A 58033-nucleotide genomic window follows, 5' to 3' on the forward strand; every position below is an offset into this window, starting at 1 on the left:
CACCAATTCCCCCAATGCTGCAGCGAAAAATAGAGAAAAGGCACCATCAATGCTGAAAGGTATATACAAGTTCTAGAACAACATATGCTCCCATCCAGACGTCGTCTCTTTCAGGGAAGGTCTTGCATTTTCCAACATGACAATGCCAGACCACATACTGCATCAATTACAACATCATGGCTGCGTAGAAGAAGGATCCGGGTACTGAAATGGCCAGTCTGCAGTCCAGATCTTTCACCCATAGAAAACATTTGGTGCATCATAAAGAGGAAGATGCGACAAAGAAGACCTAAGACAGTTGAGCAACTAGAAGCCTGTATTAGACAAGAATGGGACAACATTTCTAAACTTGAGCAACTTGTCTCCTCAGTCCCCAGACATTTGCAGACTGTTATAAAAAGAAGAGGGGATGCCACACAGTGGTAAACATTGCCTTGTCCCAACTTTTTTGAGATGTGTTGATGCCATGAAATTTAAAATCAACTTATTTTTCCCTTATAATAATACATTTTCTCAGTTTAAACATTTGATATGTCATCTATGTTGTATTCTCAATAAAATATTGAAATTTGAAACTTCCACATCATTGCATTCTGTTTTTATTCACAATTTGTACAGTGTCCCAACTTTTTTTGGAATCGGGTTTGTACGTTTATAAAAAATACTTAAAGGAACACTCCACTATTTTTGAAAATTGGGCTGGAAAATGAGCCTATTTTCGAAATTAGTGGCATGTTTCTTTAAATGTACTAAGTGAACTAATGCCTTATCCTGGCTTAGCCTAAGCCCTGTCTGTGAAACCAGGCCTGTCTTTAAAGGAATGGTTCACCCAAAAAAGAAAATTCTGTCATCATTTACTCACCCTCAAGTAGTTCCAAACCTGTACAAATTTCTTTGTTCTGCTGAACGCAAAAGAAGATATTTGAAGAATGTCAGTAATCAAGCAGATCTCGCACCCCATTGACTACCATAGTAGGAAAAATAAATACCATGGTAGTCAGTTTTGGGGGCTAGACATGTTTGGTTACTGACATTCTTCCAAATATCCTCCTTTGTGTTCAGCAAAACAAAGACATTAATACAGGAACTACTTGAGGTAAATGATGACAGAATTTTCATTTTTGGGTGAGCTATCACTTTAAGAGTAGTTGCGCCAGCCACGAGACAAAACTATGGCTGTGTCTCTCTTGAGTATGTTCTTATTTTTGAGAAGTAATTACTTCACAACCACTAAAAAGTACATTATATAGTATGAATGTGTGTAGTAGTATGAATGTAATCCTGTACTACATTCGACATGTTGTCATTATCACTACCTACCAGCGTCAGTTGCGTCGTTTCACTGCCATTCACAAATCCTTTCCCTTGGCCTCATGGGATAGAAGTAGGTCACCCAGGGGCTTTTTGATTATTCTTTTATGAATTCTGTGAATTCAGACATACTTCTTTTGTCACATACTGTTTCTCACCTACTATAGTAGGGAATGGTGCGATTTCGGATGCAGCACGTATGTGTCAACACTCTTTACATTTATTTCCTATTCTGACATAGGCTAATTTTCTTTCTGTTTTAATAGAACATTTAAAAAAAATGTATTCAGTTCTTCTTGGCAACTTTTTGTTAGAAACAATAGATATTTGTTCAGGTAACGATACCTACTGTATAATCACACAAAATGATTCATTGTGTATAGAGACTAAAGGAAATCAAGTTTCTGCCATTCTTTATTTAGCCAACAGGAGGCAGTGTAGAGTGAAGGCGTTCTTTAAAAACTGAGATGTCATGCTTCCTGCCAGCTGAGATCATGAAAGGTATGTACTCACCTGTATTACATCATCAGTCTCTAAATATATATATCCTATGTTTGCCTTAGTCTTCGCCGGCTGTTGAATGTGTAACCTGAGCCTTTTGAAGTGCCTTATAGTCATTAGTACATTGCTTGGTGTTTAAATACATTACTGAATTCCGGAGTCTTTATCACTGTGCCTTGTGAAGGCATTTTATAGCCTACTATGGAATCATGTTTTATATATGAAAATCTGCATATGGCAAATAACTGTAAAAATTACTTTAATATTATAAAACAGTATTAAAGTATAATGTGTGTTAATGAAATGGGACGTTTCTTTGACGTCACTCATTGATTACTGTAAATAACAGATGTAACAGCAACAAACTGTAAAAACAATAAACTAATGTAATTATAAATACATAAACCCCTTGTGTTTTTCGAAAAACTCCAGACTTTCTTTGTAATTGATCTTATAAACACATAATGATACATAAACATCCCTGTTTGACATCATTGCTATTGGAGAAAAAACAACCGCCATTGCTTTCAGTCCTTGTTGGTCATGGAATATTACAAGTACAGCACAAGTTAAGCTTATTTGTGGCATAATGTTAACTACAAACATTTAGACTTGTCCCACCTTTTACAACTTTGCTGTAAAAGAATGCTTAAAAGTCTAAAATGACTGCATAAATTATGATTTAATCATCTTTACAGCTATAATAATAAACAATAATACACAGAAGGATTAATATATATATATTTTTAGCAGCCCCATTTATATCCATTGTATGTGCTTTACTCTGTGTTGTAAGATTTTATGTTTTTGAAACAACCAAGCCTGCATTTAACCAAAAATACAGTAAAACAGTAATATTGAGAAATATTATTACAGTTTACCTGTAAATATTTTCTATTTTCATATATTTTCAGAGACAATATGAATTATCAGCATCATTACTCTAGTCCTCAGTGACATGAACCTTCTAATATGCTGATTTGAAACATGTATTATTATTATTAATGTTGAAAATAGTTGCTGCGTAACCATTTTATGAAAGCAGTGATACTTTTACAGGAGTCTTTGATTAGACGGTTCAATAGGACATCATTTATTTGAAATAGAAAACTTTTGTAAGTCTAATCTAATCAAAGATCAATATAATGCATCCTTGCTGAATAAAAGCATTAATTTCTTTAAAGAAAAAAAAACAACTTTGGAATAGTATATAGTAGTGTTTATGAAGTGCTGTGTATATTATGAGTTTTGGAACAGGCAGAGAAACATGTTGTCAGTCATGTTGTCACATCATGTGGATCCTAGTTTCAAGGTGGCTTTTGTTACTTTTCTCTTTTGTTGATACAGTAAATTGCTGCACATGAATGCTTTCTGTGCGTCATGCTCTGTGTTACAGCACAAATAGCCATTGAATGAAGTGACGTAATCTGCCCATTGCCTTTATTATATTTTCCCTTATTTTTTAAATGTCCTAGACTTCATTGTTATATTGGTTTAAAAAAGTCAATAAATCAAGGTTGTCTCCTGTCTGTGCCTTTGTCATAAATAGAAATGTGTTCACATATAAATATACTACAACCAAGATATTAAAGGGTGAGTTCACCCAAAAATGAAATTTCTGTCATTAAGTATACATGTCGTTCCAAACCCGTAACACCTTTGTTCATCTTCGGAACATAAATTAAGATATTTTTGATGAAATCCAATCAATTGGAAAATCTCCAGAGTTAAATCAACTCTGCTCAGAGTACATATATGGTCCCTATCTAAATAGTGTTAAAATAACACTGAAGCAGAGTTAAAGTTAATGAGATAATTAAGCAATTAATTAAATAATGGTTGTTCATTAGTGATGAACACCTGCTGTTAACAAGCAGAATCACTGAAGAAAAGAGAAACACAAGAACTACAACTGACTTCAGTCACAGCCTTATTAATTGCTTAATTATCTCATTAACTTTAACTCTGCTTCAGTGTTACTTTAACACTATTTAGAGAGGGACCAAATGTACTCTGAGCAGAGTTGATTTAACTCTGGAGATTTTACTGTGTACAGTGATTGAACCTTAATACTTTTTGTGCATAAAAACAAAACAAAAAATTACTTTAATCAACAATTTTTCCTCTTCCCTGTCAGTCTGTTACACAGTTGGTGCAGTCATTTTTGTTTTGTTTTTGCACACAAAAAGTATTCTCGTCACTTCATAACATAAAGGTTGAACCACTGTAGTCACGTTGACTATTTTAACAATGTCTTTACTACTTCTCTGGACCTTGAATGTAGTCATTTCATTGCTTTCTACATGGGAGATAAAAATATCTCTTGGATTTCATAAAAAATATCTTTGTGGTCTTACGGGTTTGGAAGGACATGAGGGTGAGTAATTAATGACAGAATTTTCATTTTTGGGTGAACTAACCCTTTAATATAAGAAAGGTAAAATTATTTCCTGCAGTTCCAAACCCATCACTGACCAGAGGTGTAATCTTGAGATGAAAAGAAGCTCAGTGACGTTGTTGAATGGCTGAACACTGCTACCTTTGGCTGGGAGAGATGTTGAATTACAGCTGTCTTTTTGCCTCGTCATTCTCTCTTTGTGAAGTGTCATTTGAGAATTTCCTGTTCGCTGTGGTGACTCAGCTGCCACTGCTGTGATGATGATGATGAACAGAACATTTTCCATTTGACCCCTGCTGTGCTGAAAAATTTTGTGCTTTAGTGATCCTGAAACAAAAATAATACCAAAGATTGCAAAATTGCAAAGATCTAATTCATAATCAAAACATTAAACTGTTGTCCAGTTTCATTTCAGGAGTGTTTAAATAATAGCTGATGCAAAAACTTGAGAAAATGAGATCCAGGCAGTAATGATTATGTCCAAGATTAAATTTGAATAAGGAATAACAAATTTATTAATTAAAAATTATAGAGACAAATAAATTAAGTAATTAATAGTTAATAATAAAATCCAGAGTATTGTATCTAACAGATGAAGATGAAGATCAGAATATAGAAAAAGAAGGAACAAAATTAAGATATTGCAGAATGAAATGAGAGGTAAAAGAGAAGAAGCAGAAGATGCAGACGAGATGCAAGAAGCAAAAAGAGCAAAGAAAAAGCAAAGAAAAGCTAAACTATCAAAGACCCAGTCCATTTTATACCATAAGCATATAGGAAAACTTACATCCCACTCAAACGTATGTTTTGGTCTAATAAGAAAAGGTCAAACAGACTTATCCATTATGTCATAGTTGGTGTAACGGCTAGGTCGGAGTGACTGGTCAAATGTAAAAGATACAAAAGGTGTTGTTTTGACACCCTCGAGGGAATTTTGCAGATCTTGCATTATCACATGTCTGAAGAAATGGAAACAGACATATTTGTATAGTCACCTTTTATTTATATAGCGCTTTTTACAATGTAGATTGTGTCAAAGCAGCTTTACATTGATAACTGGTACATTATTTTGGCTGCACAGCAGCTCTTAAAGAATAGTGTCAATGCAGGCAGATCAAAGCACTGTTTTCAGGAGTCTTAATACAAAGGTACAAGATCAAATGAGCAACTAATTCCGAAAACATCATCGCTTCTGTACTTGGCAGGCGTCCAATATCTAACCACAAACGTGTCCACATGACCTGTCACATTGAAACATTTGAGGAAAAACTGAATATAGCAAGCATTAGGGCTGTGACGGTGGCAAATTTTTACTACCGCGGAGGTAAATCACCAACAACCGCCGGTGTTGTGGTGGTGGGGTCCGAAAGGGGGCGGGGTTTGGTTTATATATATATATATATATATATATATATATATATATATATATATATATATATACATACATACACATATATAGGCCTATATATTATAAAATCAGAGGTTGCATTAGACTTGCGTTTCGATTTTGATGGACAGGATCGTAAAAAAAAAACCCATCATAATCAATTACCCGTCATTTTAATTTTTATATTTTAATGATAAGACATTTAATAGCTTCTGATTTCGTCCACATTTTCATTTTTATTCATGAACTTACAGGATAAGCAAATAGGCACAGGCTATGCATTTATAAATATTATGAGAAGAAAGTTGATCAAAGACTGCGTCACTTTTCCGTTTTCATCTTGAACACTTGTCACGGATTGTGAGTGAATGCGATCATCCTTTCGTCTTTACTACTGTAGGCTACAGAACGAAATAAACGTGTATGAAAATAAAAAAAATATGTTGAAAGATACAGTAGCTTACCGAAATCTGTATCACGTCAGTCAGTGTTGCAAACAATGTAACGTAACATTATACCTCACAAAAGCCATTCGTTGACCATAAACGTATAGTCAGCAAGAAAAATAACAAAACTTAATTATGTAAGTAAGCATAAGTAACTTTTTTAATATAAAATTGACTTAAACTAGGGTGCTCGTCTGTGTTTAAACAAGCGCATCGTTTCATTTTATTCTGGAGACTGAACTCGTGCTCTGCTGCCACACTGGAGCGCGCTCACCACCTACTGGACAGGGGTGGGAATTACAGTTTACAAGCTACATAATCTGTCAAAATGACGGACGGGCTGCAGATTTTTTCCGTCACTGCTAAAAAAAATTCCATTAATGACTGAAAATTTTCGGTTAACGCGACCTCTGAGATTATATAATATATATATATAACAGTACCGCCGGTGACACTCCACGACCGCGGTGGCGCGGTTGTCATGCTATCTATCTATCTATCTATCTATCTATCTATCTATCTATCTATCTATCTATCTATCTATCTATCTATCTATCTATCTATCTATCTGTCTGTCTGTCTGTCTGTCTGTCTGTCTATCCTTTCTAAGATACTCTTTTGCAAAGAAAAAAAGTTAAACTTTTCAGTTAAAATATTTTGTTTAATTGACATTTTGCCAAATAGGTAGGAAAACTACAACACCCCTAATGCCAAAAAAAAAAAAAAAAAAAAAAATTCAACAATATCTAGTGATGGACGATTTCAAAACACCGCTTCATGAAGCTTCACAGCTTTTGTCTGGGATTGCAAACTGCCATACTGCTGAAATCACATGACTTTGGCGGTCAGAACCACTGATTCGAAACAAAAGATTCAAAGCAGTGTTTTGAAATCTCCCATCACTAGATATTGTTGAAAAGTCATTATTTTCATTTTTGTTTTTTGGTGCACAAAAAGGATTCTCGTCACTTTATAATATTAAGGTGGAACCACTGTAGTCACGTGAACTGTTAACTTGCTGGAGGCCTCACTGAGCCATCAGATTTAATCAGAAATATCTTAATCTTAATCCGAAGAAGAACGAAGGTCTTACGGATGTAGAATGAAATGAGGGTATTAATGAGTAATTAATGACATCATTTTGATTTTTGGTTGAACTAACCCTTTAACATTTTTTTAAATCACTGATAAATCAAGCAACTTTTAGTCCAACTAGTCATATATATTTATCCCAACATATTTTTTTTATCTCAAAGCATTGACTTGTACACATGAGGGTGGAGTCAACACAGGGGTATAGTAAATAACCATTAATTTACAATATTCATTAAGCCTGTTAAAATTGCAGAGCAATCGTGCACTTCTATAACTTTCCAACACGGAAATTATTTTGATGTGAAACTATTTTCAGATCATTGTTCACAGGTGAGCCAGAGGGAAGGTGAGAGAAGAGATGCAGGGCTCTGGTGTCGTGAAACTGGTCGGGCAGGTAGATATGACACTGGCATTCCTCCATTGAGGCTAAAAGAGGGAGGATAAGAGGGCAGTCCTAACCATGTCTTGAAAAGAAGGTCAGAAATTGAAAAGAGGGTCTTATTTTTCCTTTGGTACTGTAGAGACAGGTTGAAATCCCGCCCACCCAAATACATAGACATTTTGGATCTAACCATAGTCCTCACTCCTGTGCCTAATGGCAGACAATGACACGGTAAGACAGAATCGCTGAGTTTTGAATCTGCAGAGTGTATGCTTTTGGAGTTATCTTAACTGTTTTTATGCATGTGTGACAGATGTTAAAGTTCTATTTCGTGTGGTTTATTTTAGTGGTCTGTTTATGCATTTTTATGGGTCTGGCTTGTATGTTGTTTATTAAACAATGAAATAGAAATGACAAAAAAGAGCTGTTAATTGGTTCAAATGATTAAATTATAATTTCAATTAAAACATTAATGCATTACCAATATGTGACACTCCATTAGACAAAAAAAAAAAAAAGTTGTGGCATTAAGTTTTCTAAGTTTGGGACTCACTAACTTAAAGAAGGCCTGTTTACTGAGCTCTCATATGATAATTATGATATTTATAATGAACTGTATGTACTTCACAGTAAGTTTCTATTTGTTAACATTAGCATGAACTAACAATGAACAGTTGTATTTTTATTAACTAACATTAACAAAGATGAATGAATTCTTCGTTAGTTAATGTTAGTTAATGCACTTACTGATGATAACTAATGGGGTCCTAATGTAAAGTATCAGTAAAACTATGATGATGATCTGCTTATATATAATTTTACTCTAAAGTTAAAGGTAATGCATTAAACAATACAGCTAATATTTGATTCACTTTGACAGCTAGTTTGCTGACAATTGCTTTAGTTTAGATAATTGCTGGTCATGCTGTTTTGGGTAATGGTAAGTTTTGACAAACCAGTTCCTCCACATTGAACTGAAAACATTCTCATTCTCTGTTTCAGCTTTGAGATCAAACAATGAAAAGTGAGACTTAAACACATCACTTTTGTCAAATGCAGGGGCAAACCTTAATTGTCTAAAGGTGTTTAGCCTCATATTGGATTACATTTCAGCTGTCTGTATAATATCAAGAGAAAGGACTTGTTTTAAAACCCACTTAATGCTAAAGAAGAATTTAAAGAGAATCTGGTATGTTGGTAGTTGTATAACACTCATGTATGACACAAGTCAGAGAGAAACACACTATTCATTCTGGACTGAAACTGGGGTCCTGGGGTCAGTATTGTTCTGGTATGTCAATTTAAAGGGTTAGTTCACCCAAAAATGAAAATGTTCCAATGTTCCAAACCCGTAAGGCTTTTATTCATCTTCGGAACACAAATGAAAATCTTTTTGATGAAATCTGAGCACTTTCTGACTCTCATAGACAGTCCATGCAACTGCTACACAATGCAACGTAACACTTTGACGCTTAAAAAAGATCATAAAGAAAACGTAAAACTATGAATTGAGTGGTTTAGTCCAAATTTTCTGAAGAGACATGATCGCTTTACATGATGAACAGACTAAATTTAGGCTTTTATTCACATATAAACATTCATCAACTCACACATCAGTTGTAGTAAACATAAGCTCAAGCATGTTTGCTTGACCTGCGGGAACCAATGAGGTTCATTCTTGTGTGTTACGTAACACATCTGAGCTTCTGTTTATGTTCGCTGATCAATGTTTCCATGTGAATAAAAGCCTAAATTAAAGAATTAGTCCACTTCAGAATTAAAATTTCTCGATAATTTACTCACCCCCATGTCATCCAAGATATTTATGTCTTTATTTCTTCAGTCAAAAAAGAAATTAAGGTTTTTGAGTGAAACATTCCAGGATTTTTCTCCATATAGTGGACTTTAACAGGGACAAATGGGTTGAAGGTCCAAATTGCAGTTTCAGTGCAGCTTCAAAGGGCTCTACACGATCCCAGACGAGGAATAAGGGTATTATCTAGCAAAACGATCTGTCATTTTGTAAAAAAAAAAAAAAAAAAAAAAGAAATATATATATATATACATACATACATATATACTTTTTAACCACAAACGCTTGTCTTATACTAGCTCTGAAATGTGCCATGCATTACATAATCACATTGGAAAGGTCACTTTGAAGCTGCATTGAAACTACAATTTGGATCTTCAACCTGTTGGTCCCTGTTGAAGTCCACTACATTGAGAAAAAGCCTGGAATGTTTTCCTCAAAAACCATAATTTCTTTTCGACTGATGAAAGAAAGACCTAAACATCTTGGATGACATGGGGGTGAGTAACTTTAAGTCTGTTCATCATATAAAATGATCAAGCCTCTTCAGAAAATTCATATGGATTAGTTTTACGATCTCTTCATGAACTTTTTAAGCATCAAAATGTCAGCTGAGTTGCTGTCAATGAAGGGACAAAAAGCTATCAGATTTCATCAAAAAGATCTTCATTTGTGTTCCAAAGATGAACGAAAGTCTTACGGGTTTGGAACGACATGAGGGTGAGTCATTAATGACATAATTTTCAATTTTTGGGTGAACTAACCCTTTAAGACTCATCATTCTAGACCAAGACAGTTAAATACTACTACAGTTAAGAAACATTGCTGAAATATGTGTGAAACACTCAATATTTGCTTTGTCAGAGGTTTGAGATTATAATTATACACTATAAATAAAAACAACAAAATGTGATTTTGGTTACTAATATGACTGGTCTGGTTGCATGGGTTAAGCACTTATATTCATTAACCCATTAGGCAGGCAATAAACAAAACTCCCTTTCCTGGCTCTGAGCTGTGGTATGCAAAGTGTTAGCTAAATGGTGTTGACTCATGTAACACTTGTGGAAAATTACATGAATACAACGTGAATTTAATACACATTTAAAGCCCAGAAAGCATGGCCCACCTGTCTAATCTTGGCAGTGTGTGAAACATGCTCACACTTTTGGTGACATGGTGGGTGTAAACAGACACGTTTATTGTTATTTGGTGTTGCAGTGCAAACACTACACACCTACTCACTGGATTGAAGAGGTACAGCTTCTGAAAGCGACAGAGAAAGAGCCATTGAAATGGAAATTAAAGTGAAGTAGACCGTGGCCTTCAAAATTCATCAGTCACAAAACATAACTCAGTACTATTTTACAAAGCATCTGGTTCAACCGCATAGTTTCCAAAGGTGTATTGCAATAGGCTATTAATAACATGTAATGGATAATGTACAGTCAAGCTGGTCATTATCACAAAATAAACCCCAACAGGGTGATCAAGACCGTGACCATAGTGAAAATCAATACAATATCAATACTGTGACTGGTTGCATAAACTGCTTTTAGACTAGTACTCATATATTTTTCTTCTTCTTCAAAACTTTTAATGACTTTAATGAAGTCACATAAAAAGATAGATTGGTCTCATTTGAATCTGAAAGGTCAGACTGATTACCCCTAACTAGTTGGTCAGACTAGTTTTTAAGACTTATACTTAACAAAATTGCTTCACAAATGGCCTCTGAAGTGCTATCAAGTTGTTTTTGCTACAATCATTACCTGAGACATAAGTAGTAATGTAATTAATAGTAAAAAATAGTAATTGTAGCAATGTCATCCTGAAATTACATGATTTTTGCTGTGATTTTCAACTCTCTGACGCTGACAGTTAATGGAGACAAATTGGTGCTCGTTCACATGAGTGACGATCGCTATGTGTCTTTTTTCAAAGACTCAATCTCAGAGAAGCACCAATGCCTTGCAGATGACAACAAATATTTAGCAGGTTAAATATCTAGAGTAGACCTGTCTGCAATCCAAGTCCTGTAGTGTGAAATGTGTTTTGATTGGAAATGGCATATTGACAGACATTGTGCACTGTGAAATGAACAGCAATCTGACGACTTTTAAAGTCACAATGAAATCAAAATGGACAACTCTTGTTTTTATGGAATATTATAGTGTTTATTAAAAACAATTTATCCATGCACAACATTATTATCTTTTTAAATCTATGTGCCCTCATAATCTTTATTCAAAAATAACTTCCTCGCCTTCTTACAGCAACTTCCTCGCCTTCTTATGATGTTTACTGGCGCGAGGGCGGGACAACCTGTCTCTCACATGAGATCAACCAATAGCAAACCACAACCATCCAATCAATTACCCATGGAAATATCAATTCCCACCCTACATTTTTTTTTCTTGTTAGTGAAGTCATTTGACTTTTTCTTGTTAGAGAAGCTGTGTCACAATAGGCAAGAAAAGATTATTGCTACTTCCGTTTCATGCCAGCTTTAAAGGTGCTGTAGAACATCTTTTCAAAAGATGTAATATAAGTCTAAGGTGTCCCCTGAATGTGTCTGTGAAGTTTCAGCTCAAAATACCACAGAGATTTTTTTTAATTCATTTTTTAACTGCCTATTTTGGGGCATCATTAACTATGCACCGATTCAGCATGTGCGGCCCCTTTAAATCTCTCGCTCCCTGCCCTCACGAACTCTCGACTATAAGTGCAGTTGCATAAACAAAGTTCACACAGCTAATATAACCCTCAAATGGATCTTTACAAAATGTTCGTCATTCATGTTGCATGCATGCTTCGATTCCTGTGAGTATAGTATTTATTTGGATGTTTACATTTGATTCTGAATGAGTTTGAGGCTATATGCTCTGTGGCTAACGGGCTAATGCTACACTGTTGGAGAGATTTATAAAGAATGAAGATGTGTTTATGAATTATACAGACGCGAATACAGTAAGAAACAATGGTAACTTTAACAACATTTAACAGTACATTAGCAACATGCTAACGAAACATTTAGAAAGACAATTTACAAATATATCACAAAAAATATCATGATATCATGGATCATGTCAGTTATTATTGCTCCATCTGCCATTTTTTGCTGTTGTTCTTGCTTGCTTACCTAGTCTGATGATTCAGCTGTGCACAGATCCAGACGTTAATACTGGCTGCCCTTGTCTAATGCCTTGAACATGAGCTGGCATATGCAAATATTGGGGGCGTACATATTAATGATCCCGACTGTTACGTAACAGTGTTATGTTGAGATTCGGAAGTCTTTTAAACAAATGAGATTTATATAAGAAGGAGGAAGCAATGGAGTTTGAGACTCACTGTATGTCTTTTCCATGTACTGAACTCTTGTTATTCAACTATGCCAAGGTAAATTAAGTTTTTGATTGTAGGGCACCTTTAAAGTTGTAGTGTAGGGGCGGCATGAGCAACGGTGACCGCTGAATGCCGCGATTGACTAGTCAGAATCAAGTATTTCGATTAGCTATGTCAATGCATCTTTAAAATCCACACCACTCCAATATAGAAAATCATCAAAATCATTGTTAATCTTGATTCTCTTGAGTCCAGTTTTTTTTTCAATAAATCAATGGTTCGTTCACGAAGTGACTCAAATTATTTGGTCATAACAATAAAAATCTGACTGGAGGGGACTTTCAATGAATAATTTTTGGATTGGATTGGACCACTTATCTTTTTATTATTTCTCTATTAATAGTAAAAGATCAGAACTTCTCTTTTGCATTATGTTTGAAGCTTGAAGCGTTGTAGTGACCAGTCATAACAATTCCTATACCTTTACTGAACTATTCCTGTAAAATAAATACTTCCTGTAATAAAATCCATACATTCAGAAGAAGAAAGACTGTATTCTTTTCAACACTTTTGTGCTAACAAGGAAGCAATCCATTTGATTATTGTGACGATATACTGTCTAGGTTACAAATAAACATGAAGACATCAACACTTTGTCAGAGGCAATCTGCCTACCTTTCTTCAAGACAAAGACTTTCCCAGAAGACAGTGCCTGTTACAGAAAAAACCCTGGTTGCATCTGTTCAGTCTTATCATGGATGATAATGGATTGGGCAGTTTTGGTTAAGCATCAAATATTGAACAGATTGTCAGTATAGAAGGCTATTTTGGAGTATGCAGTCAGTGCAAACACATAGCCTCAGTGATCACGTTTGAGCCCAATTTAGTGACCAAAGAATCAAATTACACTCTCTGTTTCAGTCTTTACCACATAAAATAAACAACAACGATCCAATCAATTCTTGATGGACAAAACAGAGTCCTGTCCTACATTTTTTAAAAATTAAAGAACATAGTAAACAAAATTACATAAAAACAGGCACCAAAGTCAGCAACTCCAAAAAAAGGATAAACAAAGTCCATTTTGATTTCTTGTTCAAGAAGCTATTTTATCTGGCTGTACATCATGGTAGGGAAGAAAAAACTTCCATTTCATGATGACTTTAAAAGTTTAAGAGTAAAAATAAAACTAGACATGCAAGTATATTGACATATTTGTTATGGCATTTGACTAGAATGCAGAACTCATTCCTGTTGGGCAGTCAAGGCATTTCAATTATTTAGGACAAGGAACACAAACAAGTTCTACTAAGATGATTGTGTGGCATCTTTTGTATGTTAAAATGATTTTCCATGAACTTGTCAAACGACAGCAACCATAAGAGAGCTGATGAAAAAGTGGCAAGAGTTCATTATCATTTATAAAAGATGTTTCTTTTACTTTCTCTTTTGTAGAGGGACCCTCCTCCACCATACTACTCTGTGGCAGTGGACCCACAGACCCCTCCTATGACCTACGAGGAGGTGATTTATGGGGACAAATATGGGGTCACACAGAAAACTGTGCCATACTATGTTCAGAAGGATCTGGCTCAAGTACAAGTATCAGCCGTCATCGTCACACAGCGAGTTGTCCGTAAGTACAGTCACTCGGATTTGGTGCTTCCCAGAAAAAAAGCTTTACATAATATGCTCTTGCTAAATTAAGCTAATATCTGAAAGCTGTTTTTACAAATTTATCATAATCAAAACTGAGAGGGCAATTCTTATGGAAGCTTGTTTCCGCCATGAATTATGAGTTTACATCTTGCAATTCTGACTTTTTTTCTTAATATTTAGTTGCAATTGCGAGTTACAAAGTCAGAATTGCGAGATATAAACTCACAGCTGCGAGAAAAAAAGTCATTACCTTTTTTATTTTTTATTCAGTGGCAGAAACAAATTTCCACAAATTCTCATTTAAATGGAATAGCCTTTAAGCAAAATGTATTAACATATTTTCAATTTTTTTTTACAAAAAATTCAAGTTTTTTTAAAAAGAAAAAAAAAAAGTTTTCTTAGGTTTGTAACTTTTTCCAACATCTCTGGGTTATGTATGTAACCCGGTTCTCTGAGAAGGGAATGAGATGCTGCATCATGGCGTTGACGCTATCAGCTTCCTTCCCATAGCATCGACGCCATGACCAGTGTTGAGTTCCCTCGAAAGGGAACGTCTCTGGGTTACCTATGTAGCCAATTTCCTGAGAAGGGAACGAGATGCTGCATCATGGTGTTGACCAAAATCTTATATGAGTAATTTTATTTCACGATAAAGATATACAGTACAGTCCAAAAGTTTGGAACCACTAAGATTTTTAATGTTTTTAAAAGAAGTTTCGTCTGCTCACCAAGGCTACATTTATTTAATTAAAAATACAGTAAAAAACAGTAATATTGTGAAATATTATTACAATTTAAAATAACTGTTTTCTATTTGAATATATTTCACAAAGTAATTTATTCCTGTGATGCAAAGCTGAATTTTCAGCATCATTACTCCAGTCTTCAGTGTCACATGATCCTTCAGAAATCATTCTAATATGCTGATTTGCTGCTCAAGAAACATTTAATGTGTACAATTGTACAAAATATTTGTGTACAATATTTTTTTTCAGGATTATTTGATGAATAGAAAGTTCAAAAGAACAGTGTTTATCTGAAATCTAATCTTTTGTAACATTATAAATGTCTTTACTGCCACTTTTGATTGATTTAATGCATCCTTGCTGAATAAAAGTATTCATTTCTTTAATTTCTTTTCAAAAAAATAACAATAAAAATTCTTACTGACCCCAAACTTTTGAACGGTAGTGTATAATGCTACAGAAGCTTTGTATTTCAGATAAATGCTGTTCTTTTGAACTTTCTATTCATCAAGGAATCCTGAAAAAAAAAGTACACAACTGTTTTCAACATTGAAAATAATCATAAATGTTTATTGAGCAGCAAATCAGCATATTAGAATGATTTCTGAAGGATCATGTGACACTGAAGACTGGAGTAACGATGCTGAAAATTCAGCTTTGCATCACAGGAATAAATTACTTTGTCAAATATATTTAAATAGTACACAGTTATTTTAAATTGTAATAATATTTCACAATATTACTGTTTTTTACTGTATTTTTAATTAAATAAATGTAGCCTTGGTGAGCAGACGAAACTTCTTTTAAAAACATTAAAAATCTTAGTGGTTCCAAACTTTTGGACTGTACTGTATATATAACAATATATTTATTTTTGCTTTAAATAAGGATTTTATTATGATATGAAAATTGTTATACCATTTAAATTTCATAATTATGGTCACCAATTTTAAATTTCACAAAAAAACTAATACTAGCCTAAGTTAAAAAATAAACCCTCATGCTTATTCAAGACAAGTAAGCAGTGATAAAATAAAAACAAAAAAACCTACCTGAAAAAGTTCAAATGCTAGAAATAAGAAATACAACATAAATTGTATAAAGTAATCAAATGTATAAAAACACTGCATAGTCTTTACTGTGTAAATTAAATATAGGCCTACACGTATTCTTATTAAAGTTAAAGTAATCCAGTAAAGAGCAGTGAGAGACTCTTTTGTAAGGCAAGGCAATTTTATTTGTATAGCACATTTCATACACAATGGTAATTCAAAGTTCTTTACATAAAGAAGAATAATAAAAATAGAACATAAGGAATAAAAATAGCAGTCGTGATTAACATTAATGACACAGACGACAGCAGGTAAATTAGGCTGCTGTCACTTTAAGACCGAATGCACAGATCCAATATACTGATTCACATGCATTTTTTTTCCTCAACCGTATAAATGACTGTGTTTATGAGGATACTTGCAAAGACAGGCTTTTTGAAACGCAAGTACTTGAATTTATCTGTTCAAGCCCAATTGACCCTTCGCAAAGTCCCGCCCCCCTTAGTTACTGTTGCTTTGTCCAACAAGCCGTGGCACTGTCACGCCACACGCAGTGAAAAATCACGGAGCAAAGAGGATACTGACAACACGTCGACAGACAAGACAAAGCAGGTTACTTATGATATTAAACAAAGTCCCAGCTTTAAAACTGTGTCATTTTTTAAAGAAATTCAAACAATAAAAAACGTTTTGTGGCTCTTTAATATGTCGTGACCATGGTCGTGACAGATTGCTGTAGTGCGTCAGCTCAACAGGCTCGTAAACCGATCATCTCTTACTACTAGTTCATGTATAGCATCAAATAAACAGGAATGAACATCAGAAGGAATGTTGTTTCAAATGCGGAAAGACGTCAATATACACAATTTTTTAAGTTTAACTCCACCGAGGTTAATCTTCTAACTCCTGACTGCTTTGTTGGACAAAATGGCGGATTCGGCGTTCTGATTGGTTAGAACGCTTGTCAATCAAACTCCCTGAGAATGGTCAATTAGGTGGCAAAAAGATCTCAGTTCAATACTTGTCATGTGAGCGTTCAGAATCCATTTCTCAGACAGCGCTCTCATTTAATCCGAAATGAGTTCTCCTTTGCCGTCACGCAGCGTTGAGTTCCCTCGAAAGGGAACATCTCAGGGATACGTATGTATTATTATAAATGTATTATTGAATAAATTAACAGTCCTTCACTCGCCATTTATAGTGCTATATACTTTTGATAATAAATGTGGGATATTAGTTTAGTTGGATTGCTGATTTGTTCTTGTTCCTTCAGCTCCTCCAAAAAGTCCGGAGTCTTGTGGACGGAGTGCCAAGTGTTGGGGTGGATGGATAGGTGTGCTGTTGCTGTTGGCTCTCATTGTAATGGCCATCTGGCTTGGAGGTAAGGGAGGGGATGTATCTGTAATGACAGGACACACCATTTATGCTTGCCTTGTACCTAAACCTCTCACCTCGATTTATCTCTTTACCGCTCTCTCACTTATGGGGATAGTGCATTATGGATCCAAGTCATATTCCGGCCATTATGACAGCGATTGCAAGGGAAAAGATTGCAAGGAACAAGACAGCCATGAGAAGCATGACGACATGAAGAATTCTGACACCTGCTCCAACTCCTCTGTGCAATGTGACGGCATCCAAAACTGCCAACAGGCCAGCGATGAGACAAACTGCGGTGAGCACACGTTTTACAGCAAAGAGGCTGACTATCAGATGTAACTGATTCATGTAGGACAAAATATAAAGAGATTATTAGTTGAGTGTTTCGGATAATGCTTTGGTGAAAACTACAAGGTTGACATGTCTTGATAAGGGAACTAGATTTACAAGAAAACCACACTGGTCTGCAATAAAACATTTACAGTACACAGTAAGGCCTCTATTTACTGTGTTATGAAAAAAAAGGTTGTTAAAAACTTTACTACACTGCAAGTTGCACCGCAAAAAGCAAATATAGCCTATATAAATCTCTTTAAAACAACACATAATCAATTTTATCTACAAAACACAACAGTTACATTTGATAAAACATGTTTTTCTTACCAGATTAGTATTGTTTTTAAAGTTAGGTCACCCAAAATTAGGTCTCATGTTGTTCCTTCTTGTGCTGAACATAAAAGAAGATATTTTGAAGAATGTTGGTAACCAAACAGTTTCTGGTCACCATTGACTTCCATAGTATTTTTACTATAATATGGTGGTCAATAGGGACCAGCAACTGTTTTGGTTACCAACATTCTTCAAAATATCTTCTTTTATCTTCAACAGAAGAAAGAAACTCATGCAGGTTTGGAACAACATGAGGGTGAGAAAATGATGACAGAATTTTTATTTTTGGGTGAACTAACCCCTTTAAGCTAAATTAAGAAAGTGCTGTTATTGTTCACTAAAACTATTAAAACTAATTTTAGGTCATTAAAATAAAATAAAATATAAACATTAGATTGAAACCCTGAACCTAAAAAAAGGAAAAAGTTCCTTGGCAAATTTTCTCAAAAAAAAAATAAAAAAAATAAAATTGAAGTACTAAAATTACTAAAATTTAAATTAAATATGTATATACTGTACAGTCAAACCAAAATGTATTCAGACACCTTGAACATTTCATTCATTAATACAGTTTATTCACTATAGTTTAAAAAATGGTAATAAAATATGACAAGATCTCAGAGTTAAACTGTGTCAGAAACTATTCATCTTAATTATGTCAGATAACACTTAAGCAAAGTGTCTGAATAATTTTTGGTTCCAAATGTTTACCAATTTTACTGGTAGTCCACTGTATGAAGAATTTTTGGGTATAATATGTCACAGTTTACTTTATTTTGCTATCCTCATTTACATAAATTAACTATAGTGTCCTGCACCCTCTAGTAAAAATATATCAAAAATATAAAAAATGTCTGAATCATTTTTTGTTTTGACAAAAGCAAATAACAAAATTACTAAAACTTTCACTAAAATGAAAACTAAAAATAATAATAATAAAACAACTGAAAATAAATGCTTATTCAGAATATTAATAAATATTGTAATAGTGTATAATAATAATAATAAAATAACACTATTAAATATATATTACAGAAAACAAGTCTTAATATCTTGCAATATCTCAAGTATATTAAAGTTGTTTTAATGATTTTAATGATGTTAATGTCATTGTTTAACATTCCTTTCCAATGTTCTCAGTGAGATTTGCTGAAGGTGGAGTGTTGCAGGTCAGAACTCGGGATGGTCCATTCCTTCCTGTGTGTTATCAGGGCATGGATAAGAGTTATGCTGACCAGATCTGTGAACAACTGGGCTTTAGAGGGTAAACATTCATCCATCGCTAACAAGAGTAAAATTAAGCCATCATTTACTAGCCCTCATGTCGGTCCAAACCCATGTGACTTTCTCTCTTTAGTAGAACACAATATGAAATATTTTGAAGAATGTTCATGCAGCTCTTGATCAGCAGTGACTAGGGTCCATCAAACTTCATAGAGCACCAAAAGCAACATAAAAGTAGTCCATATGACTTGTACATTTATCAAAATATTGTATTCTGTGTTCCATTATAAAAGAAAGTCATACAGGTTTGGAACAACATAATGGGTGAATAAATTATGACCTATTTTAATTTTTGGGTGAACTTTCACCTTAAGTAAAATCAGTGTGGTATATGTACCATTAATGCATCTAAACTCAATGGTCCAGATATGACCAAATATGAATCTTGTTCCAACAAGGACTATATTAATATAGCTGATGTTGTGTGTTTCTTTCCCTTAGGTCTTATGCATCAAGTCCAGTGGATAGCAAGACGTCCATAGCCCTTACTGTAGAACATAGATCAGACAAACTTATACAGGGTCTGGTCAATGTCAGGTAAGACTAGATCAAATCAAAAGCAGATTGTAGTACAGCATCCCAGCTAACAAAAATATGTTCTAAAAACATTTTTCTAATGTTCACATTAAGTTATGAAAACTCTTTCTGTTCAAAACATCTATTTTTTTTTTTTTTTAATTCTTGGTTATAGGAATGTTTAAGGGAACGTTGTAACATTCTTCAAACATGGGAACATTACTTCTTAATGTTCTTGAAACTTTCTGAAACGAGTAGTAACATTTAAAAAATGTTAGTTGAACATAACTAAAATGCTAAAAAAAAGTTCCATGAAAGATGCATACATAATGTTTTTGTGCTAAAGTTTTGAGAACATTATTAAAGACCAAATAACTGAACAAAAGTCATATATAATTTTCAGTCACGCGACTGGCACATAGTATTTAGATCACTTCTTAAGAGATCAAATTCAGTGTACAGATAACTGATGATCAATACTTCATTCAGGCAAGCAGATGCCTGAAAAATGCTTAAGAAACTGGGTGTTGCGTTTATATTCTGGGTTCATCTGCTTGCCTGTACATGGTATGCATAATCAATAAGGTGTACATTGAATTTGGTCTTTTAAAGGGTTAGTTCACCCAAAAATGAAAATTCTGTCATTAATTACTCACCCTCATGTCGTTCCACTCCCATAAGACCTTCGTCCATCTTTGGAACACAAATTATGATATTTTTGATCAAAATCACGTGATTTCAGTAAACGAGGCTTTGTTACATCATAAGTGTTTTGAAATTTCACAAGTTTGATACGTGCTCTGAACCACTGATTTGAAGCAAATGATTTGTAAAGCTTCAAAGCTTCATGAAGCAGTGTTTTGAAATCACCCATCACTAGATATTGATGAATAAAGTCGTTATTTTGTTTTTTTTGGCTCACAAAAAGTATTTTTATCGCTTCATAACATTAAGGTTGAACCATTGTAGTCACATGAACTGTTTTAAATATGTCTTTAGTGGCTTTCTGGGCATCTGAAAGTGTTAATTATCTTGCTGGCAATGAAGGCCTCACTGAGCCAACGGATTTCATCAAAAATATCTTAATTTGTGTTGATCGAAGGTCTTACGGGTGTCGAACGACATGAGGGTTAGTAATTATTGACAGAATTTTCATTTTTGGGTGAACTAACCCTTTAATATCACTGTCTTACAATATTAGTACTTCGTACAGACCTGGTAAAAAATGACTGGCGGGCAATGGAGGAAAGCCTTTTTTCGCCCTCCAAGTGGGCGTTCCTATAAGGATGTGACGTCATATGAAAACTATAAATTAACATTACTGGAATAATGTTTGTTCGTAAATTTGCGAGAACCTTTCCAGAATGTTCTCAAAAGATCTGAGAATATTCCCAGTTAGCTGGGATAGGACCTTTTGTGTTGTCAGGGTAATAATTCCCTCGATAGTACATATAGTAATGTCTGTCTTTCACCATTTTTATTTGTTTAGCACTGGCTGCTTGAACGAGAAAACAGTCTCACTTGAATGCACAGGTAAGAATAAAGTCAAAGTCCTTCAGTCACATTTGATCTCAGTTTACATCAAATTACTGTGACGAATGATACATGTGATACATCACAGTAAACCTTCAATTATTGTTCACTCCATTTGTTAATAAGTGACATTGTTTGGATAATGAGTAAATGGATCATTCTTCTCACACTGAAATGTGGAATTAATAGTGTTTTGTTTTTTTCTTTCAGACTGTGGCAAGCAGCAAAGTGCCTCCAGGATCATAGGGGGCACCGCCTCTCAGCTTGGTCAGTGGCCTTGGCAAGTTAGCCTGCATTATAATGGAGGCCATGTTTGTGGTGGATCACTCATCTCTCCGGACTTTGTTGTGTCAGCTGCCCATTGCTTCCAAAGGTTGGTTATTAGGCAGGGATTGACAAACTAGAAAATTAGAAGCAATAAAATATCATTCTCCTTTTCTGTATAATACTCACACAAGATTTACATTTATTAAATAAATTAAAAATGAACCTACATTATAAAACTGACCCTAGATCAGTTAAAAAGCATTAAGGCCATTCACACCAAGAACGATAACTATAGACCAATTTGGAGCAGACGTCACAGTTGCGTCACTTTCAGCTGCGCAAGCATAGTGGTGGCCAAAAAATAGAGGTAACAAGTTGAGAAAAATGGGCAAAATCCATGGAATTAGAGGAAAAAAATGTTTTGTTGTGCCTTTGGATGTCAGAATCGGAATATGCAAAACAAAATAAGTTTTATACAACCCAAATTCCAGAAATGTTGGGACGTTTTTTTAAATTTGAATAAAATGAAAACTAAAAGACTTTCAAATCACATGAGCCAATATTTTATTCAAAATAGAACATAGATAAAATAACAAATGTTTAAACTGAGAAATTTTATGCACAAAATGAGCTCGTTTTAAATTTGATGCCTGCTACAGGTCTGGGGGCATGTTTACCATGGTTTAGCATCTCCTACACCAGGACATGGCGCCCGTGATTTCCAACAAGAATGTCAAATTTGGACTCGTCTGACTATAGAACACTTTTCCACTTTGAAACAGTCAATTTTAAATGAGCCTTGGCCCACAGGACACGACGGCACTTCTGGACCATGTTCACATATGGCTTCCTTTTTGCATGATAGAGATTTAGTTGGCATCTGCAGATGGCACGGCGGATTGTGTTTACAGACAGTGGTTTCTGGAAGTATTCCTGGGCCCATTTAGTAATGTCATTGAAACAATCATGCTGATGAGTGATGCTGTGTCTTCTGAGGGCCTGAAGACCACGGGCATCCAATAAAGGTCTTCGGACTTGTCCCTTACACACAGAGATTTCTCCAGTTTCTCTGAATCTTTTGACGATGTTATGCACTGTAGATGATGAGATTTGCAAAGCCTTTGCAATTTGACATTGAGGAACATTGTTTTTAAAGTATTCCACAATCTTTTTACGTACTCTTTCACAGATTGGAGAGCCTCTGCCCATCTTTACTTCTGAGACTCTGCCTCTCTAAGACATCCCTTTTATAGCTAATCATGTTACAGACCTGATATCAATTAACTTAATTAGTTGCTAGATGTTTTCCCAGCTGAATCTTTTCAAAATGTCTTGCTTTTTCAGCCATTTGTTGCCCCCGTGTCAACTTTTTTGAGACCTTTAGCAGGCATCAAATTTGAAATTAGCTCATTTACTGGAAAAAAGTGTAATGTTTCTCAGTTTAAACATTTGTAATGTTATCTATGTTCTATTGTTAATAAAATATTAGCTCATGTGATTTGAAAGTCTTTTAGTTTTCATTTTATTCAAATTTAAAAAACGTCCCAATATCGTCCCAATAATATTGTAGAATATCGTCGATGAAGATGCCCTTTGAAGCTAAATGCAGACGTTTATGTTGCAAGTCATAGACTTGACTGATGAAACCTGCAATGATTAGGCTACTATTAAAGCATGAATTTGATGTAAACAGTAAGTCTATATAAAATTCACATATGCAGTTCATAGGGGACATACATACATAGCAGCTACAGCATGAAATAATAAACCTATAACATTTTACAACTTTTAAACATAGCCTATAACATTTTTATTTCGCAATTCTGACTTTTTTTCTTGCATTTGCGTGTTTATATCTCCAGTTCGGACTTCATAACTCTCATAATTGTGAGTTTGTCACAATTCTGAGAGAAAAAGACAGAATAACGAGTATATCTCACAATTCTGTTTTTCCTTCTAAGAAATGTGAGATATAAACTCAGATTTGCAAGGAAAAAAAAGTCAGAATTGTGAGATATAAACTCAAAATTAACCTTTTTTATTCTTTTATTCCGTGGCTTCCATAGACTGCTACTCTAGAACTGTCATTTTCTGCCACCAGGTAGGCTCCGCCAACAAAAAACGTCATTGCAGTTTGCAAACACAAAATAGGTCTATAAAGTTAACTATAATGGTGGACGATATCATTTTGCTTATTCTAAACACGTGCTGCAGTTTTGTCATCTGCTGCTTTCCACTTAGCTGTCATTGTTTTTATCATTCATCAGCTGGAAAATAATCATTCTGAAAGTGATTCCAACGATATTGTTTCTCTGTGCCGTTATCAATATTTAGATATATTTAGAACGATTTTAGAATTACACCTTTATTGTTATCATTATAATTATCATGCATGGTGTGAAAAGGCCTTTAGTCACTCAGTCATGGTTCACCAAATCAACACCATCTAGTGACAAACCCTCCAAGGTAAAGAACAGTATGACATAACAAAGCCTCATTGGCTGAAATCATGTGAGTTTCGAACCACTGATTCAAAACAAAATGTTTCAAAGCTAATTGCAATGTTGCTAATGCTAATTTTCTACCAGTTAAGCTACAGGAACTAACAAGCAAATGATTATTATTTATAGCTGCTTTGAGTTTTAGCGAGTGTTCGGACATTCTTTTAATCAATTTATGTGATTACAACATTGATGAAACATGTGAACGTGATATTCATTTTGTCTTGATCACAGCTCAATGGCCAATTCTGGAAATTGGCGTGTTTATTTTGGAACTATTTCGCAGAATACCCTTAAGATCCCCTACTATGTGAAGAAGATCATGGTGAATGAGAAGTACAACAGTGTCAGCAATGATTTTGACGTTGCCTTACTGAAACTCGCCACTCCCGTGACTTTCTCCAGTGAGTTGGATTCACCTAATGGAGTAGTTAATGCAAAAATTAAAATGTTTGCACTGCTTTTTCTACATACAGTGAAACCATTTAGTTACCCTTAAAAAACAATAAATATAGTCTCTATGACTCATGCTCTGTATTTTGAATATTCTACAATAGCTTGACATTCTCTTTCACATACAGATAACATACAGCCAGTTTGCCTTCCTACATTTGACCAGACCTTTCCTGATGGATTAGAGTGCCGCACATCTGGCTTTGGGACAACACAACAGGGAGCAGGTACAGAGAGAGAAAAATGAGAATGAATGGAAATGGTAGAAGGAAAGAAATCCCTAGTGGAAAAAATATATACTAAAATGTATTTGAAATACATTTATTTTGTGCTAAGTATACTACAAATACACATTTATGCTGTGCTTAATACAAATACCCTGCAATTGTATTTTTGCTATACTAAACTAGTATACTTAAAGTCTGCTAAATTGGAATAGCTAATTTTGTACTAAATGTACTTTAGTTATCCAGAAGTAGTGCTGAGGTCCAACTAAAGATATACTTAAAGGATTAGTTCACTTTCAAATGAAAATTACCAAAAGCTTTACTCACCCTCAAGCCATAAAAAAAAAAATCCATATTTAACAAGTTATGAAGTAAAATATCTAGCTTCCACCAGACCACCTTCCGTATTCAAATTACTGAAATAACGGAATTCCACAATTCCATAAGTTGAATAGGGAAGGTGTAGGACATACAGTGTAAGCATTTTGAAGAATACGGAAGGCGGTCTTGAGGGAAGCTAGTGTTTGTTGTGTTGCCTTCATTTAATGCTGATTTTGCTATAAAACTTGTGTCCAGATAGGATCATTTAAATATTTTAATTTAAATTATAACAATCATCATTGAGAATAAAGAGAATTACTAATAAATTAAAAAAAAAAAAAAAAAAAAAAAAATCTAAAGACATTACAATAAATTAGAAATTGGGGTGGGAAATTTAAACAGAAATCTAACAAAAAAAAAAAACAAAAAAAAAAAAATCTTTTAATAGGCTTTATTTTCTTCATGCAAAAATACAATATAGTTATATAAAATAATAATTATGAAAAGATTTATACTTTTTAAAATAATAATCATAAATAAAATTTATTTATTTATTAGGTGAAATATAACCTATCCATACTATTTACGATATTCACCCTACAGTAGTTCAGATTGCGAACTGCTGATTTGAGCTTGGTCATTTGTCCACGTCGCAGCACACAGCACGTCACAGTGTGTGTTGTCTTCTTTTAATCTTTTTAGCCGACCTGGACCTTTGACTGTGAGTGTTTCCTTTATTCCACAGACCGTGGCTCTACAAGCCTCATGGATGTGGCAGTGAATGTCATTGACGCACGAGTGTGTAACAGCAGTCAGGTGTACCGTGGGGCCATCACTAACAATATGATGTGTGCCGGCGATATGAATGGAGGCCGGGACTCCTGTCAGGTAAATATACCATTGTGTCCATAATACTAGACCACCGAGTGACCGCAGGCAACTATATTATTCACTGGCCAAGTCTCGCCCAGTGTTTCTTTGTCTCATGACATTGATTTATTCTGGTGTTTAGGCAAATGCTGCATGTTGCTGTTCACAGTGGTGTAAATATGTTTTATTCAACCAAACATTTATGCAAACATGATGACATTTGCTTTAGGAACTACTTTATATAAAAAATTATAATAGGTCTTCGACATGACACACATAAAAAACATGCAGACTTTTCTTATTTTATCTTATTTCTTAGAAATAATATTTTATCATGTGGTGCAACCAACAAAATCATGTGGTGCAACTCACATACATAAAAAAGAAAAAAAAAACATAAAATGAGAATTTTATCAGAAGGATCCCTGCTGACTGTTAGTGTCAATAAAGTCTTTTAAAACATCAGATAATTTGACCTTTTTATAAGAAGGCAAGGTTGCAAAATGTCATGTGGTGCGACTCCTCCAACTTCATCGGATATTTATGAAATAATTTATTTGTAAAAAAAAGAAAAAAATATGAAATTTTTTAGTGCTGTCAATCGATTTTTTTTTTTTCAAATTAATCAAATTTTTCTGTAATTAATTGCAATTAATTGGACCTAACATTGAAAAAAATATGCATTTTTATTACATATTTTAATATATTTATTTAATGCCATCTTTTTTCTAATTACTATGAACGAAGGCCAGTATCACCAATACCAATACTGCTACTGGTGTCTCTAATAAATTGATGTTCAAAATCATTTTCTAAAAAAATATTTTATTTATTTATTTATTTATTTTATTAGATTTTTTTGTTACATCTGAAATTGGTTGATTTTCATATGTTTCAATGCATTATACTTTCTAAAAGTGTGTTCAATGAATAGATCAGTATTATAATGTATTATAACTGTGGTTACAATTATTCACAAAACCACACAATGCACTATAAGGTGCATAATTAAAGCATTAAAAATATTTTTAGAATTTATTATATGTAAATCTTTTAAGTAAAGTGTTACTGTTGTTTGTTCACAATGATCTGAAGTTCCGTTCTCTTCATCTCTGTTCTTGTCGTTGGTCTCAGGGGGACAGTGGAGGTCCACTGGTGTGCAAGGAAGATAATGAACGCTGGTATCTAGCTGGAATTACAAGTTGGGGAGCAGGTTGTGGACAAAAACAAAAACCAGGAGTATATAGCAGAGTGACCAGCCTTCTGCCCTGGATCTACAGCAAGATGCAGGTAAGCTGGACAACATGAGTCCACGTAGTTCATAATATTGTTCTTTTAACGCCTATAAGGTATCATATACTCAGTGCTTTCTCCTAACATGTCTATATATTGTGTCATCTTAAATACTAGCAAGAGAAGCCCTGATGCCTTTCTTCTATATGGTGTGTCCATTCCTGAGAATTTGAACAACGACAATGGACACAGGACAAAAGACGAAGGACAGAGTAATGCACTTTGACATGGGACAATGTTGCAATATTGTAGCCACAATTGGACAAAGAAAAACACTATTGATTCCACGTTCTCCTATAAGAAACTAATTATACAACTCAACCTGGGAAAGCAGAGATGCAGGCGTTGAGACCCATGCAGTGCTTGTTGCTATGCTTTCCTCATTCTTTTCTTTGCATTTACACTGTAAGTTCACAGCACACTGCTGAATCTGAGCCTTTGTTGCCTCTTTAACTCTGTATTCTTGCACTGATTCTACAGAAATATTGGGAGTGTTCTACAAATATATATTTATTAACCAAAAGGGTGTTAATTTTGTTCGAAAATCAGTCTATGATCTAAGATAAAATGAGATTGTTTTAGCCTGTGTGAAGGGTCCGTCCTTTTTCTCTATGATTCATATTGTTTCTTTATAAATCATGCTAAAAGCATATACATTTAGAGCTTTATTCTTCAAGCATGACACAGTTAAAAGAGTGCTATAAGGTCTAAGTAGATCAACATTTATGGATAGTTTATGGATGTCATCATTTACTCACCCTCATGTTGTTCCAAACCTGTATGAGTTTCTTTCTTCTGTTGAACGCAAAAAGAATGTTGGGAATCAAACAGTTGGCCATTGACTTCCATAGTAGGAAAAATAAAATATATGGAAGTCTGCTGTCAACTGTTTGATTACCAACATTTCTTGTGTGTTTAACAGAAGAAAGAAATTCATACACGTTTGGAACAACTTGAGTAAATGATGACAGAATTTTCATTTTTGGGTGAACTATCCCTTTAACATTTGCCAACCATTTTAGGATATGTTAAACAACTTATAGAGTAACATCAAGTGTAGCAATTAAACTAAACTTTTTTTTTGTCAAATTTAGCTGTTTTGAATTGAAACTATAACATACTATAACCTTACCATGGTTTTCAGCACATTAAGTATAAGATTACAAGTGAATGTGTGTACATGAATGGATTTAATGAACCCTTGAAATACCTTTTTCAATACCTTTTTTTGTAGCCAAGATGTGTCTGACTTTCAAAAATAAATCCACGTTGAGAGGACAACGTTATTGCAGAATCCATTTTCTTCCTGATGTTTCTCCTAAAACACCTTTTTTTTTTTAAAGAAAAAAGAACAATTGTCAATATACTGTATACAGTATTTACAAAACAGGTATGAAATGAATGTGGATAGCATAACTAAGATGTTTTGGTCTTGAAAGAATATAATGATAATGTTTGCGTTCATACACTCTTAAAAATAAAGGTTCCAAAATGGAGTTTTCACAGCAGTGCCATAGAAGAACCATTTTGGGTTCCACAGAACCATGTTCTTAAAAGAACATTTAAAAATTGCAACAGTTGAAAGGTACTATGAATGGTAAATGTTCTTCATGGTTTAAATAAACGAGCTTGATTTTTAAGAGAGTATTGAAATGTCTGACTTTTGATGGTCTTTGGTATTGAGAAATCTTGAATCTAACATGCTGAAACGAAGAAAGAGAAATCTGAATGTGAGTTCCATTTAAACTACAAGAAACATAGGCCTAATAAAGATATCAAATTTGTGAGAAGGCTGTAAAACAAACTCCACATCTTATTGTGGAGTCATGAGGAAAGGCTAAGCACAGACTTTTGGATAGGCACTGAAGATTTGTGTTGTATGTGTTCGTACACGCTTATAAAGTCCAACCAACCAACGCGTGCGGTGTCTCTCATTGCGCGCGTGGCGGGGCGGGAACCGAGAGAGCGCGAGAGAAGAGACAAGGGACAAGCCAACAGTCAGAATATTTATATCAGAAAAACAGAAGGTGAACCTGGTTAGCTGCCATACAATATCAAACGCTCGGATTTTTGTCCATCCATAACTTTTCGTTACATTTCACAACGTCAAATAATCCACTTAACAGACAACGTCTTGACAACCCGACAGTCGTGCGGATCGTGTCAATAGGAAGCAGCGTTTGCCCCACTGTTGCCCATCCACTTACAAGTACCCTTAAGGAGACGAGACGAGGTAGGGTATGAAGTCACTTTTCCAACTAGGGCGTGTGCTGTTGTTTTATAGTCTTGGTGCTGTTGCATGCTGTTTACTCGTTATAAATGTGGTATTTGGGGAATGACATGCGTAATTGCTCGATTTAGGCTACTCCAATGACATCATCAGTCTTAAGTAATGTAAACACATTTAATAAATGGGCTGTGGACATTCCTTCAGCCATATTATTATTTTTTTTAAATGTATAATTCAGTTTACACATAGCAGAAGTGAATACAGACTTCTAAATGATTTATTTTTATGGATATTAAATTAGTGTATGAATACAAATTGCTGTACAGCGCGCTGTTGTTGTTTCGCGAGGGTGTGTCCGAATTGTTTTGTGCGTTGTTGCCTCATTAAAGCGTTAAATTACTATTTACATACATCATTTATGTTATGTTTCGGCAAAATGTTATCTGAGCTATTTATTTGTGTAATAATAAGGAAATTATGCGAATGTATCATCATCCAAAATGAGAGGAGAGGGAAAAATGACAATGGCGCACGAGCGGATTAGAGTTTAATTACTGAGAGGGAAATGTATCAGCGCGTGGGGAAAAAAAGTGTGGGGAAATTAGGTTTTAGTATGCATGCTGAAGGAAATCCACAGGTTGGGAGGGGTCCGGTGATGACCACGACTGAGCTCCGCGCGCACAACAGGTAGCGCGTTATCTTCGGCACTAATCGATACATTATGAACTGAGGGCGTAGAGTAAATGTGCTTATTACACGGCGCGCTCTGGAATACTTGATTCTGATTGGTCAATGGTTAAATAGTTCTTAATAATGACCTTTATGACATACTCACAATTTAAAACTGCATGTCTATTCATTTGTTTGGAATGTAGTGGTGTAATGATTAGGATTATGTACACTCAGGGTGATAAATAACAAGACAGTTGTATCTTGTGTCCTTCATTTTTACGATTTCTCTGACATGCCATCATGTACCGAATAATATCGTCACGTTTTGATTTCTAAATAATATCTGATTTGCCCTGCAGCTCCCACTTTATAGCCTACATGATAGATATTCTGCCCATTATCAAACAATGATAGCCATCGTTTTCAGTTTCTAGGTTACCATCACTATCTCTTTCAAAACTACAGCCAGCTTTCTGTATTAATAATCGTAATCACCTGACGGATACAGTTGCCATAGCAATATTTCTTCACCCTTGTAGAGGCGAGTCTGGCAGCGCGCCAATGAAAGCTTTGTTGTCATGGATACAATTTACCCTCGTTGTGGTTGATCAAAGGTTTAGGGGTCTCACCTTAAATAGTCAACGATGACCTATTGTTCACTGAGAAATGTTATTCAATAAACTGAAATCCTAGATCTGTTACAATATCTCTACATATTGTGCTGAAATGTGGTAAGGAGTAGGATAATTATGGGTGTCATTGCATATGACAGCTGATGTATGAATCAAAAATCATATGAGCTTACAAAAAGGGATTAATTTTGTTTTGCAGTCTTTTGTATAGGCCTGCCATTTTCTGTCATCAACACCCCCGCAGGCATTTTAGTTTTTTTTTTTTCTTCCCTGCATCACATCATTTCTAAATGGAAAATAAAAATGCAATTTAGTTAATCACAATGGTGTCAGATATTATTTTGTGCATAAAAACAGAGGGAGAGAATAGGCACAACATTCTAAACAGCCGGCAAATACTGAAGTTCGTGCTGGATATGAAATTGTGATATGTAGTGTCATTGTTATCCCATTAAAATTATGTAGAATATAAATATAAAAAACTATAAATAGGTGCATGTAATGAACAGATGACCTATAAATTGCCTTACCATGTAAAAAATTACAAATTATATTATATTAACGGACAAGAAATGTAATTTTACTGGAAAATATTGTTAAAATTGTATTAGTAAAAGTTTGAGTCGCTCTATAATTGACCATATACTGTGAAAATATAATATTAATGGACAAGAAATGTAATTTTACTGGAAAATATTGTTACAATTTTATTAGTAAAAAGTTTGAGTCGCTTTATAATTGACCATATACTTTGAAAATATTATATTAATGGACAAGAAATGTAATTTTACTGGAAAATATTGTTACAATTTTTTTTAGTAAAAAGTTTGAGTCGCTCTATAATTGACCATATACTTTGAAAATATTATATTAATGGACAAGAAATGTAATTTTACTGGAAAATATTGTTACAATTTTACTAGTAAAAAGTTTGAGTCGCTTTATAATTGACCATATACTTTGAAAATATTATATTAATGGACAAGAAATATAATTTTACTGGAAAATATTGTTACAATTTTATTAGTAAAAAGTTTGAGTCGCTTTATAATTGACCATATACTTTGAAAATATTATATTAATAGACAAGAAATGTAATTTTACTGCAAAATATTGTTAAAATTGTATTAGTAAAAAGTTGAGTGGCTTTATAATTGACCATAAAAAGATGTTCATAGAAGTCCTGGCATGATGCATAACATTTGATTATATTTTTTTTTAATAAAAATTGGTTTTAAAAAACTTATATTCTATATATATATATATATATATATATATATATATATATATATATATATATATATATATATATATATATATAGAAAATATACACATATACACATATATATACAGAAAATATACACATATACACATATATATACAGAAATATACACATGACTTGAATTATTCAAAGAATTTAAAGACAGCATATATGGACAGTTTTATTATTTTATATTCCATTTTATGTCGTTTAGTTCATGTTTATTGTATTATTTAAGTGTTATGTGATTTTTAATTCTTCAAGTTGCCATCATACCTCTTTCTTTCTTTCTTTCTTTCTTTCTGAATACAGAAGAAAGCTCTGTCTAGGCTCTGCCCTGGCACGGTTGTGTCGAGCCATTTATTAGTCTGGCTGTTTGATGAGAACAAGATTAAATGTAGTTGCAATAAACTCTGTAATAATCTGTACAAATGTATCGGATATATAGTCTACTGTTGCGCGGAGCTGATTCTGGAGCTGAGAACTGATGGCGCGGCTTGATCTTTGGTAGACCAATCAGAGGAAAGGGGTGTTTTATTCCCACCCATGTAGAGATCGAATATTCAAACTGTTTATCCATTTTTATTTTATTGTTTTTCCATTTGGCGAATTAGAAAAAAGTGTGATTAAAATAAAAATATGAAAAAACGATTCGAGATTTGTTTATTTATTTTCATGAGGAGGGTCGAATATGTGATAAATGAATGCTTTCTTCGTTTTTCCATTTAGAAGACAAAAACGAAAACCCAAAACATATTTCCCACAGCAACACATTCTACCTAAAATATACTATTGATGGTAATTGGAGTGAGAAGTTTCTCTCCTATGTGGTGTTTTTACTGGGCCTAAAGGTGCATAAAAAAGAGCGATAATTAGATGGGGAGAGAATCTGCTCCAGTTCTGGCAGAATAAATGTGAGTGAACACTTGCACTCCTCTTACACCTAGTCACAAGAACTCTCAGCTGGCGGCAGGCTCTGTTGATAATATTATTTGCTCTCATTCATAGTGCGAGTCATATCATTGAGGTCAGATTCTCTCAGCTTCCAACATATGGTCTAGTAACTACTGCTTTGCTATGATGAAGCAGTATTTGATGATGAAATCAGTGCAACAAAAATAGCACAACACCATGCACTTCATTTGTAACCTGTCGCCATATCTTTAAGACAAATTGTTCGGTTTCAGATGCGACGCTCAATGTAGGACACTGAGCAGGCTACAACTCAAAACTAAAACATAAATAAATAAGAAATTTACATAATCTAACAACTCTAACCATCACTACTCTGTAGGTTGGTTGTTTGTATTTGCTACTCGTCAGTAAAGAAATCCATAATTCACAAAAAAGTCATAGGGAGTGAATTATGTTTTATCCCATTCGCAAGCCATCTAGATAGACCGACTGTCATCCTTTTGTCCTCCAGGGAACACCGGAAATATCTGTAGCCGACAACATAGTCTCATTTGACTTTAAGGGTGAATTACACGGGTCAGCGACCGACTGGGCAGGCATTACTTGAAAGGAGAAATGAATTGGCTGCATCAGTACTCCATTTGTCTGCTGAGGAGAGGTTGTTTATTAAAGCCAAAGTCAAGGCATCCATGAGTAAACAAAGTAAACCTGGTCTTTATACTTTTTTCTTTAAACTTTTTCATTTTTTTGTTCTTTAGTTTTATTATTATGTCCTTTGTTGTTGTATTTATGTAAAGTGGAAGCTTCATTACGAAGAAAAAAATTCTTGTGCAATAAAGCTCTTTCTGATTCTGGTTCTTCTGCTGATTCGTAGCTTAAATATATAGGATTCGCAAACTTAAAAGGTTAGTTCACCCAAAAATTAAAATTGTCATTAATTATTCAACCTCATGCCGTTCCAAACCTGTAAGACTTTCGTTCATCTTCGAAACACAAATAAAGATATTTTTAATGAAATCTGAGTGATTTCTGTCCACGCAACTGACAATTTGAATATTAAAAAGTTCATAAAGAGATCGTAAAACTATCCATAATCCACATGAATTGAGTGGTTTAGTCCAAATTTTCTGAAGAGGCACGATCACTTTATATGATGAACGGATTGAATTTAGGCTTATTCACATAGCTATTCATATAGTTACATAGCTATCAAAGGGGGGAAATCTCTCAGATTTTAATAAAGAGTTTTAGAGAGCGGAACAATTACAAAATTTGTTTCCTTGACCTCTCCAACCAAAAAGAAGTATCTTGGTCATCACTACTCAAGATTTTCTTAATCATCAAATCTTACAGGTACATGCTAGTAAAGCATGATAATTAGTGTCTAATCCATTATCTAATCTTTGCTCATAGCATCACCAAACAACACTACGCTACTAGCGTATCTACAGAGGCGGCAGCCAGTGAACTTGAGGATTTTCTCTACGTTTATTGAACCAGCACAGGTCACATGGTGCAGGGATGACGTAAATTTGTAGGCCAACTCAGAAGTTAGCATCACACTGGTTTCCTTGACAAAAACCCACTAGGATTTTTCCACAGGCTTTTGGATTATTGCAAACAAGTAAGCTATGTGATCAACAAAAGTATGATACTTACACATTTTGTCCATCAACATAACCTTTATGAATTTTGAAGACTAAATACAATCACCAGAGATAAAAAGCTAAAGGTATAGGCTATAAACAATCTACATCACAGTCCCACGACTTCAACGCCACCACCACTAAGCTTCCAACAGCTCTTTTTTATCTAAAAAACATTTTCCCTTCAAGTTTATGTTAGAATAGTTTGTAAGAGTGTGATTATAAGAGCACAACGCAGGCTGTAAAAGTGAACTGAGCCATTTAGCCCCATTTAACCACCTTTTTCAAGACACATAACAGCTTAAAAAATCATGAGTGGGCTAATACTGATGTATTTTATGTCGTAGAATAAAACATAAGTGTCTTGAGCTTGTGTTAACCACAGACCTCATTTCAGCCATTTAACCAAAAACCCATTCAAAAAACCCATTGACTTAAATATGATGGATGCTAAATTGTTTCCGCTTTTTGGCCTACAAAAATGCATCCTCACTGCACCACTCAATTACAACATGGCGAAATACACTAAATGGAGCGTCCCGCACCATACATAATTAAAACATGTTTCATAAAAACTATTATAAGTACAGTATTCTATTCATGTGAGTGCAAACCATTCAGTTGTCTATTTACAAAAAAACACTATTTCTTAATGTGTACAACTTTTTCAGGAACAAAACATAAGAATATCCGAATATCAGCTTTAGCGTAACTGAACTTTTAATATTAAAATAAAATTAAAAACAAACAAAAAAATGAAATAGTATTTTTTTAAAATTGTTCCTTCTTTTCAGTCCACTCAGTCAAGCAAAAACTGCTTATTAATTTTCAATCCACTGGAATGATTTAAAAGGCATTAAAACCAAGTATGACATGGAAAAACATAATCCTAACTTTATCCCATACCAATAACTACCAATAATCAGTGTTGTTGACAAAATTCATAATTTGAATGGGTGTGCGTTCTTTAGTGTCACGAATATTGAAACACGAGTGTAAATGTTTTCTGGTTATGTCTGTTAGGGACTGCTTGCTATTGGGATGAGAGAAATCAATCTGATCTGACAGACATTGTCTGCTGTTTACAATACACACAAAACACCCTGTTATAACACGATAGAATGTTTTTAATAGCCTTTAGTAATACTCCTGGTGTAGTCTGTTTTATGTTGGAATGGATCAGTGATGCTTGAGATGATGATGCTCAAATGAGAATAACTCAACTATGTTGTTTTTATCGGCTCATTCCAAACACTTGTGCTTCTTGTGAATTCATTGAGTCTGACATTGTCCATTAGCAGGCAGCAGTGCCTCTACAATGGGTGACATGCTGATAAGACTGAAGCTCTGAAAAAAGACCAAGATAAGGGAGGTATTTACTGAGCTATGCTGTTAACATTATCAAACATTATAGTTGTAGCTAGAGCCATGTGTCTCTTGATATAGTTGGGGAAATAAAATAAAAAAACATATGAGGTTATCCAAGATGGTATTTTATGGTGCTACAGGAAGATTTCCCAGATGTCCATCATTTCCTTGTGGTTCTGGCTCATTTGCTCCTTCTTCTGTTTGGACATCTGGTAACCAAGAGTTAGAACAGCAGTAAAATGTCAACATTAGTGAGTACAACATTATGAGACAGAATTATACTCTACAGACAGAAAATCCTGTCAGTCCAAGCATTGATATCCTCCATATTCAGAATTGTTCAACAGGTACGAGTTTTTCAGTGGCCATTCTTAAATATATGTGGTTTATGCTTTTCAAACTTCCAAAGCATTATATTATTTCAACCCCTTCATAAGTCCTCAAATGCTTTGCCAGAGAGATTAAACACATATTTTAAAGAGAAAATGTTGAACAGAACAGAGACAATGTTACAATAGCATTTTTCTCATTCTAGGCAGAAAAAAATCTGAAACAGAGCGAATATTGCATGTCGTGTTAACACAAAAATCCATACTAGATCTGATTTTCTTCCACAACTCAAATGTGGTTTTAAATCAGATATCCGATATCTGGATGTCACTGTCTACATCTAAATCTGATTCGGATTTAGATGTAGACATCCAGATATGGCATGTAGGACTGGAAGGGGTTACATTGGTGCCGTGACCCAGATGGGAGTGAGGTTTAGGGGGGTGAGTGTAACGGAGACCAGCTAGTGAGAGCTGTGTAAGGCCTTTAGCATCCTTGTTAGCTCGCCCGCCACCCATGCTGGTGATGCTGGTTCGAGTCCCGCTCAGGGGTGCGTTTCCGAAACAACAATGTAACTTGCTGCTGAACTACCATAGTACGATGCATCGTTGAATAAATCAACTAGCTAGTCACGACTGTTTCCCGAAACCGTATTGTCGTAAACCTGTCGTTTAACCACGTTGGTGAATGACGTCACGCAGGTGGCGAGTAATAACTTCTTTAAATGAATCCGTTTGAGATCGAATTAATGCTAGATTTTTTGCTATAATTATGGACATGGCATTAGAGGACTAATTCTTATTTTTCTCAGTTATTTTGCTTTATTTCCAGATTAAATCAAATGCTTGTTCTGACGTACTAGAGCACGTACGCACATGCACACTCTCCAAAAACGGTGCTTTCAATCTCTTGACAAACTAAAATATATAAAAGACATTTGTATATATTCGTAATAAAAGAAATACACTGTACTTAATGTCAGCTTGCTTATTTTGCTCAAGATAACGATTTATTAAGTCCACATGTAATAAAAACAAGAAACTATGCTTCTAACCACAGCTCGAGAGCTGTCGTTCCAACCACACAAGTTTGCGATGCAGTTTGCGAATGTTCGTTTGAACTATGGTTTCGGGAAACACCAAGGGCCCTATAATACACCCGGCGCAATGTGACGCAAGGCGCAGCGCAAGTGTGTTTGCTAGTTTACATCCGGCGCCGTTCGCGTTTTCCCGTTCAGTGCCACGCCCTAAATTAGTAAATGCATTTGCGCCAGTTAGTGCGCCCATGGGCGTGCTGGTCTAAAAAAGAGGTGTGTTCAGGCACATTGCTATTTTAAGGAGCTGAAAATAGACTGCGCCATAGACCAACTCAAACGTGGTCTAAAGTCTAAAGTCAATGGCGCAATATTTTTTTGTTAGAGCGCGTAGAAACTGCGCCTCTGGGCGCGTCCACAGTGTGCGTTGACTTTGCTTATTACACACAGGGATGCGCATCACACAAACATGCCAAATATTAAAAACAAAAGGATTACAGTGTAAAAGAATATTATTGTGTAGGCTACATAAATATAAAAATGTAATGATGAATAGTCATTGCGTGTATTAGAATTAGGCTACCTATTTTCAATTCAGCCTATTACTACTTATAATGATGAACGAAATTGGCTAATTAATTGAACAATCGTGCCAATACACACACATATATATTAACTGACTCATCGCATGTACGCCATGTGAATAGCAAGCCGCCATGGCGCGAGCGCGTCTCGCTCTTAAAGGGAATGGGAGATGACACTCTGATTGGTTTATTGAACGTTACGCCCATTACTCATTAAGAGAATAGGGACAACCCATTTCAAAAATGCGCCCCGGCGCACGGACCGTTTTTCCGTTGTTAAAATAGCAAAAGTGGATTTGGACACGCCCTGAGTGCACCTGTGCCGTGCGCTTTACACTTTGCGTTTAGATCGTTAAAATAGGACCCCAAATCGTTGAACTATGTAAGTAAAAACGGAACTTGCGATGTTAGTTGACTAACGATGCGTTTGAGAAACGCACCCCAGAGCGGGGTGAGTAGGACCGGATGGGTTACACCAGCACAAGGGAACAACATTTACCCACAAAGATAACTTTTCTTATTTATGAACCACACGTGCATGTATGTGTTCACACAAAAACAGCTTATTTTGTTAAGGCAGAAAGTTTAAGAGATTTTGCACACAAAACATTCAGGAGCACAGAAACTTAGTATGAATTTTATAAATAACTTTTGTTACTGAAAGCTACATTATTTTTCAGCAACAAGATGATAACATGGCTGTTTTTTAAGCAGCCTAATTTAACTCACAGCTTCACCATTGTCTTTATGAGTGAGTCATTTAAATCAGTTCATTCATGAATGGTGATTCATTCAGGGATGAAACAAGTGGGAATGAGTAATGGAACCATTGACACAAACAATTCATTCAAAACATGCAAGTATTCAAGAACAAAATGTGTGTTACTCCATGTTTGAAACACAGCTGGCAGGGCAAAGTATCTGAAGCAACTACGTCTAAAATGTAAGTTACTTAATATTAACTTCTTATTTATGTGTAAACGTGAAATCCCACAATCACACTGCCACATTGCTTTTACGGTAATTTGTCAGAAACAGCTCAAGTTCTAACATGACTTTAGAAGTTTATCTTAGAGTTTAGAGTTAATCTTTTGAAAACTACTGACACATTCAGAATCCGTGGCATAACCATAAGAGTAGTTGTGAAGTTTCTCAAACAAGAGGGTCTTTGGGACGTTCCTTGGGTTTTCCTTATATATTTGCTCACTTGTTTGTTGAACTGTCTTTATTGTGTTGCATTGCACATCAAATTGTGTTAGGTGAGTGAAGTGTTAGTTAATTTCATCATTTCTTAGACCTGGGAACACCATTTTATCAGAATGACCCGGTTCCCTTTCACAGGTTGACCATGACACCATTTTGAGATGATGATGCCCTACTTAACACCAGGGTGGCAATGGCAGGATTGGCTTCGAAGGTAGAGAAGCAGTAGGGGTGTTTGGTATTTTTAGAATTTAAAAAGGTATTTTTCTTTTCTGTGTTAAGCCATATGGCTACATGATTGAACAAATATTTTGAACTCTTTTACTGTCTGACATTTTCATAAAGACAATTACTTGAAGTCTGATTTGTCTGTGAACATTGGTTGTTTCTGTTTTTCTAATTATATTTTAGATTGGTTTTTGTGGCTTGTCTATTAAAGGGACTAGAGCTGTCACATGCTGGAGAGATGAAGAGATTTTTCACGAGTTTGGAAAGCTGAGCTCAACGACCATGTTGTGAATGGGTAAATGAAGTGTCCATCTGAAAATATTGTTCCTGTGACACAATCCATTTCTTGAAACACTTAGAGAAGTAGGATAAATGTCCTTCCTGCGGTCAAGGGCAGTTAATCTCCTCTACCCTGTGTCATTTTCATGTCGATAGCTCTCCAATGCTTAATGTCCTAGTAAATGACACTGCTCTGATCGGGTCCCTGAAAGCTGTCATAGGGATTGTGGGACTGCTGGCAGCAATATCCTGCTCATGACACCGAACAAACGACTTTGTCCTCCTATAACAAATGTTAGTACAGCACTCACTGACAGAAAGTCAAAGCACTGAGAATAATGTAAAAGGCAAGACAGATAGAGACAGTGAAACAGCTCATTTTGAAGGCATTGTTGACCTTTAAATACACAGAGAGAGAAATCAAAATAAGCATGAACAGGTGAATTAAAGGGATAATTCACCCAAAAATGAAAATTCTGTCATTAATTAATTTCTGAACTTTCTGTCCCTCCATAGTCAGCTACACAACTGATCTATGAGGCATCAAAAAGTTCATAAAGAGATCGTAAAACTAATCCATATGAATTGAGCCGTTTAATCCAAATTTTCTGAAGAGACACGATCACTTTATATGATGAACAGAGTACAGAGTGCTTCACAACATTTATTTCCATCAAGAGGTACATCAATTTTTGCTCAAGATCTCCTCCAGCACATCCCAAAGACTTTCAATGAATTTAAGGTCTGGACTCAGAGGTGCCAATTCATGTGTGAAAATGATTCTTCATGCTCGCTCCTAACCATTCTTTCACAATTTGAGCCTGATGAATCTTGGCTTTGTCATCCTGGAATATGGCCATGATACATCTTCCTACATGGTTGTTTAAAAACCCCCTGTGGTGAAAATCAAGTTTTTAATGTTGTTTATATGTCTATGTAGTGTTTTTTAATATGCTTTAAGACAAAACATGCAAATTCATATGTCAACTCCATTGCTGAGTATTTTCTCCTTAAAACTGCAGTTAAAAAAAGACAGTCTCAAACTTTAAAAAAAGCGCAGCGTAGAACGCGAGGGTCTCGAGACGCGCTTTTGAGATGTGATGCAATGATGACAATAACGGAAATAATAGAAATATAGGCAAACAGCAGAATTGATAGATACGAGTTTTGACATGGAAAAAAAGAAAATAAGATAATAATGAACGCTTCCTCCGCCATGTAAAACAGTTGCCAAATAAAACAGTTGTCATGGCAACTTGTTACTATAAACAGAAGCTTGCAACGCTTGCCCCGCCTCCGAGTTCTTCTGATTGGTCCACTGTTTTGGAACTGACATTGATGGGCGGCGCTATGTGTAAAAGTTGAAATTCTTTTACCTTGACGAGGCGTCTTAAAAATGTGGTGCTCATGTGCGAGGTGCTGCAAAAGACGCAAACGTAATGGTCATGCATGTCCGTCAAGCTTGTGTTTACATAGAAAAACAATGGGAAAGTAGCGTATGGCAATAGAAAAACATGTTCTGTGTGAACGGCCCCTAAGTTGAAAATAAGAACATGTTCTTTATTGAAAATAAGAACATGTTCTTAATAATTTGCCTGGTAAAATAAAGGTTAAATAAATAAATAAAAAAAGTTGACCGAGTGGATCTCTGAGCTGGCGTGAGCAAGTGGAGGCGGGGCTAATTTGAATATTCATTGATCCACATATATTAAATGAGACAAGGGTGTAGAGTTACATTCAAGCTTATTTTTTTCACAGGAAAAAAAGTTCAAATATGTAATTTTGGTGGCCAAAGATGAGTTTTAAGGAATAAAATTATTGATACAGGGGGACTTTACGAAATGAAAAGCTACACACTCCATCAATTAGGGTTAGAAGAACTGTTGCCAAACTTATAACATGTTAGAAACATAATAATCACTGCAATAATGATCCAGTCATTAATTATTTGCCTATTTAACCAAATGGCAACTTTTTTGGCCGGGCAGTGTTTTTCACAATTTTTGTTTTTAATCAAATGAATGCGGCCTTCCTTCAAAAACATAAATAAATTGTACCCAGTCCAAACTTTTGAATGGTAGTGTATGTTGTAATATGTATATTTTATTATATGCCTTTAACCTGATACCAAATTACTGAATTTTGGAAAATTTACAAAATTTTGGTCATACCACTGCATGTTTATGCAGTGAACTCTGAGAAAAGATTTCAAAAACCACAAGATGTGTATCTGTGATTTATGAGGCTACAGGGCGTCTAAATTCAACCTGATGCTGCTGTCAGGCTCTTTCAATATTGCATAGGTACAATGACAATATGCCAGTCAAGGACAGTGTGTAATTGTGATTCTGAATACTGTGAGCTTGTGAGATCTTTCTAGTCTTTCTGAATGTGGTAAACATGTAACCCACTAACACAGATTCTCACTCTATTTACTATTTCTCTCTCTCTCTCTTTCTTTCTCTCTCTCTCCCCATTGCAGTTGCCATGGAAACTGTTCTGGTCTTCCTTTTTTCCCTCCTAGTGGCGGGTAAGTGCCCCCCTCCATCTCACTCCAGTCTCCCTGTGTCCATCGGGATCAGAAAGAGCTGGAAGAAAATGGGGGGAAAAAAACGCCTTGACATGATGACACATTTGCGCCATGCTAGATTTCTTAACTGAGAATTTGATCAGTGACCTTTTCCTAGCATGTGTATGTGTGTGTCCAGGCTCTCTATAGTTCTTCAGTAGACTGATCTAAAGTTCCATGTTTATACGGTGTATGTGTTTTACATGTCTGTGAATTGTCGTCCTGCTTTTGCCAAACAAACTTCATTTGTGAAATGAGAGCATCCATTTAAATACATTCCCATCCATCTCAGTCCTCTGAGAGGCTCCGCCCAATCCACAATTAGGCCACATGAAACCAGCAGCACATGTGTACTAGATTCATACTCACACATACAGCTCGCAAACTAGTAAAAAAAAATATCCTTTAGCTCTGTCAACAAACCCGTCACCCATTGCTGAGTGCAATGATGACTGTCAGACTGGTTTTCATCTGGTTATTTTTCACACTGCAACCATTTTCCATTCATTCATTTGATTGTTTCTTCCTTTTCCTTCATTTTTACTCCCTTATTTCCTCCATTCCTTATTTCATTCCTTCACTCTAAAAATGCTGGGTTAAAAATAACCCAAGTTGGGTTAAAAATGGACAAACCCAGCAACTAGGTTGTTTTGAGCCAGTGGTTGGGTTAAATGTTTAACCCAACCTGCTGGGTAGATTTATTTAACTCAACTATTGTTTAAAAATGACTATATTGCTCGCACTATATTGCTTTTAAGCCAGCCATATAGTAATTTTTAAACAATTTAAACAGTTTTTAAACGATAGTTGAGTAAAATAATATGTTTAATAAATTAACATTTATTAATAACTTTAATGAATAATGAATAAAAAATAAACCTTTATTAAATTGCTTATTAATAAATGTTCACCTTTTGATTATTATTGTTGCCTCTAGTAAATCTTATTTTTAATTTCCAACCTATTTTTGGTTCATTTTAAGCCAGCCATTTAGTAATTTTTAAACAATAGTTGGGTTAAATAAAACTTCCCAGAACATTGGGCAAACATTTAACCCAACTGCACAACCCAATCACTGGGTTTGTCCATTTTCACAAACCCAGGTTGTTTTTAACCCAGCATTATACCAAAATGGGGGTTTTGCAGTGACACCATTTTTGGTTCCCCAGAGAACCTTTAATTGAGCAGTTAAAATAACCATGTTTTTCCACTATAAAGAATGAGGTACATTTTCCACTATTTGTGCAATGAGGATCAATAAATGTTAAAGGTTCTTCGTGGAACCATATATGCCAGTAATTATCCTTTATTTTTGAGGTAAAGTACATTTTAATAATCATGAATTATAGGTGTATTTACTGTTAACACAAGCAACAGCTTTCTGTGTTTTTACCATAAAGGTGCGTCACCTGTACCATTGTTCTGCAATTTTCCCGATTTCCCACAACAATTTCATGCTGTTCAAGTAGATTTACCACAGTGACCAACAGAAAGCTTCTTGGCTTCCCTTGTATGTAATTTTCCATCAACCTTTTTTTTGTCATGTTGCTTTCCACTTTTCCTTCAGGTATCTCTCATGTGCTGTGCATTATATATCCAGTCTTTCTGTTTCCACTCCCTGTCTTTTTTCATTGCTGTTTGTTTCTTTAATGTTCCTGACCTTGCTCTCTCCCTTTGAATGTGTGAAGGCAAATCAAAAGGATGTTAATCTTATGAGTCTTCTCTTGTGTCTCACAGGCATCGATTTTAGAGTTTGATTTACAGCAAATTGTACTGACCCTGTCAAAAATTATGTCATTATGCCTGAATCAGATAGCACATTTATTAGGCGATGACATATTTTTGCCAATATTGAGTCTAGCTTAATATTACATCACTTTTTGGACAAAAAAAAAAAAAAAAACACCACAAAAAAATAACGTAATGCAACTCTTTTGCTTCTGTTATTGTATGTTTTGGTGAACACAAACATCCATAGTTTAAGGATTCCTCTATGTTTTTCTCTTTTCACATCTTTGATTCTGCTCTCTGCATTGATCTTCTGTCTTAGCTTTGTCTGAATCTGAATCTGAGCCCCAAGGCAAGTTATTACTGTTTTACCATATACATATGATAAAACCAATGGCTTAATTCTTTGTCTAATTTCTAATTGTTTTCCATCAGGTGCAAAAGGGGAGAATTTGAACCCATTTATATACGGTAAGAATCAATACTTACAAAGCTTACACAGCCTATATAGAAAATTCTTATCAAACAGCAGGTATTTAAAAACAGTTGATTATAATTGGTAATCTTGGCTTTCAACATACAACACATAGTTATACTTCATGTACAGTCATGTTCATCTGTGCTTTCAGAATGCAATTACACCCTACTGATGCAGTTTAGATCTATCTAAATGAGATCTAAATGAGATTGTTTCCTCACACATAGCAATTTACAGAATTCATAGTAACCAAAGTATTTTGATAATCTCCACAATACTATTTAAAATTTGTAAGCAGTCCTTTGAAATTGGGTGAAGTTTTCGATTAGATGAGTAAATGCCTGTTCACATTGTAGTCTAGAACTACAATAAGCATCATGTTCACACAACGCTTCTGCACTTATTACCGATTTCTCTCAACATGGGGACAGATGAGGTGTCAGTCAATACATGGGAAAACCATGGTACCAAATTACCAATTTGTTGTAACTTTAAAAGTAATGCATTACTTTACTAGTTACTTGGAAAAAAGTAATCTGATTACGTAACACATTTCTTGTAATGCGTTACCTGCAACACACTGTAGAAACAATTTTCACTCAGAAATTACTAGTAAATTTCAAAATGACAAAGAAACAACAAGTAACACTGAACTAAATGTGAAATTTTGAATTAGAAAAACTGAAACAGTATTTTTTTGTAAAATGTACTCCAGTAATCTTCATTTTATACATCCTTGAAAAAGGATGTTTTGTTTTTAGTCAGTGCAAAAAAACGGTCAAAATAGGCTCGCTGAAACCACATGAAGCATGTGATCATGTCGCATTTGTGGTGTAAACACTAATCTGTTTTGATGCATCCTGGGAAACTGTGAAGGACTGCCTACTCACCTGTCAGTCAACTATGTGGTAAAACAGAGATCGTAATACTAAATGTAAACAGAGCCTCAGTGAGGTCTAACAACTGAAAAGATCACATGCTGTCATGAAGGTCACTTGCACTCCTGTTGAATTTTGAGATGATTTTAAAAAGAAAAAATACATTCGAAAAGAAATAGAATGGTTCTAAAATGCCACTACAATTGCAGATACTAGATCAGGTTGTCCAAACAATCTGAACAACCAGATAAGAAGGGCGGTTGTCAGGGAAGAAACCAAGATGCCAGTTTAATCACTGACAGAGCTCTAGTGCTCTTTGGCTGCCCAGACATCAACAACCACTTCAACATTTCACAGGTTTGGCCTCTTTTGGAGAGTGGCTAGAGGCAAGCCAATTCTGAGCGAGGTCACAATTTCAACATCACGCCAGGAGTTTCCTAGAAGCAAAAACCTGCAGAGTTTATCTCTTTGGCCTGCAAGCCTTTGACACAAACTAAATACAGCTTAACACCTAGGACGGATGGTGGTAACTCAGTGGTTAAAGTTACAATTGAGCAAAGTAACTTAAAGGGTTAGTTCACCCAAAAATGAAAATTAACCCATAATTTACTCACCCTCAAGCTATCCTAGGTGTATATGACTTTCTTCTTTCAGTCAAACACAATCTTGAGTTACATTAAACAATATCCTGGCTCTTTCAAGCTTTATAATGGGAGTGAATAGTAACCGAGATTTTGAAACCCAAAAAAGTGCATCCATCCATCATGACAGTAATCCATACGGCTCCAGTGGTTAATATAAGGCCTTCTGTAGTGAAGTGATATGTTTTTGTAAGAAAATTATCTTAAAAAGTTGGGACACTGTACAAATTGTGAATAAACAGAATGCAATGATGTGGAAGTTTCAAATTTCAATATTTTATTCAGAATACAACATAGATGACATATCAAATGTTTAAACTGAGAAAATGTATTATTTTAAGGGAAAAATAAGTTGATTTTAAATTTCATGGCATCAACACATCTCAAAAAAGTTGGGACAAGGCCATGTTTACCACTGTGTGGCATCCCCTCTTCTTTTTATAACAGTCTGCAAACATCTGGGGACTGAGGAGACAAGTTGCTCAAGTTTAGGAATAGGAATGTTGTCCCATTCTTGTCTAATACAGGCTTCTAGTTGATCAACTGTCTTAGGTCTTCTTTGTCGCATCTTCCTCTTTATGATGCGGCAAATGTTTTCTATGGGTGAAAGATCTGGACTGCAGGCATTTCAGCACCCGGATCCTTCTCCTACGCAGTCATGATGTTGTAATTGATGCAGTATGTGGTCTGGCATTGTCATGTTGGAAAATGCAAGGTCTTCCCTGAAAGAGATGACGTCTGGATGGGAGCATATGTTGTTCTAGAACTTGGATATACCTTTCAGCATTGATGGTGCCTTTCCAGATGTGTAAGCTGCCCATGCCACACGCACTCATGCAACCCCATACCATCAGAGATGCAGGCTTCTGAACTGAGCGCTGATAACAACTTGGTTTGTCCTTGTCCTCTTTAGTCCGGATGACATGGCGTCCCAGTTTTCCAAAAAGAACTTCAAATTTTGATTAGTCTGACCACAGAACAGTTTTCCACTTTGCCACAGTCCATTTTAAATGATCCTTGGCCCAGAGAAAACGCCTGCGCTTCTGGATCATGTTTAGATATGGCTTCTTTTTTGACCTATAGAGTTTTAGCCGGCAATGGCGAATGGCACAGCGGATTGTGTTCACCGACAATGTTTTCTGGAAGTATTCCTGAGCCCATGTTGTGATTTCCATTACAGTAGCATTCCTGTATGTGATGCAGTGCCATCTAAGGGCCCGAAGATCACGGGCATCCAGTATGGTTTTCCGGCCTTGACGCTTACGCACAGAGATTGTTCCAGATTCTCTGAATCTTTGGATGATATTATGCACTGTAGATGATGATAACTTCAAACTCTTTGCAATTTTTCTCTGAGAAACTCCTTTCTGATATTGCTCCACTATTTTTCACCGCAGCATTGGGGGAATTGGTGATCCTCTGCCCATCTTGACTTCTGAGAGACACTGCCACTCTCAGAGGCTCTTTTTATACCCAATCATGTTGCCAGTTGACCTAATAAGTTGCAAATTGCTCCAGCTGTTCCTTATATGTACATTTAACTTTTCTGGCCTCTTATTTCTACCTGTCCCAACTTTTTTGGAATGTGTAGCTCTCATGAAATCCAAAATGAGCCGGTATTTGGCATGACATTTCAAAATGTCTCACTTTCAACATTTGATATGTTATCTATATTCTAATAAAATATAAGTTTATGAGATTTGTAAATTATTGCATTCCTTTTTTATTCACAATTTGTACAGTGTCCCAACTTTTTTGGACTCGGGTTTGTAACTTTATAGACCAAATCATATCTTCCGGTAACGTCCGTCCGCACATTCGCGATAGAGTCGAGTTCTGACGTAGGATGTAGGAGTAGCGTAAGCTTAGGTGAGAGTAGACGCCTCTCGTGGTTCAAACAAATAGGGCTGGGCAACAAACTCAAACTCCTCTGATATTTCTCTTTAAAAATTCTCATTTTAGACTTCTAATTCATGACCGATGTTTTGTTTTGCTCCATCCTCTGCGCTTCTGTGTTTGTCAATGCGTCATGCGTCAGGTCAAAGTTCACTCTTCTGCCGTAATCGACTCGCATATGGAAGCCAGTGATTCTAGTTTATGAAGTTATAAATATGGATATTTTTCTTAAAAAATGCATCGTTTCGCTTCAGAAAGCCTTTATTAACCCACTGGAGCCTCATGGATTACTGTTATGATGGATGTGCTTTTTTGGGGCTTATTGGTTACTATTCACTCCCATTATAAAGCTTGGAAAAGCCGGAATATTTTTTTTTAATATAACTCAGATTGTGTTTGACTGAAATAAGAAAGTCAAAGTTCCTTGCATATCCTGTTTCATTCGGGAATATGTTATAAGTAAACTGGTTTGCAAACTGCAATTCAATTTTTTTTTCAAGCTTGAGTCTGTCTTGAAAGATTACTTCAATAATTAAAAAACATTATTTCTTAACCAGACTATGAGAGTTTGAGGATCTGCGGTTTGGCGTTTGCTGTGGTGCTGTTCGCTCTTGGAATGCTCCTTATTCTCAGTAAGAAATGTCTTTTTTTGTTGTTGTTGTTATAATTATTAAGTCATAACTCATCTTCATTCAGAAGCTAAATCACTCAGAAAGTACAGTAAAACAAAATAGATCAGAGCAGAATAGCTAAACTGAGCTGCCTCATGGATATTAATTATACAGCTGTGCTTTTATTCAAATGAGCATGAGACAAAGGTTTATAATGAAATTAGACACATGAGTGTATGTCACACTCAGTGGCAGATAAATGAAGACACACTCGCTATCAACATTTTTATGCAGTTTTCAAGGATAACATTTGTAAGGGATTATTATCACAGTCATTATCACAAACTAAATCCCACCAGGTTGTTTGTAAAGTTTGACATTTATCCATTTGTTCAAAATCGTTTTGCTTGTGTGCACCCCGCAGGCCGCAGATGCCGCTGCAGTATCAACCAGAAGCCCAAGTTAGTCTCACCCAGCTTCTTTGATGTTCTGTCAAGCATTGCATGAGTTTTTAGTTGTACAGAAACACCGCCAGTTATACTTTATCCTTTCTCAGGGCTCCAGGAGATGAAGAAGCTCAAGCAGAGAACCTTGTGGTCTCCAAGGGTAAGATTTAGTACTATCTTTTGTAATATATATGGTCATAGTTTGACTGAACATTTTTAACTGCTGTTCCTCTGTTATTCTTCCATGTAAAGACAAGGAGACCCCTAAAGCAGAGAACTGAAACATACCAGGTACAGAGACTTTCCATATGAATGTGATTATAAAGTCAGAAATGACTAAAGTGTGGGATGATTTGCCGTATTACCCAGCTAACAAAAATATGTTCTAAGAACATTCTGCTAATGTTCCTGTTAAGTTATGAAAACGTTATTTCTGAATGTTCTCAGAATGTTCAAAATGACCTTTTTTTTTAAACGTTTTAAATATGTTTTTTCTTGGTTATGTGAATGTTATAGAAAACATGATGGGAATGTTTCCTCTTTTTTATCATTTTGCAAGTATTATGGGAATGTTACTTTTGAAATTTCTCTGAACCATCTGAAAAAAAAAAGTAGTAAGCACCCAGATAGCAAGCAATGATCTAAAGTAAACAATGTTAAATCAATGTTAATGTGTCAACGTTAACCGCATTGAATCAATATCACTTTTGCACCCGCAATTAATGTTGAAAAAATGTTGAAATTTCAACAAAAAATCAATGGTAATGGCATTGATGTTGTTCAACATCATGCTTGCACTCTCACAGCCTGTAATCAACTGAAGATAAAAGAAGACATTAAATCTCTCAAGATCTCAGCAGAAGTTCTTTTTGAGAATTAACAGAGGTTTAGATGTTGATGTTTTATTGAAAATGTTTGGTCACCATTTTGGTGATCAGTGATTCCTTTAGTTTCCTTGGCTTTTCATGTGAGTTTGTGGTCTTTGGAACAGTGTTAACTAAAACACATAATTTGTTGCAAAGAAACCAGAAACAAAGATGATCGAGTGATAGAGTTTTCATCATTTTCTAATTGTACTCCTGACCAAAACTGTGTATTTGTTTTTAATAGGTTACATTCACCAATAATACTTTATTGCTACAGATCAGACAATCTGAATTTTTATATTTAAAGTGTAAAAAATCTTTAGACACACAGACATCAAGAATCAGCATATGAATCTCAACAATGGTGACATCCTTCATGACGCAATGCATGCTGGGAGTCATGAGTTGTATACTATGGTGGCTCCCAGCTTGCATTGCGGCATGAAGGATGTCACCATTGTCTGATTGTCTTGATGTCTGTGTGTCAAAAAAAAAAAAAAAATTCCCATAATGTATTTTTAAAAGATTCAGAGCATGATCTGTGGCAAGAAAGTATTACTGGTGAACATAACATTTTAATAACAAATAACCACTTTTGGTCAGGAACAAGATTAGTAAACTACTCTGCTTTATGAGGTAGAAAACTATATCACTGGATCATTTTGTTTCTGGTTTTCTTTGCAACAAATTATGTGTTTTGGTTAACACTGTTACAAAGACGACAAACTCTCACAAAAACCCAAGAGTCAAACTGCCCAACTAAAAGGAAACACTGACCACCAAAATGGTGACCAAACATTTTCTATAATACATCAACATAGTTGTGTTTCATTTTCTGAGAGTGCAAGCATGATGTTGAACAACATCAATGCCATTTCCATAGATTTTTTGTTGAAATTTCAACATTTTTTCAACATCAATTGCGGTGCAAAAGTGATATTGATTCAATGCGGTTAACGTTGACACATTAACATTGATTTAACATTGTTTCGATCATTGTTTGCTATCTGCGCAGTAACATTTAAAAAAAAAAAATTAGACTAATGCCCAACTGAAATGTTTCAGAAAAACGTTCCATGAATGATGTCCAGGGCTTGACATTAACTTTTTTGCTCACCAGCCACTGTGGCTAGTGGTTTTCTCAAGTTACTAGCCACTTAGCCTTTTCACTGTCCACAATTTTGACATCGATACCATGGGGAAAAACTGCCATATAGATATTTTTAATATTATATCATAATTCAGCAACAGGTATATTAGGCTGCTGTCACTTTAAGATCTGACGCACAGATCCATTATACTGTTACACATGCATTTTCTTTCTCAAATGTTTACGTTCACTTCAAACATAAGAGACTGTGTTTATGTGAGTACTCGCCATTTTGACATTTTTGTATGTGTATTTGACTGTTTGATCACAATAAGAAGTGAAAAAGAGCTCAATTTAGTTCTGAGAGGCAGCTTTATGTGCCATTAATACACGCGACCCCACACCAAAATTCAAGCAATGTAACACCAACAATATTCACCCGAAGCAAATGAAACAAGTGAGTGAGGGGAGGCGGGTTTGTGTGTCAACTCGCTGTCGGAGAGATGAGAGAGCGAGAAAGCGCAACTGGTATCGTGTATCTATTTTGCGGAAAATGAGTATTGGAAGCATTTCAGATATTTCAGTATCAATATGTATCGGAAAAATCGATATTTTTGACAACACTATATTGCACTTAGTTTATTATTTCAGATGCCTTTTTAAAAGACTACAATTGAAAAATAGGAGTGACTGCTTTACATGCCACTGCTGAAATCCACTCACTTTTGGCTGGTTGGCGGGTGTTAATGTCAAGCCCTGATGATGTATAACTTTTTGTGACCAGATAACTTTGAGCAAACATTCTGTTAATGTTACTGAAATAAAGTTTTTCATAACTTTGACACAATGTTAGCCAAAGTTCTCAGAATGTTCCCTGTTAGTTGGGTATGTAATGTCTGCTTTATTTCTTCTCAGTGTTGTTGAACACATAGCCGTGGCTGAACGACTTCACTGATGCTGAGGATGGTGATAATGATGAAGCTGATTCCAGACCATGGCTATGAGAGGAGAGAAAGGAGACAGAGATTTGTGGGGGAGGAGACTATAACTCGGATTTTTAATGGGCCAGTGTCTTGTACGTAGACCTCTAGTCCCGTCACGTGAACAGTAACTGTATCCGTCTTTCCGTCCGTGCCCTTTTGCGACAGTCCGTCTTGAGTGAGTCGTTTTAGCAAAACTAGCCACTTTCTGCAGATCATTCTTAACGTTTCTGGCTCCTCCCCAACTGACCTTGTGTGTGTGGTTTAAAGGAACAGTTCACCCAAAAATTCCATTCCAAACTGTTATTTTTTACATCGAACACCAAAAGAAACAAAAGATTCTCTATGTAGCCCTTATTATATAATGACAAAATCTAACAAAAGTACAAAACACACCATAGTTTTAATATTTGGATGAACTGTCTCTTTAATAATTTTGCTTTAACGTCTAACAGTGAATAACTTTTACTGTTATTGATGGTGTGACCACATGTTATTGTCATTTGTGTCCCACCTGCTGTTTTTTCTCTCGTAGATTGTATAGACTATATGCAGACATATTTAAATACACTTAAGTATTTGATATAAGTATTGATTCACATGTGATGCAGAATATATATTTGAATATACAGTGTATGCATGTGTGTGCGCCTTTGGATAGACACTGTAGAGCTTGTATGAATGTGTGCGTGCGTGGGTGTGTGCCCACATCCAGGGCACCTCCTCCCGACAATCTTTCGATCATTCTACACAGATCAAGCACAAAAACAAAATAGTAACACCACTGTACCACAAGGGGCGTCATACCGCTGTCCTCTGATCAGCTTCAGCACTGCCGGGCTCACTGCCCTCATTCGGACCCACAGTCTAAACGTCCGAGGCCGCAGGAGAAGTTCACTTCACCATATAGTGCCGCTAACCTGTGTCTTTTCCCTTTTCATCACACGTCTTCTGTAGCTTATGTGTTCACTTTCTTAAAGGGATAGTGCAGCCAAAATTAAAGTAAATATTTTGCCATTGTCTACTCACTGTCATGTCTTTAAACCTCTACAAACAAATGATTTTCTCTATTAAGTAGAACACAAAAGGAGACAAGAAAGTAAAGCGAAAATTTTAGTTTCAATTTGAACGCTGGCATATGCATGCACACATAGCCCATTCATACAGTTTCATCGTTGTGTATGCGCTATTTCTATCCAGAAGTTGTGAGTGGCAAAAATGTCTATTGTTGTTTCTTTTTCGACTAAATAAATTCATGCCGCATGTGTGAGCTAGAAAAAAGCACCATATAACCAGTGTTGGGGAAAGTTACTTTTAAAAGTAATGCATTACAATATTGCATTACTCCCTAAAAAAGTTACAGTTACTTTTTATGGAAAGTAACTTACGTTACGTTATTTTTGTGTTATTTTTTCCCATCTGGGCTGTTTGTTTGTTTGTTTTTATAACAACAAAAAAGTTCTATTTTTGGCAAATGTAAAAGCCCTTTCACACCAAAAGTGAAATGAATAAGCCTCAGGCTGAAGGAAATGCAAATTCACGCCTCTACAGTAGAGGGCGCAAGTCTTTCAGCTGGGCTGTCATTCTGGATTGCAGAAGAAGTAAATGAGCAAATGTATGCTAACATTAAGTCTAGAACTAGTCTAGAATAACCAGTGTTGCCAAGTCCGCGGTTTTCACACGGAATTGGGCTACTTTAACACTGTTGTCACTGTTTTTTCATGTTCGCAGGTTGAAGCGACCCCAAATAACATGATATTTAGCGTTAGTGCCTTTGCACTCCTGATTTCTTTTTTGAACTTGGGGATAGGTCAATAAATGGGAAAACAAAGTAACTTGCGTTACTTATTTGAAAGAAGTAACTCTAATGTGTTACTTTACTAGTTACTTGAAAAAAGTAATCCGATTACTTTACTTGTAATGCGTTATCCCCAACACTGCATATAACTATCATAAAATATTCCACATATGATGTGGAATATGTAAGGAACAGACTGAAAATCTCCACTGTAGCTCTCAAATCCCATTTAGCGCTCTGTTGTACTCATTTTGCGTGGTTAACATGCAACTCTGCGCCATATTTTAATGTAAACGAGCATGAATGGGATGGGAAGGTTTTCGGGGAATAACGAATTTTGGGTCTGAGTAAACAATAACACAATATTGATCTTTGGGTGAACTATCTCTTTAATATCACTCATATTTATAAACATTGTTCAATGGGACCAAAATGTCGGCCTCTTAAGAAACCAACCTTTGCATTTGTGTGCGTCTGCGTACGTGAGTGTGTGTTGTTCCACACATCACTTGCTGTGATAAACCTATGCGAGTTATAGAAATGTAGGTAAGTTTATAAAGAGAGAAGCATTTCACTGAATATTAACCACATGTAGGCTATTCAAGAACACAGTCTAACGCTACAGATGCTTCGCTATTAGAGAAGAATTTAATACATATTCGTCTCATATCTGTGCAGCTACTGTGTATGGCCGCTCTTTGTGCTCCGAAATAAATAAAGTCTTTGTCTGACACAGGCATCGGTGTGGAGATTCGTTTTTTTTTATCTCTGAACAGAGACGCCAAGCGTCAATCAATCTCTCCTTTTCTTCTCGCTCCATTAAAAAGGTCATCCATCACCTGCCAGAAAAAGCGACTCTGTTCAATATGTCAGGTAAAATTTTATTTAAGACCATTTGGACTCCATTTGTTATCCATCAGAATGATCTATATTTCCTAGAAAAGTAGCCTACTTGAAGTCAATTACGGACGGCTCAAAAAACCCGCTGAGGTCTGTCACTTATAGGCTACTTCAGAGTCTAGACACAATATGGCCACGATCACTTCCAGCGTTTTATACACTGGAGTAACTGAACTTCCCTTGGGTGATGATTCCAAAGGTTGGGCTCAGCGGTGTTTTATCATAGTTTGAAGGCCAGTGTTTATGGGCTAATAAATGTGTTTCAAAGAGTGGTGGGGCGGCCAGATTTACGAATGCTTGCTCTGGGAAGCAGGGAGGGGTAGAGGGATGAAATACGCCTGGACTAAAGACACACTCTCACATTAGTCAAGACCTCAGGAGGAAAAGGAGCTTTCCACAGTACAGGTGAGCTGAGATGGCAGTGATTCTTGCGCTTATGTTATGGATTCTTTGCAGAATGTTTTACATCAGAATTTCTAAAATGGTCAAATTTGACAAGAACAACGCGTTTTCATTGGTTTATTTAACATGAAGTGACAAATGAGGACGTGTTTAAGTTGCATGTTCATGCTCTTGTTGAAAACATGTTGAAAATGACAGAAAAACAAATCCAAATGGATAAGTGGTGTAAGTTAGCATGATCCTATTTTGTGAAAATGTAATTTTGGCGTAGGTGTAAGCATTCAATACAAAAATACAATAAAAAAATTGAATATAATCATTTTAATTAAATTCTTGAAAGCGATTTTGATCTCAATTTGACACAATAACGTTTTAAAAAATATATTAAACAAATTCAAATGGATATTTGTTAAAAATGTATCGCATTTATCGCACTTATTATTTTGGGGATCAGTATGATCCATGCGATACAGAAATACAATAAAATAAAAGTATTTGTTTTGGGTCAAATTAAACTAAGAACATGTTAAAATACAACAAAACAAATTCTAATGGAAGTTTACAAGATTTTAGCATGTGAGAATTCATTACATTTATTAATAATTTTGGGGTCAATTTGCAGGAACATTGAAAAATACAGTAAAATAGTAGTTAGCATGAATTGCAATTTTACTAGTCAATGATTAATTGTGGTTGGTGTGGTGTAGTGGTTAAAGCTTAGATCAAGAAATGTTGCTGGCTTGAGCAATAAACTAAAACCAATGAGCCCTTGAGCAAAGCATTACAGAAAAAGTTAACATCATGGACCTGAAGTGTTTGTTTGACTGACAAGATCTGCATGTAGAATTGAAAAGCAAACTGCCCTCAAGACTGAGGCTCTATGAGTCACTTTTTCTTCAAAGCAGCATGTGTTAATCATTACAGCCAGAGATATGGATTGGAAAGTAACACAGGGAATCAATATGAGCACCATCCTTAAGAAAGCCTGAAGGAGCTGAATTTAGAGAAATGCCCGAGGGTCTGCAAATAACCCTTTTCTTTTTTGGCTGTATAATGTTTTTATGACTCTTTTGATATGAGGGATCGGTGTATTGGGTTCTGGGTCCTTTAAAGATTTTAACTGGAATCTTTGTGCTTCTGATGCACAAAGAAAAACTTTAGTCTTTAAGCACTAAATAAGCAAGGATTATAATGCTAATTATAATTTACATTACCAGTTTTGCCATTCTACACCGTGACCCACAGAGAGAGCAGCCATGTCCTCTGGAGCAGGTGAGTCTCATTTTTTTGAGGATCAGCTTGTATTGTAATATATTCTGCTCTCCTACAAAGTGATAATGAGAGCTGGAGAGAGAATCTGTCCATAAAAGTAAGTCCTCCACTGTGAGATTGTCTCTCTTACATGCACAGAGTTCTGTGGTATAAAGATAGAACAAACAATGTGTTTCTACAATTATATGGCTCATTTGGCCCTGTGGACAAAAAGCACATCTTAGATGATGTGTGTTGTGGAAATTATTATATGGGTTTGGGGCTACTGTACCTTAAACATTTTTTTATTTATTGTTTTAAAGAGTAGTAAAATAGGCATTATTCATTAAATTATTTATATCATCGTAGTATTGGAGTGACTTTGTGTCGGCCCAAATCCGGCCCACATCTGCCACGTGTGGTATGATGATCTGGGCTACATGTGGCGTGGAATGATGGCACTTGGGCGGACTGCTCCTGTTTGCCCGATCTGAGCCACAAGCAAGCCATAGACCAAGACTAAGAACTAAAGAGCCACAAAATCTTTATATATTATTAATAGAATCATCTTAGCATTAACAAGCCTGTCAACAAGCAGAATCACTGAAGCAAAGAAGGGAACAGAAAAAAGAGACAAACAGAAACACAAAACTTTAGCCACAGCCTTAGATAAAATCAACTGAAGGTAAAAAAAAAGACATTAAATCTCTCCAGATCTCAGCAGAGGAGGATTAAACAACTCCACAAACAACATTACAGCTTTACATATTACTAACCAGATGGACTTTATTTCTGTCATTCATCTACAGAAGTTTAACGCTGTTTGTTTCATATTTGGTCACCATAATGGTGATTGGTGTTTCCATTAGTTGGGTTCTTAACTGTTACGGTATAAAATGCTTGACTTTGTTGTCTGCTGTGATAGTGTGTATAACAAACACATATGCAGTAGCAAAGAAAAAGCTGAGATTGGATGAAGATTTTTTTAGCTATTGATGGTTTTATAATTGTTGGGTAACGTGTGGTTTACTGATGTCATTTGAATGTAATAATTGTGTTGTGCCAGTAATACATTTAAATTACAATACCTGTTTTATTGCAACATTTTTAACACACTGTATTTCAGAAATCAGTTTGAAGATAAAAATCATGAGCAGAAAGCAATAAACTACAATGGCAAACACAGAATGAGTAATCAGCATATGAATCTCAATAATGTTGACAACAAAATATTCAGACAATCAGATCAACTTTGGACATCACAGAAAGCTGCTAAAAGACAACAAATACCACAGCAAAAAAAAAAAAAATAAAAAAAAAGCAAATAGTTGGAATTAAAGAAAATAATAGGACAATTCAGCTGCATAATTTATTCATGCTGTGATGCTTGCTGGGAGTTTTGTACTATTGTTCCCAGCATGCGTTGCAGCATTAAACATTTGATTGTCACCATTGTTGAGATTCATGTGCTGATTCTTGATGTCTTTGTGTGTCATCTTAAAGTAGTGTTATCGTTTGCTTCTGCAATGTAATATGATCTCATGTTGTAATATTAGAGTTTGTAATGTAAATGTATTAATAGCAAAAAAAATATTTGTCTTGTTTCTTGTCTAAAAAATATTACATCCAGATGCTTTTATAATAAGTACATAAATAAAAGATAAGT

At 35.3% G+C, this 58033-nt stretch overlaps 2 protein-coding genes across 5 annotated transcripts; both read left to right on the plus strand.

Annotated features, from left to right (window-relative positions):
• Positions 1–7595: 7595 nt before the first annotated feature.
• Positions 7596–28733, plus strand: tmprss13a (transmembrane serine protease 13a). Its single transcript, XM_048160396.1, has 13 exons — positions 7596–7751; positions 14137–14317; positions 17412–17519; positions 17631–17813; positions 19328–19451; positions 19913–20008; positions 21477–21520; positions 21731–21893; positions 24523–24692; positions 24870–24968; positions 26035–26177; positions 27294–27449; positions 27570–28733. The coding sequence occupies exons 1-13, from the start codon at positions 7734–7736 to the stop codon at positions 27582–27584; spliced, it is 1500 nt and encodes a 499-aa protein (XP_048016353.1). The 5' UTR covers positions 7596–7733; the 3' UTR covers positions 27585–28733.
• Positions 28734–28868: 135 nt separating this feature from the next.
• On the plus strand, positions 28869–53431 carry fxyd6 (FXYD domain containing ion transport regulator 6). 4 transcript variants are annotated; one of them, XM_048160398.1, is made up of 9 exons: positions 29147–29685; positions 42316–42363; positions 44453–44482; positions 44566–44601; positions 48581–48655; positions 49059–49095; positions 49191–49240; positions 49333–49371; positions 51952–53431. In XM_048160398.1, the coding sequence occupies exons 2-8, from the start codon at positions 42321–42323 to the stop codon at positions 49359–49361; spliced, it is 300 nt and encodes a 99-aa protein (XP_048016355.1). In that variant the 5' UTR covers positions 29147–29685; positions 42316–42320; the 3' UTR covers positions 49362–49371; positions 51952–53431. The 4 variants fall into 4 exon arrangements, with proteins under 4 accessions (XP_048016357.1, XP_048016355.1, XP_048016354.1 ...); XM_048160397.1 differs by lacking the exon at positions 29147–29685 and adding an exon at positions 39831–39849; XM_048160400.1 differs by lacking the exon at positions 44453–44482 and having other exon boundaries at positions 28869–29685.
• The last annotated feature ends 4602 nt before the right edge of the window (positions 53432–58033 follow it).

The sequence above is a fragment of the Megalobrama amblycephala genome, linkage group LG16, assembly GCF_018812025.1.
Source record: "Megalobrama amblycephala isolate DHTTF-2021 linkage group LG16, ASM1881202v1, whole genome shotgun sequence".
In the NCBI taxonomy this organism is placed as follows: domain Eukaryota; kingdom Metazoa; phylum Chordata; class Actinopteri; order Cypriniformes; family Xenocyprididae; genus Megalobrama; species Megalobrama amblycephala.

Excerpts from the sequence above, each read along its gene's own strand:
- fxyd6 (XM_048160397.1), top strand. Across the intron at positions 44,602-48,580 it reads TTTGAACCCATTTATATACG|ACTATGAGAGTTTGAGGATC; the intron begins GTAAGAATCAAT and ends TTTCTTAACCAG. Across the intron at positions 48,656-49,058 it reads TGGAATGCTCCTTATTCTCA|GCCGCAGATGCCGCTGCAGT; the intron begins GTAAGAAATGTC and ends TGCACCCCGCAG.
- tmprss13a (XM_048160396.1), top strand. Across the intron at positions 14,318-17,411 it reads CGTCACACAGCGAGTTGTCC|CTCCTCCAAAAAGTCCGGAG; the intron begins GTAAGTACAGTC and ends TTGTTCCTTCAG. Across the intron at positions 24,693-24,869 it reads CACTCCCGTGACTTTCTCCA|ATAACATACAGCCAGTTTGC; the intron begins GTGAGTTGGATT and ends TTTCACATACAG.